The sequence below is a fragment of the Suncus etruscus genome, chromosome 16 (assembly GCF_024139225.1).
Source record: "Suncus etruscus isolate mSunEtr1 chromosome 16, mSunEtr1.pri.cur, whole genome shotgun sequence".
Lineage (NCBI taxonomy): Eukaryota > Metazoa > Chordata > Mammalia > Eulipotyphla > Soricidae > Suncus > Suncus etruscus.
The window spans coordinates 63,332,694-63,402,367 of NC_064863.1; the positions used below are offsets into that span (position 1 = coordinate 63,332,694).

Here is a 69,674-nt window from a genome sequence, read left to right on the forward strand (position 1 = left end):
AAGTTCTAATAGGTACAAAAAATTTATAGAGAAAGGAAACACTAGTGAGAAAACCTATTGAGCAGATGGAAATATGACTGAAACCTTAAAAACTGTCAGAACTTTGATAAGAGTTTATAAGAGATTATAAGATATTTCAAATGGAAAAATATTAGCTAATAAACTAAGAAAATGATAGCAAGTTTAAAGTATGTCAGGCATGATATTATATTTAGAAAACGTAAAGACTCTTCTAGATAGCATCTATAAACAATGGATTCATATAGAAAAGTGGCTGGCTACAAAATTCACATGAAAAAATTAATGGCTTTCTTCTACACAAATAATGATAGAGAAGGAATGGACATTGAAACAACAATCCCATTCACATTAGTGTCGTACAAACTCAAATATCTGGGATCCAACTTAACTAAAGAGATGAAGGACTTATAAAAAGAAAACTACAAAATCCTGCTTCAAGAAATAAAAGAGGACACAAGGAAATGGACACACATACCCTGTTCATGAATTGGGAGGGCTAACATCATTAAAATAGCAATACACTCCAAAGTTTGTATAGATTTAATGCAATTCCTCTAAGAATACCCATGACATTCTTTAAAAAAAATTGAACCAAACATTCCTTAAGTTTATTTGGAACAATAAACACCCACAAATAAATAAAACAATCTTTAGGAAAAAGAAGATAGGAGGTATCACTTTCCCCAACTTTAAATTGTACTACAAAGCAATAGTCATTAAAACAGCATGGTATTGAAATAATGACAGATCCTCAGAACAGTGAAATAGACTTGACTATTCAGAAAATGTTCCCCATACATACAATAAATTAATCTTAAACAAAGGGGCAAGAAATGCAAAATGGAGCAAGGAAAGCCACTTCAACAAGTGGTGCTGGGATAACTGGCCAGTCTCATGCAAAAAAGCAAACTGAGACCTCCATCTAACACCATGCACAAAGGTCAAATACAAATGATGTAAGACCTTAATATCAGATCCAGAACCATAAGGTATATAGAAAACATGTAGGTAAAACACTCCATGATATTGAGACTAAAGGCATCTTCAGAAAGAAACAGCACTCTCCAAACAAGTGGAAGCAGAGATAAACATATGGGACTATATCAAGTAAATGGTCTTCTCTATTCTTGGTAGAACAGAGCAGTAGGAGATGCTCCCTCTGGGATAATGACACAGAAGTTAAGCAATAGAAACCAAAGCATCATAGCATCATTTCTATTTCCTGAGTATTTTTGGCATATGTGAGGTAATGCTGCCAGTCTACCTCAGGATATGTTTTCTTTTTTTTTTTTTTTTTGGTTTTTGGGCCACACCCGGTGACGCTCAGGGGTTACTCCTGGCTATGCGCTCAGAAGTTGCTCCTGGCTTGGGGGACCATATGGGACGCCGGGGGATCGAACCGCGGTCCGTCCTAGGCTAGCGCAGGTAAGGCAGGCACCTTACCTTTAGCGCCACCGCCCGGCCCCAGGATATGTTTTCTAATGTTAGAAATGTTCCCTGTAGAAGAGATCTAGGACTCCCACGAGGTTCTGTTATAGCAAATAAAGCAAATAAATCATAGCCCTGAGTTATATCTTCTACTATCATATTCAGCATAGTCTCTCCCTGGCAAAGTTCTAATCAGACATGATAGCATGCACAGAGTTCAGTTTCTTATGACCAGTCTATTACAACTAGTAAGTACACTTTCATATGGGTTTACTCAAGAAGAATGGGCTTTCAGTTAATCCTGCTAGAATGCATTTAATTCAGTCAGCTACAGAAAAATAGATTTTCTCTCTACCTTCATATTATACCTTGCCAGATGGATGAATAAACTTTTCTTGTTCCTTTACATGAATCCAGCAAGACTGGAGAAATCTCCCTTTGGGACACCCCATGTTTACAGAGAATATTTGGGGATTAGTCAAGGACAGAGTAGGTGGGTTTCTAATAAATGCATTAATATATTACCTGTCATGTCAGGGTTTCCTGGGCTTGGCTGATGTAAAGATGTGAAGGTCAGGTTAACGTGATGAGCTGAAGGTGGCTTTGGGCCTCTCACCTCTGTAGGAGTGTTCTGGTGTGAGTCTGTCCCATCCTTCTCCAGTATTGGGAGGCATTCCTATCTCCAGTACTTTTCCCAATGCTAAGCAAATGGCCTAGGCTGTAGCAGTTGATGAAGACCTAGACATTCCTAGATAATTTCTGATTTACCTAGGTCAATCCACCTCTATGGTCACCCTGAGGTTAGCAGAGTACTTGTAACAATATGGTGGCTACTTGTCACTTACCCTCAACCATTTTAACTTTGCCTGAAAGAGGTCTCTGGGGGTACACTAGCTGACTTCTAAAATTTTCTGTCTGCATAAAAATTAATACTTACTACAGAGAAGAAAACTTCCTGCCTGTATTTATGCAAACCAACATAATTTCATGAAGCATCAAAAAATAATGAAGGTACAAAAAAAAGAGAAATAACAATATTTCTCAGTTTAAAGAATACTCAGAATGAGCCTTATGTATATAATTTTAAAATCCATTTGTAAAACCTTGATTTGCTATAATTTCTTTTTTACCCTGCCCTGATTTGCTGTAATTTCTAAAGGTCCAATTTTCTAAGAGCACTGTAAGCATCTAAGCTCCTTTACCATAGATTTCTCTAAACAAACACATCACTTCTAATTTAGAGGTATACTAATAACAATCCAGTTTGACAATAGTTTTTTCTCACACAACCCTCAAACTTTCTGCACATTACTTTGCTCTGTTTTAACTTTCCTCCGTTCCACTTTCCAATCAACTGATTACACTCTCACAAAATTTCCTTCATCTTTCAACATTCACAATTCCATCCATTAACTTTATTGCAGAAGATGCACATCTATACTCCTTTCTCTAACCTTCTTTTCTCTCAGCTTCTCAAATTAGCAGCCTAGAACACTGCACTAAGACTCTAGGTTGGAAACTTGAAATTGCCCACTACCAATTTGGAACCAAATTGCTTAACATTATTACATTTGAAGGACCAAATTGTCTTTTATGGTACTTATTAAAGATCTTGAAATGAGTTCAATTGATTTCTCATTTTTTAGATATTCACAATTAAGTATGATCACATTTAGAAAGTTTTACTGCTTACTATGAACTATTGAGATTTTCACACTTAAAGCTATCTTAAATCCAATTAAGTTTGATGTGAAAAAGTTGACATGAAATTTACTCACCTTAACAATATCATACATTCAAAAAATTTACAATATATTGTAAAAATGGCTAACCACAATAATTTGCACCATTTTCTGCCCAATTCTTTACTCTTATTGTAAGATGACACCTAGCTATTAACAAAGGCATTCCAACATCTTCCTCCCTTTGCCAAATCTCTCCTTTGATACACCAAAGCCTACCTGGATCACTCTGTGCTGCCCTGCCCTAAAGAACTTTGTTCTTGGATTACAGACAATAAATTCTTTAGGAAGCCTAGGAGTCATGGGGAGAAAATTTCAATCCTTAATCACTAACAGAATCATTCTATCCTGCATGGATTGGGTTTTAAAATGGTCATTTTTTTTGCCTTCTTTCCAGCCAATTCTCACCATTGGAAAGCAGCCAGGATGGTACCTGGTACCTAGTTCCTCTGGACTTTTATGATTAATTGATTCTGCCCTTTCCCTCTCTCTCTCTCTCTCTCTATATATATATATATATATATACATACAAATATTGGTCTTCTCAATATTCTTCTCAATATTTTCAAATATTCTTCTCAATATTCTCAAAATATTGATCATACTCAATTGATCTTCTTCTGCCCCCAATCTAAGAATGGCAGGAAAGCAAGTAATATTGATTGGAAAGACCGGATATTTCCAGGACAAATTTAAGTCCTGATGGCCATTTGAGATTTGTCTGGTTTTTACTACCCTTCCCTATTGTTCCCTGGCTTGCCTCTAATGGCGTATATAATACCAGACTGCAAATCAAGTTATACAAAGACAGACACAAGATTCAACAACAGTCACATAACACTAGCCACAAATTTTGCTGAGCGCAATCCAAATTTCACCAAACCCAATGTGTGGCATCCTCCCCAGAACTTCTCTCCATGTTCTGACCAGATATGACAGTAGAACAGAGAAAACACAGCTTGTCAGACACAAAAAAAGAGCCCCTGATTAACTGGAATCCCTTGTGGGACAGAACCAACAAGGTCCCATGTGGGACTCAAAACCATTTATTATCTCCAGCAACAATGCGAGGGCACTTCAGGGTGGGACTCAAACCCATGAAGCACCTAGAGAGACTCAAATCCACATTGGTGTCACCCCAAAACAAAGACACAGAGTGACTGGGGCCTCCAGTGAGACTAAGACTCATGAGATCCCATGGAAGGACTTAAAACCACATCACCCTGGTGGTGATGCTAGCACACCCCCAAATGGAACACAAAACCATGAGATAGGTAGGGTATTTGAACCAATGTTACTGTCATCATCAGTGGTAATGGTGGTCAAAGACTCTTTTCCTAGTGGGAGAAGTGTAGCGTCCCTGCAAGCCTCTGGTTTGGGGAAGGGATACTGCATGCAGCTTCTCCCACTTGGTACTCCCCAGAGCTGTTCCCTTTATACCTTCACTTATATTGAGTGTATATCCACAGGACCTAGGCAGCTTTGTTGGTAACTGAGTCATCATTGTTTAATCCTAAATGAGTCCCTAAATGTTAGAGTCTGGAGTCAAAGGATAAGACCACATAATTGGAATAAAGCAAAGCAAAACTTTATTCCATCAGCCATAAGCCCTATACTTAATGGTTAAAGCCATCTCCCCAGCAAAGATGATCAGACCCAAGGTCAAAAGTGAGATTATATAGGGAGGGCATATAGGGAGGTTCTATTTTCTGATGATCTTTAAAATGTTTGTCTGTTGTCTGTTACCTTCCTACTGCTCCCTCATGTCCTTTTCAGATAGGCTACCTGGTAGGCCAGGTAGTTAGGGTAGTGTTAATGGAAATAGGCTTGAGAAAACCTAACATGTGGCTTAAAACATGGCATCCCTCGTTTAGAACCCAGGACCCCACAATGATATCTCACAATTAAATATACTGTTTACAATTTACAAAACACTTACACATCCATTAACTATTGGTTTAAGTGCACTCTCTGAGATAGAAAGTGAAGATAGATAATTATTGCCTACAAGAGAATATAGTCTCCAGAAAGGTTGTACTTTGCTCTGAGTCATTGAAGAAGAGAGGCTACAGAATAAATACACTTTTCCAGATTTCCTAATATGCAAGCCAAATTTCCATTTACCTAGCACTACCTACCCCAAATAAAACTCCGTGTGTGGTGTGATCTAAGTATGTAATTTTCAGTAGGATATAGTTGAAGCCAGAGAAACATCTCAAGTATAGCACCTCACAGGACTAAAAGACACCAGAGAAATCAATGACTTAGTTCAACTTAATATCTAAGAAAATAGTACAAATAAAAGGAGGAAGTGAAGGCATAAAAATAATTAATGTTTCACTTATTCTTATTCTCCTGTTCAACAATTATTTATTGAAATTTTAGAATGTCTTTCGGTCCTATAATTGAATATGTAAAGAATAAGCCATATAAAATTTAGAATTTACATTTCTCACAATAAAAGAAATGCTAAAACCATGATAAAAATAATTATAAAGAACTGTTTGCTATTGTATTTCTAAATTATGTTAGTTTATCCATGAAATAATTGTATGAGGTAACTAATTTTATAATTAATTTTTGATATGAGAAAATTGAGGCACAGGATAAATTGCTCAAGTTCTTATTCATAGTGATAAATAGCATAGTACATACTAGAGCCAGAACTGTTCTAGCTATGGTGCTCATACAGCTATTTCTGTGGAGGTAATTTGTAGGAGACAAATATATAGAGGACAAACAATTATACAGATTTATAGATTCAGAGTATTACTACTTGAAATAGTAAGTGCACGAAGGTTAATGAGCAAAAGCAGTAAAATTTTTGTGATGGGAGCTTGTTCAAAAGATAGTAACAAGGTATAAAAATAGAACATCTAAGAGGTAGAAAACTTAGAGAAACTTACTGAGTAGTTTTCCTTTTCTTAAAGAGCAGTGAACTGCCAGAAGGTTAGAGATAGAAAGGTCATAAAATATTTCTTTTAGTTCTGGGGATGTATCTCAGCTCTGTGACTTGCCTTGCATGTTTGAGCTCCTGATTTTAATCCTGGGTGCATGCAAGCATGTATTGAATTCAAACTTTTTATTTTAAATATCTGATAGTTAAACATATCTGCAATATGAAAAATCAATTCAATGAGAAAATTAGAGGGCTATTTAAAACAATTTTTTAAATTATAACATGGCAGGGCAGAGATGTTAGTATAGGAAGCAATAAAAATGTTTGTATTTAAGGGACCGAAGTGATAACACAGCGGTAGTGCATTTGCCTTGCATGCTGCTGCCCTGGCTTCTATCCACAGCATCCCATTATGGTCACCTGAGCCTGCCATAAAGAACTTATGAGCATTGAGCCAGGAGTAACCCTTGAGTGTTGCTGGGTGTGGCCCAAAAGCCAAAAGAAAAGATTAGACTTGAGTGGTATTTAAAATATGTTGATCAATATAATGATTATAGTCAAGACTACTGCAAGGGTCTCAATGGTAAAATAGGGAGAGAAAAATAATTTCAAGACTTATAGCAGTAGACTATACAATAGATTATTTCAAGTATCTGAAGAACCTAAAGAAAAAGCAAGGCAGAGGAAGACTGGCACTGGTTTTGAATTTTGAACATCAAAAAAGTTGCAAGTATTTTTGGTGAATGATGGAGGTGGAGTCTTCAAAACACTGTATTAAAGGAATTGTGGCTGCTGGTGGAAAATACTTTAGATTCTTGTGAAAGAGAATAGAAGTCTAAATGCTCAGTTGTTAGATTTTGGTTTACCAGACAGCTTTTTCTCTTTGGTCTTTTTCTCTGTACATTAGGATCAGTAAAAAAAAAGTTAACTGAAGGACTAGGGAGACTATTAAGATTCTTGAATAAACTGGAAGTAGGAAATAATCAGTGAGTTTCACTTTTTCCCTGTCTCAGTCATCTGTGGTATGGGCAGCAGAAATGATTGGCATGGGTACCACAGGTAACTGAAAGTTGGCTCTCATCCTGAGTTTCAGGAAAGGTACCAAATGCACGTGAGTAATGTGCTTACATAAGATGAAGTCTAGATTACAGTGGGAGAATCTGGCTGTGGGAATATAAATATACCCTTATCACTGGGTAGGGCCTCTTTATAAAACATGGGTTGGGTTGAGGGAACAGAAAGTTGAACTGAAGGACATAAAGAGGACCTGTAACTGAGAATTCATTTTCACTCCAAAGCTCATGATGGCTCTAAATCTGTTGGAACTCTTATAGAAAGTTTAAGTCCTGAGTAAGTGGTTTTAGGATATTTAATCTCTCAGAAATAAAGTCTTCATTATAAAACAAGACTGGGAAATCTAATCAAGGTTTCTGGTTGAAATCAAGTGGTACATTATTCTAAAGCTTCTATTGTAATTTTCTATAAATAGGGACCAAACATTAAAGCAATTTATATGTTAATATACATTTTCTGCTTTTTATCAGTCTGTGGTAGAGTAATTCTGCATTTATTTCTAATTAATAATATAGAATTATTTTTATTTCCAGGACCAATAATAATTTTATAAAAGCCTCCAACTAAGACTATAGCAAGTAACTTGACTATTTGATGTACATATATGACCATGCACACATTTGATATAGGTGGATTTTATATAAATATGCAAATGAAATTGCGAAGAAATACATTCAAATTAAATAACAAAGAAAATATTTTGAAAGACCACAAAAAATAGTTTCCGAATATAGACACATACTACCTAAAACTTGGGCTCAAAAATTCATAAGAAAATAATTTTATAATTCAAATAAAGAGAAGTAATTATTTTGAAGTACCTAGACATTGAAAAACTCAAATTTAGCATGTAACAAAATAACTGTACCTTTATAATGCATAATATTTATTTTTTCAGAATGTGCAACGTTTTTTTTTAGGCTTGAAACTTTCACCAGGAAATAAAGCCAAACGTCCACAGTTCTTTAAATAGTCATACATCTACTTATTATTCTAGAAAACCATCTTTTCAAGAATGCATATGTTATTCTAGATAAATTTTAGGAGTCGTATTCTAAATGTCACAAAACAGCTTGAGCAACAGGATTTTAAAAGATGTCACTTAAAAGAAGTAATATTATATAATAAGTGTGTGCACGTATGTAACAAGAAAACTGGTATTTTATTAAACTTATTACTACTTATACTTCTTATATTCATCATTATGTCTTTTAGTCATAAAATAGTAGACACATTTTCAGCAAATTCTTGTGCTGTTCAAGGGATACATTGGATGTAAAAAGTTTTAAAAGTTACCATACCTTTGGTCACATCTTTATAAAGGGACATCAGGCATTTTGGAGGTGGTTATGCATAGCAACTTCATACATAAGTTTTAACATTATAATAATAACATTATATAAGATATAATAAAATGAAAGATACTGTTATACCCTATATCTTAAAATTGCCAACTTAATATTTGGCCTATAATTTTGCTTTGATATGTATGGCAATAAATTTATATTTACAGGTACTTGCATATACAGAAATGAAGTTACTTTTTGTTTATCATTTTGTATCTTTACTTATGTAATAATAACACTTTTAAATGTCCAACAAATATTCATAGAATGTTAATGATTGCATAATATTAAATCAAAGCTATGTATAGTATGTGCCTTTTAATTTTACAAACCTGCCTTTGAGGAATGTCTTTGTAATAAAACTATTGTGTTTTTCTATAATTATTTTCTGGGAATAAATGCCCAAAACAAACACTCAAATAAATTTGCCTATGCAGTAAATACAACTTTATTTTTGAAATTATATACACTAGATTTGTCACTCTAAAGTTATCATTTTTCTCTTCATTATAAATAATTCATTTAAGAGAGTGTTTTTGACTAAGTATAAAAATGTGTTTTTTTTGAAAATTTTATCCACTAGTTTGATACCCTCTGCTAATTTTTCCTAAACAATCACTCCTACACTTATTATTTGGCATTCTGCTTTAGGAAAGAGCTTTCCCTAAAGTCGTATATATATATTTTAATATTATGAATTATTGAGTCTATTACTATTTTTATAAAACTGAATCTTTTACTTTGATTAGTAAAGAGATTAATGGTACAGACCATAAACTAGCCAGATTAAGATCTAGTTGTAGGTTTATATATTTGCAACAGAGATAACACAGATCTCACCAATTTCCAAAAGTGGTACTGATGATTAATAAATAATTAATAATAATATATTATTATTATGTATAATAATAAATAAGACAGAATTTTCCAGAAATTCTTTATTTAAAAACAGTATAGGTTCTAAATGAATATTCTTTCTAAATGCTTTTACTTACATTAATTTACAGTTATTTAGAATTGAGACTTGGACTGATGCTTCAGATTTCTAAAACCTAGCACATTTTCTTTTTATTTCCATGAAATATTGTATTGAAAATAATTTTCTAAAATAAAAGTACTATATTTTATTGATAATTGATTGAGAGACAATATCCTTTATCATCTTTGACAATATACTGTGACATGCCTAGCTCCATAGTATAATATTTATTGATATGATGAGACCTGAACTTCAACAGCCCTCAAAACCAAGAGTTAATTTCTGACTTGTTAGAATAGTTTCATCAATTTAATATGAATGGTGTTAAATATTCAATTTATGGACATTTATGCTTTTATGAATTATTATTAAAATAGATAATATATAAATTAATAATCTATAATAATAATCTGAGGTTCTTCCACTTTCAGGAAAGGTGAAATTAATTACTATTCCTGTTACAAACGATAGTTCTAGAAATCTAGATTTACTATGAATTGAGTGTTGTGAGCAATATAACAATTGGCTGCATTAACGTTCTTTGATAGGTAAGAAGAGGAAGGTAGAAATAAACTTTTTGGTCTATAAAACAGCCAATCAATATACCAACCCAAACAGATGCCATGTATTATACAAGAAAAGAGGGCATTTATGAGAATTTTTACTTTTGACTCAATATGATTCTGTGTCTGCATGTAATGGGAAGTGGTTGCGTGTATGTGTCATGTATCAACATGGTCAATGAGTGACCATAATTCTTGATATTCCAAGGGTATGATTTCTCACTGACTATGGCCTACTTGTGAGTGGACAGCTACCATGTTTTTTTATTCAAATTAAGTGTATTCTTACTGTTTTTTTCAACTCCATAACAAAATGTTTACGATGCACTTGGCACTGTGTGAGGTACAAGGATTTAAGTCAGAAAAAAATAACAACCATGTGAAGTTAAAGAAGCAATATGATTCTGTATGGCCTTAGGACTTGAGTGATAGTAAGGTACAACTTTCACACAGCAGATCTGGATTCAGTCCCCTACATCACATATTCCCCCTGAGCTCTGCCAGAAATAATTTCTGATCATAGAGCCAGAAAGAAGTAAGCCCAGAGCACTATGAGGGGTGGCCCCAAAAAGCCAAAAAATAAAGTATGGCTTTGTAATCAAAGTACCCTTTTGTTGTTGTCTTAAAATTGTTATCATTTACCATTGGTTTATTATAGAATAACATTTATATTTTAATAATTCAATATTCATTTATTTTGCCTAAACACCACTAATTGCATGGCATTGCTATATAGTTGTACATCATTTTACTTGTAATGTGTTCTTAGGTTTTTTTTTTAATCTTTATTATAACCCCTTGATTACAAACATGATTGTAGTTGGGTTTCAGTCATAAAAGAACACATTTATTGAGTACATCCTTACTTTTTACTTATTTTTTTGCTTGTTTGTTTTAGGGCCTCACCCAGTGCTCCTGGCTTTGTGCTCAGGAGACTTTGTGCTCTTAGGAGACTTATGGGAGACCATATGGGTTACAGGGGATTGAATCCAGGCTGGCCATTTGCAAGACAAGTGCCCCACCTGCTGTGCTATCTCTCAGGCCCCCATTTTTACATTTTTGTTATATTAAAACTATTATATTATAATAATATTATAAAATATCATCATTATAATATAAATATATAGTGTGTTAGTATAATAGTACTATATTATAACTAAGCCTCTTACCACTAAAGTACCACCAAAGTATCTGTGATTCTTTGTCACATATCAGTTAAGTTTCCTTTTTTTCTCACTTCACTCTCCTTTCACTCAGTTAGTTTCCAAATTCTTCAGTCAGAATTATATTTTATGTTTCTTGCCAATTCATTTGCTTTGGATATTTTAATTTCACATCTGATGGACACCATCTGCCAATTTTTTTTCACTTGGCAAACTCAGTACAAATTCCATCCAAGTTGTTACAAAAAGCAAGTTTCTAACATTTTAATAGTTGGAAATATTCAATTGAGTATACATTCTTTTTGCAGATATTTGTTGATGGTAATATTAGTTGATTTCACATTTTATAGGAATGAATAAGGATATTGTGAGGTAGCGGTAAAGGTATTATTTTAAATTAGATTCTCCACCTGACCCCCACTTTCTAACTCTGAGTAGGACTTCCAAAACTATGTTGAATTTATCTGTTAGTTTGCCATACATGATCTTTATTATGCTATTATGTTTCTTCAATTTCCAAATTGTTAAGTTTTTATCATAAATGAGTGCTGAATTTTGTCAAATACTATTTCAATATCAATTGGATCATGTGGTTTTTAGTTTTATTTTGTTGATGTGATTTTACTACTTGAAATGCATATGTGTGTTAATTATTAACAGTAGGAAAAGATAAATGATACACTATAAAATAATTTAGTGCTACAGAAGAAGATGTACAGAGTTGAATATATCTAGTGATATATTCAAGGGACCTAAAAAACTCAAAGTGAATTTGGGAAATGTCTTGTTAAGAAAATGTTTAAATTAAACCCCAAGAAAATTTAGTTATAAAAGGAGTAAAGAGAGAAGTTCCTACCTAAGATAAGTCTTCTTGGAGGCTGGGAGAGATTGCCTATATGGTTAAAGTTTAGATTGGCAAGGGGTGGATGTAAGAGATCAGATAGTCACAGGGACTGTAGTGAATTATGCTTTCTGACTATATTAAAAGTGTTGAACTCTGCCACCAAGGCAATAAGTTCTTCCACCATCACCAGTGATCTTCCTCACTCAATCTCTTTTTTAGAAGCAGCTGCTCAACAAACAAACTTTTATTTCCTCATTCTCCTATCTGCCTCCTATGCTCACTTCAGAAATAGGGCTTAGGTTGTCACTTTAGACAACTACCAAACTCAAAACTAGAAAAAAATATTTAAAAAGAAGTGGATCATCCAGAGAGATAGTACAGCAGGGAGGGTGCTTGCCTTGCTTATGGGTGACCTGGTTTTGATCTCTGACTTCTCTGCAGAACCCCACGAAGAGTGTTTTTGAGCACAGAGCTAGGAGCAAGCCTGAGCATCATTGAGTAGATCCATTTAAATGGAAATGTGAAATTATTTGAGACACAAGGTGCATTTAATATTAAGTTACCTAAAATAAATTAAATGTTGAAAGAAAGTTAATTTTCTTGAGTCCAAAAGTTCTAAAATTATGACATGCTTTAGAACCATTAGTCTTCTTTAAGTTATTCTATCATTCCCTTTACTGTGCTTTCCAACTCTTCTGTTCATCTAAATTTTGACAAATTATAGACTTTCTCAAAATTATAAAACTGGCACATTAATAACTAAATTTTATAATTAAATTTGGTAATTCTGTCTATGATGGATGGTATCCGAGTTTTCAGTAAATGCTAACCATTGCAAAACTTTATTTTTATAAACATCTGAAGTATTAATACGTCAGAAGAATCCACTTATATTAACAGTCCTAATTAACTGATAGTTTAAGAAATGTCCAACCATATTATGGGTTACACAATAGAAATATTTGCAAGCAAATGGCAGTTTAAATACACAATGTTTTGTTTTTCTCATGTAAATATTCAAGGGGTAAATAGACCTTCTTTCCAGATGGTGGTTTGTATAGGTGGTGATATCCATGTTGAAATGATCACACAAGTTTACACGCTATTCATGCCTGGGCTTTTCCCATCAAAGAGGAATGACTAAGAATGACCACAACAGTTCATTGGGCCAAAAATTCCAGGAGAGTCTCCTGCCTGCCAAGGCTCAACCTTTCATTTATTAAAACGTTTGAAACCATTTCTAATCATACTCATAATCATTTTCATAAAGGAAACATTAAACCATAGTATGTTATGTTGGATATTATTACAAGGTGACATGAGACATTAAATAGCCCAAGAAAAACATCCACATTTAGATATATGTTTGTTATTATCTAACTATGCATATCAATTTAGGCTGCACATTACTACTGAATTTGAAGCAAAATAATTAATGCCTTGATCCAACACCTGAAAAAGTAATCTACATCTTTTAGGTATGAGACTCAATTTAGAAAACAAAACCCTTTACGACAAGATGGAGTTAGAATAACAGCCTCAACTAATTATGCAATACAGAAAATTTTATTAACTATGTGTTTGGTAGATCCCACCATCAGACAATCAGATTTAATTGGTGTGGGGTACAGACTGAAGTTTAGGAGTTCTGAATACTCTGAAGGTGATGTTAATGTGTAGTCAGGCTAAGATGATGGCCATAATTCTTTTACAAGTAATAATTCTCAACAGACATGCATAGAACTATTTTTGTTTTGTTGTATGTTTGTTTTGTTTTGTTTTACTTAGGTAGTATTGGGAAAAGGGAGGCAAATGGCAACTATATTCCTGCAAGGGTTTACATCAGTACTGGCTAACAGTACTAGGGTAAATGATGGTCTAGGTTTGCATGAGGTATTGAGGATTGCTCTTAGGGTCTCACACACTCTAATTATATGTCATAACTTTTGAGTAACTTTCCAACTAAAAGAGCCTTTTAGAGTAATTAAAATATCTTAACATTTACTTAGTATACGTGAAATTTCAGAGTAATTTTCTAGATTTTAGACTACAACAAATGGTATAAGTATTTAAAAAAACTGAAGTAAAAATCTTTTCGGTACCTTTTATAACCTATCTATTATTGCCAGAAATTAATTATATTATCATTCAATAACTCAGTTTCTCTAATAAACTATCTAAGGGCAATTTTAATTTCTTATTTATATTCACGTAACTCAAGGGATTAATAACTTTCTACTCGGTTAGTTTTGAATACATTTTTTGAATAAAAGCTGAGATACTTTCATTTGCTTAAATAAATACTACTTCTGTAGACTCCTCTTTTTACATACAGCCAGCCCATAACTCCTGTTTTCATGGTGCACACATTCCAGAGAATGAATGAGATGCTAAAATTTTAATTTCCATGATGACTCCACTGGCTTCCTCCTGCTATAGGCATGCCACAGCAGAACCTCAGATCAGTACAAGGCCAAACCCTCAGGAAGTGGGTGCCATTTCCTTTGCTAATATGCAATCAATAAGCCTATTTTAATGTGGTGAACTGCTGAAGTTTCATATGATCTTCTTATTACTTTGAGCTTCCTCACACAGGTGACTAAAGTAGCATAATCAAAAGAATGTATTAGCAATGCTTTGAAAAAAAAAACACCCCAAATCTTGACAGATGATGCAAATTTACCAACTAGCTATATAGCTATTATTTAATTTCCACACTGAAAGTGCTATACTGGAAACTTTTTTTTATATTTTTAATTTATACCTGCCATGTTTAAAGTGGGTCATGTGTCAACTAAATGTTTTGGCCTGAGTAAACATTTATTATCCAATAAAAACAAAAATAAATATATGCAGACTAATAATATTCCTTTGACAACTCTGAGGAGACAGAGCATTGACTTTTCCTTTAGTTACATATAACTGAATAAATGCATAAGAAGAGTTTTAAATGACCCTATATCATTAAATTTATAAATTTTCTTTATAAAGACAGAATAAGATGATGAGCCAGTAATTACTTTTAAAGATTGTAGACTGATTAACAAGATATAACTTATATATTGAAGAGGCTTTGGTTACTACCAAGAATATAAGTAAAATAAAAATTATTAATACTTACTAAAGATAAAGGGAAATAATGGGCCAGAGCAATAGCACAGCAGTAGGGCATTTGCCTTACACATGGCTAATCCAGGACGGACAGCAGTTATATTCCCCAGCATCCCATATGGTCCCCCAAGACAGGAGTGATTTCTGTGTGCATAGCCAGGAGTAACTCCTGTGTGTCACAGGGTATGTGCCAGCACCTCCCAAAATAAAGGGGAATATATTATTAAAACATACTTCTATGTTTATCACATGATTCACATTTAAAGAAAGAAATATAGTTTTATAAGTTTTATATTATCCAGTATTTTATTAACCAGAAAATCTCTATGACTTGAAATTTCTGAAAATTTCAGCACACATATAGTTTTATTCATTACATTACTGGCACATTAAGAAGTGACTATCCATTTAAGTTGTGAATACTTATGCAAAACAAGTATATTTTTACACCTAATTACTTAAAATAAGCCATTAGTATATAAATACTGTTTTACATATTACAAAAATACTATTCTTAGAAATACAAAATATCAGGCTTTCATGTAAAAAACTTCATTTTAATAAATTTCTCAATGTAAATTGTAGAAAAAATTAGAATGTGAGTTCTTGTATTTTAAGAAAGATTGAATTTGAAGTCTTGTTTTTCAAATCCTATCATTTTCCTAATATTACATGAATCTTCATGAAGATTGGTTCCTTTTGCCTTACATATCACTTATGTTATTTGAATTAAATTTTAGGTCTTTATGATTGAATTCAAACACACATTCACCATTAAAGCTGTGAATACAAATTCTAAAATTGTGATATTACAATATCAAAGAAAGTAAAATTGTTTTTTTTAGAAGGATGGTCCTTGAAATACTTGCTTTGAAATTATACGGAATGTTAATTGCACAAGTGTGCTCTTGTGAGTCATTAAAGATCTAATTTTGATAAAGAAATAGACATTTTATTGAATATTTTAATTCATTATTATTTGTACTCATGACTGTAAATAGTTGCTTTAACATTATATCACTTTCTAAATTAATAGGTATGTGTCAAGGAATACCTATATTATGTGTATAAAAGTATATACTATATTATTTATATAAATATGTTGTGTATGTAAATATTTTAGGGGATTATTATGTTACTGACCCTACCCTGATCAGTGATTGTGCCCTACCCTAGGGTGTGACCTGGCATTCTGCCCCCACCCTAGGGTAGTACCTGATTCTGCTTTCACCATTGGGTGGTATCTGATCCCACTATTGGGTGGTACCTGATTCTGGGGGATAAAAACAAGGGTCTGTGGAAGGCGAGGGGCTTTTGGCTGGAACTGATGCTGAGGCTTTGGACTTCAGTCTTGTCCTCCGAATAAAGCTACTATTTCCACAAGCCTGACTGTCTGCGAGCTGTTTACCCACCATTTCACCTCAGAACTGTTGGCTGGACAGGGTGGCAGACACGTGCTCCGAGCTGGAAGAGAAAGGCCTCATCCTCCATCCCTCCATCAGTCAACCTCTTCAGGGGCTGACTTGCAACATAAATATACTATACTATATAAACACATATACTATATTAACTTATATATTTATATATAGATATATTCATTTATACTATATTATATATAAGTATATTATATATCATATATTAGATATATTATATTTTATATATAATATACAAATATATTATAGCATACTATATTATGTGTATAAAAGTATATACTATATTTATAGGGTATGTGTCAAGAAACACATTATACTTTCAAGGAACATAGTAGACCACTGAATCATATCCTTGGACCCTTCTTTTCTAAATTTTAATACTAACATGCTTTAAAATCAAGAAGATATTAACAAGTAAGATTTTCTGAACTCTAAGTTATATAGTACTCAAGATTATATTAAATGACACTATAGCAATAACGTGTCTTATGAAGCCTTTAAGATGATTTTCCAAAGTTAGATGAGAATTGTGTGATGCTGTTGCTGCTGTTGATGATGATGATGTTGCTGAAACTATACTGGCTGTAATGGTAATATAAGTACATTAAACAGTTTTAACAAAATTCCAGGCTGTTTCTTGGCAATATCAAAAATAACACCACACAGTCACCAAGTCTGCATTTAGCCAGCTACATAGACTCACTCTAATTCTCATAATAAATCATGGGTATAATGGCCTAAAAGCTGAAACAGGAAAGCATGGGAAACAAGGTTTGTCAGCTACACCCACTACCCATAATTGCCGCTTCGCTGATGGCCCAGCTCCACCACTTAACTAGAGGCGCCTAACTAACAAAAAGTACAGGTATGCTGGTATTTGGGACTTTTTTGGAGTGAGTGCATCAGGACTTTTTTTGGAGTGAGTGCAGAAACCATCTCCTACCTTCTACTACTTTCAGAAGGCCTGGCAGCTGAAACCACATCCTAGAAGTACTGAAATATCTCGCTTTGCAACAACTCCAAATTTTTCAATACTGTCATCTCAGTAGGAACACACCAATTTATACATCAATGTGGATTCAAAGCCACCTACTATTTAGAAATGAAACAAATAAAAAAAGATCAATTTGCAACAAATAGTTAAAAAATCCTGACTGACTTAATGAACTATTTGAAAGATACAATGATTCTCACGAATTTTCTTTTTCTAGGCTTTTAAAATATAATTTTATTACCACTTATCTGTAAGCAAGTACAATAAAGTATATTGTTTTATGCTTGCCAAAAAGGCAGAATTGGAAATGGATGGAAATTAGAGGACAATGGTGGAGGGAATTTTACAGTGGTGGTGAGACTGAAACAAGAAGGGCAGTAATAAATGTATGCAACTATGTAAAACACTGTCTTTAAATAAAGTAACTTGCAATTTAAAAAAAGAATATTACACATCTTAGGATCCTTGTTGTTAATTACGTCATTATATCTAACATATTATTCAGATTTTATGGCTTACTTCTGATTTTGCTAAAAATATGTCACTTGAAAGATCTTTCTGAATATCCTAACTTATACTATCATACTAGACTCCTTTAATTTTTTATCTCTTCGATGTATCTTTCTTCAAATATATTATATATTTATTTGCTTATTTGTTTATACTTTTCTTCTATTAAAATGTAAGGTGGATGAGAGAAAGTTTTTTTGTTTCATTCATTTCACTTTTAATTTTTGGACCACATTATGGTTATTAGAGTCTTCTCTTGGTACTGTGCTTGAGCAGACAACTATATATAGGGTGCTGGATGAAAACAATATATTCTTGTGTTTTTTCATTGCTCTGTTTCCAGTTCCTGGACAACAGTAATGTATCTTAACAAATTATTGTTATAAATAGCCAGAACACATATTTCTTTTTTTGGGGGGGGGCATACCCATTTGATGCTCAGGGATTACTCCTGGCTAAGCACTCAGAAATCGCCCCTGGCTTGGGGGAGACCATATGGGACATGGGGGATCGAACCACGATCCTTCCTTGGCTAGCGCTTGCAAGGCAGACACCTTACATCTAGCGCCACCTCTCCGGCTTCAGAACACATATTTCTTAGTTGCCTAACCAGCAAGTTTTGAAATGGCATAAAAGAAAATTAGAATAACAACTGGTAAAATATAAACCTCAATTTGTCTAACACTCTCGAGCTCCAGCATAACTGCTTAGACCAAAAGAATATGTTAAGGTAAATTTATATTTATATGTTTTAAGAAAATCCTTCTGCTTCTGATATTATCATATCCCAATTTATTTCCTCTAATGAAGACAGGAGTTATCAGATCATTTTATTCCTCTACTTATATCCCTTTAATAGCTGGTCATCCTTTTCCTGAGATGAAAGACCCCCAGGGTTTGCATGGTCCAGCGTCCTCTGACTTCCCATCATGCTCTTCTTCATCAGCTCTTCTATTAACTTAAAAAATTTAAAGCTAAATTTATGATAAATTCTCTAGCAGAACTTTTCCACTACCTTCTCACCCTGGCATTCTCTTATTCTTTATATATTAGTAGAATTGCCATTTTCTCTCAAAACCTTTTGTAACTTTATACATTTCTTGCCTTTTGCTATAATATTTTTTGAAATTCATCATAATTTATATCCTTAACATTTATTATAATTCAAATATTTTAATGGAATTATTTTTATCTAAATGGAAATGGCTAAAGGTACCAGAGAATAGACTTAAAGCCAAGGGTGCAGGAATATTGTTACTTTGATAGTGGATGTGGCCCAGTAGCATTGTAAACAGAAAGCAATAATATTAATTCTACTGGCAACCATGATATCTCAAAAAGAGTAAAAATAATTTACTCTCCAAAAAATTAAAAAACTAAAATTTATCCTTACTAAATTTTTGATTCAATTCACAAGATCATTGTGCTTTTTTATTTTTGTCTCTCTTAATGGATACAGTACATTGTGGACTCAAGTGATGTGCTGAATAAATGAATCATCCAAAACTAACATGTAGTAACAGTGTTGCTGAGATACAGCCATTTTACCCCATGAATACTTCTGAAGTTTCTAGAAAGCTTAATGTTTTAAAGAATATATTTTAGTGTTCAAGTTTTACTAATAGTAACTCATTAGTTACCCTATTTTATTCCTAAAAATATTTATGAGTCAATTATTTATTCATAAAATAGGTTTCAATTTATATGGATAACAAGATTTCAGACTTAAAGATTTAAAACACTCATATTGTCTACAAAGCTTTTTCTACTTGAGAGCTCTCATAGATCTTATTTCTCCTTAAATCTTAGGCACTTATATATTGAGAATTTTCCCGAATTCATTAAATTTAATGTCATTCTCTTTTAATTTGAGCATTTGTAAAATTTAATAAAACAAGGTAAACTTTACATCAATAGGCACAGCAATCAGCAAATTTAACTGTACATGCATTATTTTATTTTATTTTTTAAATATGGTTTTAAGACCTCATAAGTCAAATTAGTACATCACTTTATTATTCCAATTCTATGACATATTTTAAATTGCACAGTAATAATTAAATATGAAGGTCTGTCTAACATGCAAGATTCATAGTTGACAGCTACCTGGCACATTCAATGTTAAGTTTAAACAGGTCCTGACATGATTGGATGAGTTTGTTTTCTCTGACCTCCTGGTATTCATTATGATGAAGAAACTTCAATAAGAACACCAGATTTAACTACTGAATCTGTACTATTATTGTACACGTTATTATTGCACTAATATTGTTCTATTTAATTTGTACTATTATATAGGATATAAATTCCTTTTATCTTCTTAGGCATTCCAGATGTTGATCTGGGCTCTTCTAAATATCCTTTTCTTGTCTAAAGTAAATGTCAGCTGACGTTTTGAAATCTTGATTAACAGGAAATCATTCAACTTTGTTGAACTGAGTAAAAGGCCAAAATTCTGTTTGTGTGAAAGTCCATTGGGCCTCTAAAGACATACATAAATGACAAGTGAGTCACAAACATAAATAAGTATATTATGTACCATAGGATTTTACTTATAATTACTATTTATTTAAATTTTTTATTTAAATCATTGTTATTTAAAGTTATTCATAATTGGGTTTTAGATATAAAATGTTTCAGCACCAGTCCCACTTCCAATGTCAACCTCCCTCTTCCAATATTTCCGGAGTCTATACCATGCCAGCACCCACAGCCTAAGCCTACCATTGTAGCAGGCTTGTTTATAATTTTGGTAATAGTAGTTAAAGTTTGGATCCCATGGTTTCATTGTTGTTGACTCTGACTTGGATATTTAATTCTGTCCTTTTTTTTTTTTTGGTTTTTGGGCCACACCTGGTAACGCTCAGGGGTTACTTTTGGCTATGCGCTCAGAAGTTGCTCCTGGCTTGGGGGACCAAGGGATGCCGGGGGATCGAAGCATACACCTTACCTCTAGCGCCACCACTCTGGCCCCAAATTCTGTCCTTTCTTAATACCACCAAATGCACCTGAAACCCTTTGGCACTTGCCCTAATCCTTTCATATTTATTTTTCTTCTACTCCAATTTCCTTTACTATACTTTGGGACCTAGAGTGTTCTTGATATCCATCATTTAATATCCATCATTGAATATCTTCATGCAGTTATTCTAAATACCACACATAAATGATATTACCCTGTATTTATTCTTTTTTCTCTGGTTTATTTCATTTAACATAATCCCTTTCAGTTCCATCCTTGTTGCAGCAAATTGAATGATCGCATCATGTATTATAGCTATGTAGTATTTTATTTTACATATATTACAATTGTATGACCTATTCATCTTTTGTTGGACACCCAAGTTGACTCCAACTCTTAGCTATTGTTCTGAGTTCTGCAATAAATAGTGGTGTGCTTATATCCTCTTTGATGAATATCTGTTTTTTTTTTTTTTTTTTGTCTTGGGGAGATAACCCAAAGCAGGACTGCTGGAGCAACTATAAGTTCAATTATAAAACTACAAACTGTTTTCCATGGAGGCTGACCAGACAGCATTCCCACAAGCAGTAATTCTCTTTTCACAACATCAATACCAAATTAAATTGTTCCCAATAATTTTTATATGTGGCATTCTCACTGGTGTAAGATGATATTTCATTGTCATCTTGATTTGGCTTAGTCTGATGATAAACAATGATGAGCATTTTTATGTGCCTTTTAGCCATCTGTTGGTCTTCCTCAGAAAGGTGTTTGTTCATTTACTTGCCCCATTTTTAATTAAAATTTACTTTATTTAAAGACCATGCATCAAGTAGTTGATAGTTGACCATAATACACCTTTTCCATAAAAGTGATAGTAAAAGTATTAAAAAATAAGAAAAAAGAAAACTAAAAAGAAAGAGAAGAAAGAAATAGTACAGAGACAAGCAATTTTGTGAAAATTATTTTGTCTCCAATTAGGTCATTAAGGCATCTGCAAAAGTGGCCTCAGCTACAAGTGGCATCTAAATTGATTTGTTCCTATGGGGATGATATTATTAAACAAATGAAGTCTCACAGTCTCATTTGCAGCCTTGCTCTCAGGAAATTCAAAGCATTATTACTGACACTGTGGATTTTGTGGGATGTGTTCTCAGCTGCCAGGTCTTCTAGATCTATGAGAAAATGGGGAGTAAAGAGTGTGCCCATACTACTCCAAAAAAAAAAAAATTCTAGGATATCAACCCAAATACCAGCATACCTGGGGTTTAGTCAGATTAGTGTCTGCAGAAAATCTTAGATAAGTGATGAAGCAGAGCTAAAGGTAAAGTGGTAATTATAAGCGATGGATGCAACAGCTGTGGCTTTGGCAGGGCAGGTGCTTGGTCCACCCTCTTCTCCTGAGATTTCCAGTTCTCAGCTGCTAGTTCACATATGTTTTGAGAAAAGTATATTCCAATTTTTTTTGTCCCCCCATTCACAATACAGACCAGGCAAAGGGACTGGGTTGAGGTTGTATATGGGGTGCATTTACTGTACCTCCTCTTTCTATAAAGTCAGTGTAAAGAACACAACCTGTGGTAAGAATTGGGAGGCCTTATATTTTCTTTTCTTTTTTTGATTTATATATATACACATATATATATGTACATATATATATACACACAAAAAAAATCCTTCACGAGTGCAACATTCCCATGACCAATATCCCAAGTGTCCTTCCTCCCCATCCCACACAGGCCTGTACTCTAGACAGGCTTTCTACTTCCCTCATTCAGTCAGATTTTGTTATGATAGTTCTCAGTGTAATTATTTCTGTGACTGCACTAAACTATCCCTGTGGTGAGCTTCATGTTGGGAGCTGGACCCACCAGTCCTCCTCTATTTTGTCTCTGAGAATCATTACACAAATGTTTTTCATTTTTCTCAAAACCCATAGATGAGTGAGACCATTCTGTGTTTATCTCTCTTCCTCTGACTTATTTCACTCAGCATAATAGATTCCATATACATCCATGTATAGGAAATTTCATGACTTCATCTCTTCTGATGGCTGCATAATATTCCATTGTGTATATGTACCATAGTTTCTTTAGCCATTCATTAAGGGGCATCTAGGCTGTTTCCAGAGTCTGGCTATTGTAAACAAGGCTGCAATAAATATAGGTGTGAGAAACAGATTTTGTATTGTATTTTTGTGTTACTAGGATATATCCCTAGGAGTGGTATAGCTGGATCATATGGAAGCTTAACTTCCAGCTTTTGAAGAAATCTCCATATTGCTTTCCACAAAGGTTGGACCATACGGCATTCCCACCAGCAGTGAATAAGAGTTCCCTTTTCTCCACATCCCCGCCAACACTGTGTGTTCTCATACTTTTTAATGTGTGCCAATCTTTGTGGCATGAGATGGTACCTCATAGTTGTTTTGATTTGCATCTCCCTGATGATTAGTGATGTGGAGCATTTTTTCATGTGCCTATTAGCCATTTGTAATTCTTTTTTTGTCAGTCTGTTCATTTCTTTTCCTCATTTTTTGATGGGATTAGATTTTTTTTCTTGTAAAGTTCTGTCAGTGCCTTATATATTTTTGGATATTAGCCCCTTATCTGATGGGTATTGGGTGAATAGTTTCTCCCAAGTATATCACCAATTTTGATGGGGTTTCTAGGTTTTGTGGGGTTATCCTTTGTGAGTACTTTGTGTATCTTAGATATCAATTATTTATCTTATGTACTAAATGAAAATATTTTCTTCCATTCAGCTTTTAATTTTATTTATTTATTTATTTATTTTTGGTTTTTGGATCACACCTGGCAGTGCTCAGGGGTTACTCCTGGCTCTATGCTCAGAAATTGCCCCTGGCAGACCTGGGGGACCAATATGGGATGACAGGATTCGAACCACTGTCATTCTGCATGAAGGGCAAATGCCTTACCTTCATGCTATCTCTCCGGCCCCAGCTTTTAGTTTTAGCCTGTTTCTTTCGACATACAGAAGGTTTTTAGTTTGATATACCTTTTATTCGAATTTTATTCTACAGCCCTTGCCATTGGCATTATATTGTTGAGGTCTAAATTTTTGGGATGTTCTTCCTGAGTTTTCCTCAAAGTGCTTTATGGATTTAGGTCTGATCTCAAGGTATATGATCCACTTTGAATTGACTTATATTTAAGATGTAAGACATTGGTCCAGCTTTAATTTTTATACTTATGGTTATTCAATGGTCCCAACATTATTTGTTGAAGAGGAGCCTTTATTCCACTTCATGTTCTTGGCTCCTTTGTTAAAGATTAATTGTCCATATACTTTGACATTTATTTCTGGATATTTTATTCTGACTCATTGTTCTGAAAGCTGGTCTTTGTTTTAATATCATGCTGTTTTGATCATTATGGTTAATTTCTATGAGATACTTTTAAAACTATAGTGGGATTTCAATACTTTATGTTTTATGCTTATTTTAGATTAGACCCAATTATGACTTGTTTTACTTAAACTAGAAAACATGCCAAAAAGTAATCAGAAACTTTCAGAATTGCCTTATGGTTTATAAGAAACATCAGGAATAATATTTAGTAGTTTAGAATAATTGGCAGCATTTTCATCAACACTTAAAAATAAAATTGACCAATATGGTAGAGCATGAATTTGTTTGAAAGTGGAAAAAGTGAATAGAAACTTAGACTTCTTTTTTCCAAAGTTTTTGCTTCTATATAGACTTTGATATGTAATGGTAATCACCTGATAATGTTTAATAACAGATTGAGGAAAATCAGAAAGAACACCCCAAAATCTAGATCTCAACAATATGGCATTTTTTCAAACTTCAATAATAAACCACTATGATAATGCTTTATACATGAGCAAGAGTTTAAAAAGAGTCTGCATAACATTTATTGATAATTGATTTGATAGGTGACTTTGTTATTCTTTGTAACCCTTCCCTCAATTTCCAGTTTCCCTAACCTCTCTTTTGATATGTAAAAGTCCACCTGGATTACAGGGCCTTCTCCCACCTTGGTGGGTGGTTGTCTGTAGAATAAAGAAAAAGTGCTGGCATTAGGCTGGAGGAGAAAAAGCACATGGCAGATAGGTAGCACAGGGCAGGAGAGAATGAGCATGGCAGATAGGCTGCACATGGCAAAGGAAGGCCATGAGAAATAAAGTGAGATGATTCTAATAAACATCTTTTTTGATTGCTGGGTATTATTATTAACCACTACCCTGCTTCATCAGACCCATCAGTTTATGGTGTTAGGAGCATGGTGCCTGGGGCAGCCTCACCCAACTCGTGGACTTTATATAAAATTTTATTTTACAACTGGCTCCCAAATCTGGCACCTTTATATTGAATTAAGTCTTCAGGCTCCAACACCAGACCACTGGAAAGATGCAGGTCTGGAATCAGATGGCAGTGTGGAAAATAACACACACACACACACACACACACACACACACACACACACACACACACACGAAGAGAGAAAAGAATATTTTGAGGAGTTTCCCCATGTACCCTTAACTCTTAGAAAAGCAGCCAACTCCAAGGAATTCTGGAAACATAAGGAGCTACTTCCTCTCCAATAAGGAATTTAATCTGAGGGCAAACTTTACACCTGGAAGGTGGGACCAGCTGGTCTCAACACCAATCCAAGATGCTACAGTCAAAGCTAATGCCAACCAATGAGTAAACAAGGCGTATACTGAGTGAGATGAAAATGATCAATCTCATAACCCCACAATTCTCTTAGTTATTAAGCAAAGGCATTGAGTGTTTATTATGTTCTGAGCAGTGGATTTGCTGCTGGGTATCTATAGTAAAAGAGAAAACAACCAAACAGATCTGGCTGGAGAGATAGTAGAGCAGGTAAGGTATTTTCCTTGCACAAGACTGACACAAGTTTAATCTCTGGCTTTCCATGTGATACCCTGAGCACATCCAGTTATTTCTCAATAAAGAAAACATAAAAATAGGGGCCAGAAAGATAGCATGGAGGTAGGGCATTTGCCTTGCATGCAGAAGGACGATGGTTCGAATCCCGGCACCTCATATGGTCCCCTTGGCCCTGCCAGGAGTGATTTCTGAGGATAGAGCCAGGAGTAACCACTGAGTGCTGCTGGGTGGGTGTGATCCAAAAATCAAAAATCAAAAACAAAACAAAACAAAAAAAACTCATAAAAATAGAAGTATTTTAGATGAGAGTAATATGAATAAGCTGAATACCAGTCATGGTCTACTCCAAATTCGTGCAGGAAACAAGTACTAAATAAATAAGTAAATAAGTAAACATTTAAAAAATAAACCTATTTATTGGTAGAAATGATTCTATGTCCAATGGAGTGAGTAATAAAAGTAACTAACAGCTTATTGTGATGTGCAGAAGTGAATTTCAGTAAAAATAAAAAATACCTAGACCTGCAACTATAGATCCATTGTGAGTGCAAGATATGCAGTGGACGAGCAAGAGACACCCTAACAAAACAGGGGACTGCAGCCTACCCATCTAAACAGGTCAGAGGCCAAGCAGACTGAAGCCTAGGCAGCCACAAGATAATATCTCACCCATATAAATTCCCCTAGACCTCCCTAGCAGTGGAGGAGATTGATAGTGACATAGTTCAGAAGCACCTTGAGACCAAAAGGAGCCATAAGAAAATACAGCAAAACCCCACCATGACTTGTGGGTAAAGACTTTAATTTAGTAGACTCAATCAGTACTAATCCCCTATAAAAACTCTCTGAAATGGATTTCAGAGTGGAAATGCTTAGAATGTTCAACAACCTCAAATAGGACACAAGAGGATATGGAAATTAGAGAAATACAAACAGAAGAGTTACACTGAAAAACTAGGTAAGCAAAATGGAAAATTAATTGGAAGGTCTTACTAGCTGAGGTAGAATCAGTGAGCTTAAAGATGAAGTTCAGAAAACATTCAGATAACAATAGAAGATAGGACAAAATACTCAAAATAAACAAAAGATGTTTGTTTATTTATAAATCATAAAAGTAAATGAACAAACAATAATAGAATTTGGAATAAATTCAATAGAAAAGACATAAGAATCATTGGGGATCCAGAGAGACCGGAGAAAAACCCCTTGGAAGAGCAACAGTCAAAGACAACTTTGCTGAGTTCCCAGAGCTGCAGAGTGCATGAACCCACATCTTGGATGCCCATAGAGTAACAAATAAAAGAAGCTAAAACAAAACACCCCAAGGTACATCCTAATTACAATTATGATAACCAGAGATAGATATAGAGTGCTAAAAGCAGCAAGTTCAAAAATGAAAATTACATACAAAGAAGCAACAGATTTACAGCAGATTTAACACAAGAAACACATCTGAAGAGTCAGAAATTCAAATTCAAAGACAACCTTCAAGCAAACAAGTCCCTATAAAAGCTGGAGTGGTCACACTTATATTAGCCAATATAGAAGTTAGGTTTAAAAGGATTATAATAGGCAAAGAGAATCACTTCTTACTAATCAATGAAATTATATCTATATCAGGGGAAAATCACATTTCTAAACATAAATACACCCAAATCATGGTTCAACAAAATACTTAAAACAGCCACTAATAGATTTGAAGACACCAATAGCAACACAATAGTAGGCATAGACTTTAATGATGTTCTGTCACTCTCTTGAAAAATTACATGAAAATACTAGTTTTGAAGGAAAAAATGTAAAAAAAGGGTGTGAGTAGATATATAGAGGATAATTTGCCCTCCAAAATCTAAATACACCTTCTTCACCAGTGTATATGGAATATTCTCCAAGATAAATCACATGCTGGGTTACAAAATGAAGAGGAGATAAATTGAATCAATTATTTTCTCAGATTATGATGCACTGAAAGTAGAAGTGAGTTTCAATCAGAAACAGAGAAATAAGTTTAACACCTGGAAATAAATAGTTCACTACCAAACAACTGTGGATCAGAGAGGAAATTAAGGATTCCTGGAAATAATGAGTATGAGGACTCAGAAAAAGTGGTATTAAGAATAAAATTGATATCTCATCAGGAAGAAAAAAGGTCATATATTAATTATTTAATGGCACAGCTTAAAAAATTAAAAAATTACAAAGAAAACGAGTCAAAAGCAGGTAGGAGGAAAGAAATAAAAGTAGACTACTCTAAATTAATAAACTGAAAGTCCTCCAAACAATCCAAAAGATCAAAGAAAGAGTTGTTTCTTTAAAAATAAAATAGATATATAACCATTATCAAAACACACAAAGAGAAAGAAAAAAGAGCTTCAATAAATCAAATCAGAAATGAAAGGGGACTGTCACAACAGATAATAATAATGCATAGAAAAATTAGAGATTACTTTGAAAATCTTTATGCCACACACACACAAAGAAGAAATAGATAAATTATTGGACTGAGTGTGACCCGAAAACCGAAAAAAATTTTTGAGAGGCTTAAAATAATATTGTAATAATATAATTTTTTAATTTATTTTGGGCCACAGAGTTGTGCTCAAGAGTTATTTCTAGTTCTGCACTCAGGGAATGAACCGAGGCCAGCCTGGCTGTATGCAAAGCAAGTGTCCTACCTGCTGTACTATGGCTCTGGTCCCATAATATCTTTATTTCTTTGTGTTGGCACATAGCATTTAACCACAGTATGACATACTATTGCTTAATAGTTTGATATGTTACATAAAATGCAAAGGGTTAAGTATAAAATTCTTATGAAGAACTTTTACACTTGTGATAATAAGTGCTAATATAAACTTAAAAATTTAGTATTAGTTGTTTAAATATAATATAACAAAATATGACATAAGGGGGCTTGAGCGGTGGCACGTGTTGTGTATGTAAATATTTTGGGGGATTACTATGTTACTCACCCTAAACTGATTGGTGATTGTGCCCTACCCTAGGGTGTGACCTGGCATTCTGCCCCCACCCTAGGGTAGGACCTAATTCTGCTTTCACCATTGGTTGGTATCTGATCCCACCATGGGGTGGGACCTGACTCTGGAGTATAAGAGCAAGGGTCTGTGGAAAGCGGGGGCTTTTTGCTGGCTGGAACTGAATCTGAGTCTTTGGACTTCAGTTTTGTCCATCCGAATAAAGCAAATATTTCCACGAGCCTGATTGTCTGCGAGCTGTTTACCCGCCGTTTCACCTCAGAACCGTGGGCTAGACAGGGTGGCAGACGCGTGCTCCGAGCTGGAAGAAAAGGGCCTCATTCTCCATCCCTCCATCAGTCAACCTCTTCAGGGGCTGACCTGCTACAGCACGGAGTGGTAAGAAGTCTGCCTTACCGCTGCTAGCCTAGGAGGGACTTCAGTTCGATTCCCCAGTTTCCCATATGGTCCCCCAAACCAGGAGCGATTTCTGAGTGCACAGTCAGGAGTAACCTCTGAGCACCACCAGGTATGCCCCCCCAAAAAACAAACAAACAAATAAACAAACAAAAAACAAAAAAGATATATGGGGGCCGGCGAGGTGGCGCTAGAGGTAAGGTGTCTGCCTTGCAAGCGCTAGCCAAGGAAGGACCTCGGTTCTATCCCCTAGAGGAGTCCCATATGGTCTCTCCAAGCCAGGGGCAATTTCTGAGCGCTTAGCCAGGAGTAACCCCTGAGCATCAAACGGGTGTGGACCAATAAAACAAAAAACAAAAAAAACAAACAAACAAAAAAAAATAAGATATATGACATAAGATTTGGACAGAGTCCTGAGCTATAGTATAGTGGGTAAGATGTTTTATCTTGCAAGTGGCTGACCTAGGTTTGACCCCTGGCACTGCTCAGTGTGTTAAAACTAACAAACAAACAAAAACAAAGCAGACTGACAAATGAAGCTAGATACACAGGTTTAAGATGCTAACCTAGCACATGCTTACTCTAATTTAATTCTCAGCATTCCACTTAGTTCCTGGAGCCTCATCAAGAATGATTCCTGAGCAGGGAGCTAGTAATAAACCCTGAGAGATGCAGAATGTGGACCAAATCACTGTGTGCCCCCATTTGACACATAGACACACAAGACACATGCTAATTATAAATGCTACAGACTTAAGGTTCAGAAGTTTATATTCACAGAAATTATGATAACTCTCACTTCTGTCAATCCCTTGGGAAATTAATATATCTTATATAGATTATGTTAAAAATTACTGTGATTTCTTAAATAAGAAAGTTAGAATCATCTCAGCTTCTTTTAGTATAGCTAAATGTCACCAAGTTTTAGAGTATTCTGCTTTTCAAGAAATGATTTCTTATGATTTCTCTAACCTTTTAAAATAAACTAAAATACTGCTAATTTACAATGTTCTATTGTAGTGATGTTACTTTTTAAAAGTTCTATTATTTTTATTACTTTCCCGACTTTAATGTCAGATTCTTTAGAAAAGCCAAGCTGCTGTCTGACTGTGCTTTGTCGGGAAAAATCAGTCACTCCCTTAGCACACTAAGGAGAATGTTCAAAGGCTCCACTACCTCCTTTCTTCTTTCCTCCTCCAGTCCTTCACTACAGGCCCTCTTAATGCCAGTTGACTCATTCATTCTCCATGACCTATACTCTCCTCTGGAACTGATCCATGTTCCCCGCCTTTCCATATCCTTTGCCTGAAGCTCTAACTCTAAGAGAGAGCAATGTTTTCCTAAAGAGATGAATGACATCATATCCTTTTTCAAATTTCTTATCATATTTCTAATCCATGCTACACCCAACTACAATTACTTCTTTTTGTGTTTGAGGGGTTCTTACTTTTTTGTCAATCAAGTTTTTTTTTAAATAAATTATGTGTGGGGTGGGGAGGAAGGACACTTGGTTTATTGGTCATGGGAATGTTGCACTGGTGAAGGATTTTATGTATCTATATCTATATATATAATCAAAATAAAATAAAAGATAAGGCCTCCCAATTCTTACCAATAGCTGTTTTCTTTACACTGACTGTATAGAAAGAGGAGGTACAGTAAATGCACCCCATCTACAACTCAATCCATGCCCTTTGCCTGGTCTGTATTGAGAATTGGGGGACAAAAAAATAAAATAAAATAAATTATGACATCTTGACTACTGAAAATGAGTCTCTGAAGAATGACTTATGATAAAAATGAACAGTCATTCTTATTCAACTACCACTAATGATAATTATTATAAAAATCATCAGTTATGTGTGTTAAAATGAGATACTTCTAGAAACAACTTAGCCAACTCAACTCCTAGCATGTATCAAACTAGAGACTGATGTCAATGCTGGAAAAATAATGGTGACTTTCTGAATTTATTTAGTTCTATGAATCAACCTATCTTTATAAGACTACAAACTGTATTTTGCAATATTTATGAAAAAGCCAACTGAACTCAATTCAGTACAATGAAAAATATCACAATATACCCACCAAGGATAATCAAGGTGAATTCTTGGGACCACTTATAGTATGCTTCAAATTGAGTTTCTATGTTCTCATACTAGGTGGGCAGGACTAGAGATGGGGGTGAGGGTGAGAGAAAAACAAGCATGACCAATCAAAGCATTGCTAAGTGGGTGGTAGAAGACACATCATTTCCTTATCTAAGCAGAATGTCACAGTTGTCTCTGTAGAATGTAAGAAAGGAAGTTAGGAGTGGAAGCAGAGGAGGATAGGTGAACAAAACTCTTTTATCTTTATATTCTTCTGAATACTTCATCAAATGATACAAAAAGATAAACAACAAAATGTAACACAAGTCACTATATTAAATAATTTACCAAATATCTTTGAGAACACATAGATATTATATTCCTTTTAGATGTGATATATTATAGATTAGAAACTTGGATTCTGAAAAAGTTTTAGTCTATTTTGTGTAGTTTAGTTCAGGTGATTAGATATTTTTGTAATGGTCCCATCTTCATAGATCATTTAGGTTCACATTCACGTTAGTTGTACAATATTCTTAATTTTTAATGACTTTTAAAGAAGCATAAAAAGCTCCCAAATAATTCAAACCTCAATTTTTTTTCATTTTCTATTTATTCTACCTTGAAATTTTCTTCCTCATTATTTACCCAAGCTCAAACTTATTCTCAGAGAGAACTTTTATGACTTTTTTTGTTTATTTTTGTTTTGAGACTATACCTGGTGGTAATCAGTGGTTAATCCTGGCTCTGTGCTTAGACATTTTTTCCTAGTGGATTCAGATGACCATATGAAGAAGGTAGGATTGAAGCTGTAAATGCCCTCTATCCACTGTACTTTCTCTCCAGCCCTTTCTGGTCTTAAGCACAGCAGCCTCAATACCTTTCATTCCTTTAATTCATTTTTATTACAGTCTTAGCAACTTTAAGTTACTATTTATAATTATTTCTTTGATTATTCATTGTCTGTGCTTTGACATTATAATGAGTACCTAAACTTCAATATTTAATTTATTTCTCATACCCATTTATCTAAAAATATTCTATAATAGTGCTATATAATATAGTTGAGTTAAATCAATAATGAATAAAAATTCATGTGATACAAATTATACAAATACTAAAATATTTTAATTGTTTTTGCTTTATCTATGATAATAGTTTTTGTTAATTTTTATAGTGACAAAGTGAATTAAGTCTTTTACAGTAATATTTAAAATTGAATAAAATAGATATTACTACTATTTAGATACTTGAAAACTGATTTAAATAAAGTAGAAAATTCTAACTATAATAATAATATGCAGTTATTTTCCTTATGATTCAAAGCTCAGAGAAGAAACAGGTTTTGAGCGCTTTCTTTCACTTTTTTTGCTCATTTCTTCTCCCCACTAATTCATTTAATTTACTTGTATAAAAATGCATGTATACTTCCTAAATATGATATTTCAATTTCCATTGCCAATATTTTTATTTATTTATTTATTTTATTGTTTCTTTCTTTTCTTTTTTTTTTATTTAAACACCTTGATTACATACATGATTGTGTTTGGGTTTCAGTCATGTAAAGAACATCACCCATCACCAGTGCAACATTCCCATCACCAATGTCCCAAGTCTCCCTCCTCCCCACCCGACCCCCGCCTGTACTCTAAACAGGCTCTCCATTTCCCTCATATTTTTATATTTTATTTCTTGGTTGAAAATGAGAAAAAAAATATGGGTTGGAGGCTGAGGAGAAAAGTTGGCATACATAGTCCAAAGATAAAGCATATGAAAAGGAACTATACCACCACCCTTTACCCATTGACTGCCAATAAAACAGACCCATTAAGTTTAGATTGTTAAAGTTTAGGTCTCTTGATTCTATTGTTGTTGACTTTGGCTTGGATATTTAGTTACGTCCATTTTTCTCCCCCAATGCATCTGAGCAAAGGGTGGTAGTATAGGATACACTCCGGTGGAGGGAGGTCAACACTGATGGTGGGAATGGACCTGTTCACTGAATATCTGAAATTCAATTATGAAAGACTTGGTAGATTACAATGGCTTTAATACAATAAAATTATAAAAAGAAAAGGAACTAATCTTTACTGATGTCAACATGAATTAGGTACATTCACTGCAATCAAACAAATGTATAAAATACTCCTTATCATTGCTTTTTATAAGATAAAGGTAGTACTATTAAAAGAATTTTAAACAGGCTGTTAAAGACATTTAATTTATAATTAAAGCTTGGTTTGATCCTATAATTAAAACCTCTGCTATGCTTTGATCTGACCAAAGGGCAACAATGTATAAAATTAATGTCAAACTTATTATAACCTTACATAGTATTTATTCCATATTTTGTACAATATATATATAAATTGATTTTTAGGATATGATAGAATTTATTAAAGTATATGAAGATAAATGTGGGTCATTTTCTCTGTCTTTTCCTGGACATACTAAAGAGAAATGAAAAGGAAAGATGATGGAAGAAAAATATAGTAAGGATCTAGTCACTAGGATTTTAACTGATATTTAACATTTTACCTATTTTATAAGTAACCTATATCTCCTATTACAAAATAAAATTGAAGCTAAACAGAGATACCATTTGCAACTTTTACAAAAAATCTGGTTCAATATCCATCTGAATCTCATGCTGCCTTTATACCACAGATATAATCTCTTCTTTGGCTTCCAATTTACTCTTTTTATTTTTATTTTTTTTGGTTTTTGGGTCACACCCTGCAGTGCTCAGGGCTTACTCCTGGCTCTAGGCTCAGAAATTGCTCCTGGCAGGAGCGGGGGGATCAAATGGGATGCAATGATTCGAACTACCATCCTTCTCCATGTAAGGCAAATGTCCTACCTCTATGCTATCTCTTCAGCCCCACCAATTTACTCTTGATGATCTTTTATGGAGAGCATTTATAAGTGAGATTTTTTTTATTACTGTTATAATTGAAGGAACTAATAATATCTTTAAGGTTAAGGAGAAGTTGGAGTAAAGTATATTAAAAAGATAAGAGGAGGTGGTAAAATTAGTTTTAAAAAAATTTATAGATAGGAGTAGTATGACCTTGGGGACTGGAGGAATAGTACAGTGGGTAGGATAATAGCCTTGCATGTGTCAACCCAGGTTTGATTCCTAGCTTCCCTGATGGTTCTCTGTACTCTGACCTGAGTGATTCCATCAAAGAGCCTGCCCTGGCTACAGCTGGGTGTGACTCAAAAACTAACATAAAAATCATCTTATTGGGCCAAATCACAGTATTTAAGGAGAAAAAGGAGTAGTGACCTTACCTCTACATCAATTTTTAAGAAAAGAAAGGATGTAACAGGAATATGTCTAGTGCAGCTATGGGATCCAAAATTAAAGTTCTAGTGTGACTTGTCTGCTCTTTGCTCTCTCAGTCACTTTTTGTAGCGGCTTATTCTAGAACTATGGGCTAGAAAAAATATGCATTTATTTATTCAACCTACTAATAAGAAATCATGGTATCTTATATTCCTATCTGGAAGCTTTCTTTGAATCTCTGATATCAGTTAAGAAATTAATAACATATCCATGCAATCAACACCAAAATTAGATATAAAATGTTTTTATCATTCCAGAAAAATGTATTGTTCATTTTTCAATGAATTCATCTTTGTCCCTGATTATAGTTTTTATCCACCATCTAACTGATGATATATAGTTTATTTTGCCTATTTCTGAACTTTAGCTAATTAAAACAATCCAGTAGTTCAACATCTGTTTCTGGCTGTTTTCATTTAGTGTGTTTTTAAGGCTTAGTTATCTTATTGTATATTATGACAATCTAATTGTTTGAGTAATTGACTATTGAGTAGAAATTCACTATGTAATTGTGCCACAATTTGTTCATTTAACTGTTTATTGTTAAATATTTTTCTTGTTTGTGACAATTATTATAACTGTTATTAATATCTTTTATAACTCTCTTCAAAAATTACTAAAGAGCATAGTTGCTGGATAGCAAGTTAGATATATTTTTACTTGATATGTATATATATATATATTTTACTTGATATAAATTGCCACGCAGTTTTCTAAATGTATTGTAACATTTCACACTCTAAAAACATGGAAGAGAATAGCTACTGTAAACCATCACCAACATTTTGTTTTAAGTATTTTGAGTTTTACCCATTATATAGATTTGAAATATTATAAATGTGAAACATTCTGATTTTACTTAAGGATTACTAATATTAGTTTTGTTTTATATGTACTAATTATTTAAGTTTGAACATCATCTTTTAAGTTTTTACACTTATCTATTCCTAATATGCTGGATATAGAAATTCAAAATAAGATTTCTGGATTTATATTTTAGAATTAATTTAAAATAATTTTCATTTACAGAATACAAGGTTGCATTATTTTTTTTTCATATAAGGGTTACCAGTTGTTGCAGAAAGATGTATTTAAAATATATTTCCTTTTTGGCCGAAGAGATAGCATGGAGGTAAGGTATTTGCCTTGCATGCAGAAGGACGGTGGTTAAATCCCGGCATCCCATAAGGTCCCCCAAGCCTGCCAGGAGCAATTTCTGAGCATAGAACCAGGAGTAACCCCTGAGTGCTGCTGAGGTGTGACCCAAATACCAATAATATATAATATATATAATAAATGATATTATAATATATAATATATATCCTTTTTGGAATAATTTGAATCCATGGCAAATAAGACAAAATACTTTAATAAACTATAAAATACTGAAAAAATATTTTAGCATGTTTAAAGCTAGGTGGTGGGGCCGGTGAGGTGGCGCTAGAGGTAAGGTGTTTGCCTTGCAAACGCTAGCCAAGGAAGGACCGCGGTTCGATCCCCCCGCATCCCATATGGTCCCCGCAAGCCAGGGGCAATTTCCAAGTGCTTAGCCAGGAGTAACCCCTGAGCATCAAACGGGTGTGGGCCAAAAAATCAAAAAAAAATTTTTTTTAAAGCTAGGTGGTGTATTAAACAGGGCAGTTAAGAATACAGACAGAGCAGTTCACAGGGAATTATGATGAAATACAATATGGTTGGAAAAATACAGGTATGAATTAAAGTTATGTAGAAAGGACATATATTATGAATTTGTGCACAAAATTTATGTACCGTAACTCTTTAAGGACTAATATTATGAAATGAAGACATAAATACAAAGTAGCCAAAGACTGGGTATTTTATATAAAAGAAAAGAAAGCAAAGCTTCTAAAAAATGAAGGTTTACAATAAGTCTAACATTACTTTATACTGGTTATTGGGTTATCAGATCACAATGAGATATGATACTATACAATAACATTGTCATTTTTGGGGGGTGAGTGGGTTTCACTCGGCAGTGTTTAGGGGTTATTCTTACCTCTGCTCTCAGAAAACGCTCCTGGCAGGCTTGGGAATCATACGGAAAGCCTGGATTAAACCCAGGTCCGTCCGGGGTCAACCTAGTGCAAGGCAAATGCCCTACCGCTGTGCTATCACTCTGGCCCCAACATTGTTATTTTGCAAACAAGTTAATTAAGGCAGTCAGCCAAGGATTAAATAATTTACAATATAATTGACAGTGTAAGTTGAAATGCCAATATTTGAAATTACATATATGTATGTATATATGTATATTTGCTTTATGAAGCCCCAAATTCAATCAATATCATTTCCTGTCCTTCTAAAGCTAATAGAAATGTCAGGTATAACTCTGAGCATCCCCAGGTATGACTCTAAAACAAGAAAAGCAAAATTTTTATTTCTATTTTTCTGATTATTCATAATATCCTCCATTACTTAAATGTTCATGTTGAAGATAGCATATGTTATTTAGATATGATTAAGAGAAGCCATTGTTTCTGTCTCTCTCTCTCTCTTTCTCTCATATTATTTATCATCTCCTGAAACTTCAGCTAAAAATTTTAGCTAAAAAATTCAATATACCTCAGAATTTTAAGAACTATAAGGTACCACCTTGTTCACATAAATCATTTCCCAATGGAGACAGTTAAAAGTAAATATTATCATGCTTAAAGTATAAATTTTGTCTTTTTTCTTTCTTCTGTTCAAACTTTGATATGGTGATAAAAGTTTTATATTAAAAGGTCTAGTGCTTCAGCTCAAAACCACAATCAGGCCACAGTAAGATAAAGCAGTTACAGAGAATGGACTGTGTCCCCAAATTATCAAGAGCTGGTCATAATAAACTAAGAATAGCCTGTAACTCACTTCCAAGTCATTGGTGTTAGCTCTATAGTGTTGACAACAGGGAAAGTAAACAGTCAACAAAATGATCATGACTCAGACGTAGTACACACTGTGTTTATAGAAAGCTAAGTCTGGATCTTTCTTTGGATCCCACATAGTTCCTCCGTATGGTGAGTTCCTGTTGAAGTCAATTAAAACTTTGTGATGTAAATTAATTAGGAAATCTGTAGGAGAAAACAATCAACGTCATTGTCAGTGGTTTAAATAACAAACATTTAGGGAGAAAAGTATTACATCTGCTTATAACTCTAATACAAATAATTTCCTAACACCACACAGATGATAATTTTACTGAAGCTAGAGTAGTCCACTGTTCTTTCTTTCTTAAAACTTTCTTTGTATATCTATAGACATATTGTGAATATGTTCTTGTTAAGTATCTAATAAAAAATAAAAGAAAGTACATTGATTAAAATTTTAATTCTAGCTCAGACCCACATGACTTGGCATGATAACTGGGTAAAGACAGGAAGGAAATGGAAAAAAAATTTCTCAGGGCTTCAGGGGGCTCTAACTACAAAGATTCACCTTCAGTACAACTGGAACATAATTAACCCAGTGGAGATGACAAATAAATGTTCAATGAGTGAAGTCTGAACTAGTTCCAACCAGCTCAGGGACTTTAGTGACACCATGGTAAGGATGTTTAAATTGCTCAAAGAAACCATGACTTAGGTAGAAAACAAAACACAAATATAAAAGTCAAATAAGAAAGTTGGAAGCATAATGAAGAGTATGGTAGGTAATATAAAAACTCAGTAGAAACTCTGTGTTGTAGAATAACAACAGCTAAGGAAAAGGTCGAGATGTCATAAGATGAAACTGCTGGAAAATAACAGAGGGTGGGGAAAAAAGCTAAGAAAAAATGAATAATACACCATAGGATGAATTCAAGAGAAACAATATAAGAGTCAATGAGGTCCAGAAGAACAAAAAAGTAAATTTTTGAAGAAACTATAATTAAATAAATCATAGATAAGAATTTCCCAATGTTAAGGACTATAGACACCAAGTTCCAAGAGGTCAGAGGAGTCCAGCAAAAATGGAATCAAATAGGAATACTCCAAGTCACATCATACTCAGAATGACAAAATTAAAAGATTAGAGACAGGATATTAAAAGCATCAAAACCCAAAATAAATTTACATACAAAGGAAAGCCCATAACATTCACAGCAGATCAAATGAAACTATGAGCCAGAAGAGAATGGAAGGATATAGAACAAAAACACAATGAAATGAATACGTTACTCAAAATTCTCTATGCAATAAGATTGTCATTCGAATTTAAAGGAATAATGCAGAGCTTCATGGTCAGACAAAAATTTTTGATAATCCATAGCCTTGAAATCAGTCTGCAAGATGCAGTAAAGGAGATTCTCTAAAAGGCAAGACAAGACCAAAGCCATTGTACAATGGGTAGGGTAGTTCTTTAAAGTAACTGACAGTTCAACCCGAAGCACTACATATGGTCCCCTGAGCCCTGGCAAGAGTGACCCTTGAATGGAGAGCCAGGAGGAAACACAGAGCACTGAAGGGTGTGGCACCCCAAATCCTAAAACAAAGCAAAAAATAAGCGAGACAAACAGTATTGGTATTGAGTATAGCATTAACTCTCAGCTCTTATAATTACCCGGTACTAGATTATGAAATATTTGTTTACTAAGGAATTACATACATCTGTAATAGAAACTTAACATATTATTTATATTGAGTGTTATATATCTGAATAGATGGACTTTAATACTATACTTTACTTATTAATGTTGACACTAAAGCAGTATATATAATATAAGATTATCTAACATAAAACCAATATTTTCTTAGGGAAAACACACTTTATAACTTCTGTAGGTTTATTCAAGTTTTCCCTTTACGTTATATTTAACTCATTTTTGTTTATTAAATTTTACATATGTGGATTTAGCTATTTCAAAAACTCATACAATGTATTAGCATAGAATTATTCATAATACTGATTTTTAATTTGCTTTATCAATTTACCATTGATTTACAACTTTGTAGAATACCATAATATTAACTCATTCACTAATATGTGAATAATGCACAGATAGTTAATGTCATAAAATAATCACTGAAGGAAGTGATTTTCACTGAAGTGAAAAGTAGAAAAGCAAAAGTGGAAAGTGATGTCATTTTATATTTTATTCAGTCATTGTGCTTTGTGTAATGTCAATAAACAAACACCATTTAAGTATGTTGCTCAAAGTCCATAGAAACAAATAAATAAGGAAAAATATAATTATAATACAAAAGTTAAGAATTAAACAGAATGAAGAGATTGTATTAAATTTAATATTTTGAAAAGCTAAATGATGTATGTCAAGTGGTTATATAAAATATGTTTAATCCTCTTTTACATTTCAAAAACAGAAAAACCAAAGCAATAAACAATGTGATTAAAATGAGCCAATAATCTTAAGACATTTGTGCAGAGAAGGCACAAAGATCACAAATAGGTTATGAAAAGATGCCCTTCATTAATTTTTTTGGAAATATGAAAACCAAACCACCATAATATATTAGCCAAATATGAAAACCAAACCACCGTAATATATTGGCTAATATATTACACAATGACTATTGTGTCACACTTATCACAATAGTCATTGTAATAATTTGTTGGAAATATGTAATATGAAATCTGAAAACCCATTTTAGATATGAGTTGAGGAGAAAGTTTAAGTAAAACTAATAAAATAGTTAAAATTATCCACCAATGACATTATTCACCAATGACATTCCTTGTGTAGAATAGAAAGGTGATATATACCTAAGCCTAAAACCTAGGAATATGACACTTTTATTATTTTTATTATGATATTATAATATTCCCAATATTAATAGATCATTCTAGCTTTGGAATTTTTACTACTGAGATTTTAAAGAATAGTCTTTATTCTGAACATTGTTCATTGACCACAACATTTTACAGAATGATACTAGAATTCTCCAACCGCAGACTTCAGACTGCATCACTTGTGAACAGTACTGGTATTAAGAACCCTTAAATACTTGAAGGGTGCTCCATCTGTTAAGGTATCTGGAATGACTCATGTTTTGTCAATTGCCACAGCAACAGTTTGGGGGTAACAATAGGTAACAGTCTTCTCAAAGCACAAGTAAACAAAGCAAGATGATGTCATAAAGGACCAAGTCCACAGTACCACTGACTGATTTCTTAGACTTTGACTTAGTCTAGTTATGTTACTAGCAACAAAGAGGTCACAGAATATTTGCTATTTTAAGGATGTGACAACTTATTTTTGTTAAGAATTAGATTTATTTTATTTTAACTTTTTTTGACTAATAGCAGCCTAGTTAGTTAGTAGAGCTCTGTCAGTAGCTGGTGATTGCCTCATTATAGGATATAGGATTTAAAAATGCTTTTCCTTTTGCTTGGAACACTAGCATTTTTTCACTGCACACTCTTCCACAATAAACTTATATGCATCACCATAACTAGTTTACTTTCATTAATTAGTTTACCTCATTCTTTCAATATGTCATTTTTTTAGAAAGCTTTGGGTGAATCTTACAAATCTATTTTTCTATCCTATGTAATATCAGATGTCATGTAATGTCAGTTATCACAACATTGTTCATCTCTACTTTTATCATTATTTTTTCACTGTGAACTGCTTAAAAGCATCATCTTATTGCTTTATTAATCCCTGGGGTCTATCTGATATGCCAGGCATATAATAGTATAATATATAATAATTAATAATAGAATAGAATAAATATAATAATGTATAATAGATCAGACATAATAGATTATTTCAGGCTCAGAATGTATCATGGCCATTCTTGAAAAGTTAAACTTACCTTCAAAGGTACATTATTTATATGAACAAAGACTGAGATAAAAATTCAAATGCAGCTAAAATATTACTGTGAAAGATTTGTATTTCACTTTGGTCACAATAAAAATTTAGATGCATAAGAATTATGACAACAGATATTCTGAAATTCTGCTTTTATTCATCCTGGCAAACTATAGAAAAATATATATCTAATTAGAAAGTGTCTATGGCACTAAAACAACTAAGATGAATATAGCATTTTCCAACAATGATAAGAAAACGATCAGAAAAAAAGATGAATTCTTGAAATAATGGAAGACATTTCTGTAAACATATTCAGGTATATAAAAAAAACAATTTAGCCTTCCTAACTTCCCTTCTGTTTGGCACACTTTTCAATTTTATTAAAAACAATGCTATCCATAAATCTTTGGTATTATGGTATCTTCAATGTTTTGGTTTATCAAACAGTTAATTCTCATTAACTCGTTTATTTTAAACACTGATATGTGGAAAATAGACAACGCCAACAGAACCACTATGCTAATCATTATGTGTAATAGTGCTTAAATGCTGAACCTTATATCAAAGAGACTTAGGCTTTGATTTCAACTCCATGAATTACTTACCTCCATGTTGGTTTTAAATCCTGGATGTACTCATCTGTTCTATTGGTCTGATAACATTACTTATAAGCTTTCACAAAGTTCAAATGAAGTAAGATCTATATATAGTATTTACTATATATAGTGCTTCTATATATAGTTTTATATAGCATAAAGCATCAATAAATGTTATCTAAATTATATGATAACAGTTGCAACCTAAAGGTGCTTATTCTTATTGAAAAGCTTCTTACTGTAAGGGAAATGAAAACCTAAACTAATAGTTTTAGGTTTAATAAATTCTGAGTATTTTGAGTACAAGAAATAAAGTTAATTAATTTCTTAACTAAGAACCTGTATGTATGATAAATATTATTTACTGTGAACATACAATATAAAATAAAGTTGTTAGGAATTAAAGATAATGAAGTAATGCAGAGCCCATTCTTGCTTCTATTTTCACAAAATTTCTGTTGTTTTATTTTTTTCTTATTCTGCTTAGCATTTAAATTTTTCTTTCACTAATATTTAGGTAGGTAATAGTTATTTACCTGAATAACTACAAAATTAATCACAAAATATTTGTAGAAATGTTTTGTTTAAAAAAATTTTGTCCTAGTGTTATTTTGGCAACTGTGGAGATAATGATAGTAACAGGTTATTCTATTATTTCATTAACTTCACTGTTTTTCATGCACTGTTATTTCACTCACTTGAATCAACACTGAATCCTTATTCAGAATTAAGCATTGTTAGTAGTGAGAAAGAAAAAAACAACTCTAACCCAGAAGCTGGTTTAATACTATTATTTCTTGTCTTGTTTTTTTTCTCCTAATAAACATAAGCAATCTCAAAAATATCAAATAAATCACTAGTGTAGAGAAAATAATACTGTCCGAAGACATAATGTGTTGAAATATTATCATATCTTGATTATTAGGGTGATTTCTGATTCTTTTAACTTTCATCTTTAACCTGTTTTCTCCTACAAAAATTTTTGATTAAGGTACCCATTATAAGAATATTGTGTTGAGTGAGTACAGTCAGCAGAGAAAGACAGATGCAGAGTGATCTTTCTCATATGTTTGATATAAAGAAACATAGTAAGGGGATGAACACTGTCAACAGAACCAAGAGTTGGCCTATAGAAAGTTTACTTTCATACTTTACCAAAGGAGTGAGGCTAGGGGTTGTGGTGGTTGAGAAAGGATCTTGGGACAACAATAAAAAATTCTGACAATCTGGTGGTGTGTATGTTGTTGGGACATTTTATGCACAAAACTTTATTATTAACAGTATTATAACTCACGATGACACAATAAATATTGGGGTGGGGTGTGCGCAGAGAGATATCTATCAAAGAACTATTTAGAGTAAAACTTTCTTATTTCAATTCCTCAAATCTCCTAATATAAGTCCAAATTCTCTCTTTACATACATTCTTACACTTTATACTATTTCTTACCAAGATTTCCATGCTTCTATACTCCTTTTCTACAACTTTTCCCACTTAGATTGACAAAGGAATAGTATAATGAATACAATAAAGTCAAATAGTGTCATCCCTCCCTAGCCTAAATGCTAATATTACTTGGAGAGGCAGACCAGCCCACTTCTGGGAGGGGTCTATGGAAGGTAACAAAGGAGTTGTCTGAGGGGTGAAGGATTGAGAAAAGAAGTTTGGGGAGAAAGGACTGTTGAGTTAGAGATGATAGAAACAGGGCGGCTGACGAGCCTGCTTAAAAGGTTAGATTAAGGCCACACATGATGGCTATGGCTTGTAATAAAACCTTGTCTTTTGAAACTTCATGATTGCCTATGGATCATTTCCCTGCCGCTACACTGAACCTTCAGACCTGCTGGCTGGAAGGGGCTGCTGGCGCCTGGCCTAGGCTAGCTGAGAAAGGCCTCACCCTTCATCTATTTTCATCCATCACCATCCAGGACTCTATAATTAATATTTAATTCTACAGAATAGTAGCAAATCATTTAGTTTAGGGTTCAACTGAATATTGGAATCTGATGATAATTAGTATAGGGATGCTGTGGCAGCTCCAGAGAGGGACTTGTGTTGTTTCTTTTTCATCATTCTGACACAGCGTTTCAGATTCCCGGTTGGTTCATCCAATGTGATTCCTGGAGATATAGCAAATGACATATTTTATGTAACTAGAGACTCCCTTAAAAAGTCTTCCAAAAAGTTATATATATCTTTACCATTTATATTCACCAGGTTTCATTAACAGAACTTAATCCTGTTGCCTCTATAATTAAGAAGCCTTCAAGGAAAGTGAGGAAAATGCCTTAATATAAGTGATGCACTTTCAGTCTAAACCTATCAGAATTCTGTAAAGATATGAGACTGGTTATTGAGTAGAGTGCCAGCACTCTACTCTGGTAAAAAAAAAAAAGCACTGATATTATTATTAGTATTGAAAATACCAGCTTTTTTATTTTGATGTCTACTGAGTTCCAGTATAAAAGAAAATTTATTAACTGTAAATTCATAGAAGAACATCCTGATTCTACAGGAAGCTATATGAGGTTAGTAGGAAAATATTTCACAGCTTAATTAAATGAAGCAATATTCTTACAAAGTTCAAATATTTAAAAAATAATACAATCGTCAGACAATGTCATATCTCTGGAGTAAATAGTGAGAGCTATTTGAAATAAAAGTCTCACTATAGTTGCCTTTGTCATTCCAAACAAGTTTTGAATACTTACAATCTTATCATTCATTGGAAGGAGTTTCTCAAGTTATGAAACCATTTGTAACACTTTTTAATTATTTATTGTCATCCAAAAATATTCATTGAAAAATTTTTATTGAACTCTCTAAGACTTAATCCATAAGTTCTAAGTTAATACTAACGTAAATGCCTACATATTTGAAATAGTTTGGGTATGTTCCAAATGTTTTACATGCATTAAAATATTTAACTCTCATAAGAATTTAAGATAGAGGTACTTTATTATCATAGTTTTTATTTTTTAGAAATTAAAAAACGAATCATGAAAACTTTAATCAACTTATTCTGGGTGGTCAGGGTAGAGTTTTACTTAGATCCAAGTTACAACAGTTAATGTTGCAGCCATAACTACTTCACTTTGCTCTCCATGCATTTGTATTTTTTCATATTTATAAAACAATCCTTGGTACTATTCTCCTCACATAATTTCAGTAAACATACTCAGAAAGGATTTTAAATCTTCAGCACTTTCTTGGTGGTTTAATATGTCCCTGTTAAATACAGACAGCACAAAATTGGTCAATACAACAAATTAATAGCTCTTTACTTATGCTATGAAAATGTTTCTATTATAAATAAGAAACAAAAACCTCTTCTTGGGAAAGTAGAATAAACTTGATAATCTGACCAAGTTTTATTAAAACTTGAATACTTAAGAAGACACACAAATTTAAAACAGAAACACACCAACTATGTATGACTCATTAACAAAATCATGTGATTCTCAGATATATATGTCTTATTTAATTTTTTCAAGAAAGCAAATAGAAGAGCTTAGCAACTCTGAAAAACTAATTATCATCCAAACATTTGAGTAGAAGGACTTGAGTAATAAAGCCAAATTAAATACAATAAAATAAGAAAAGTAGTATCCCACTAAAAGCTAAGTACATAGAAATTAATTTTAAAAACTTTAAAAAATCAGGCATGTAATTATTAAATAACTAGAATTGTTAGTCCACAGAAAACTGTTATTTGAATGTGACAACTTCTACCACCTAAAGCTTATGAGTATAGTTTGTAATGTCAATTTCTTGGGAACAAAATAATAGTTCACATTTCATTTATTCACCTAATTATTATTGGAATTTGTTTATTATTTTTCAAATTTTCAACAAAACCTCCATATCATGTAGACCTACTAATGTCTTTGAATGTGAAAATTTACTTCCCTATAAATGCTTTCCCAAGTATATTATTAGTTATTATTTAATACTTATTAATTAATTAATGGTAATATTAAACTTTTCTGAAGTTGTTTTAAAACTTCATGGACCAGAATCCTGAAAAAACATACTAAAATGTATATAAAAATGAACTATACATTTTTTAGATTATTCTATTCAAGTAATCTTGATTAAGAGCAAACTAAATTCTTGTTTAATTGTGCTGAGGAATATTTGAGAAATGATTAGAGAAATAAATTTTTTCTTCCATAGTGCCCCAAAACCTACATTTTTAAGATCCAATTTAGGGTTTACAGAAGTTCAGTACCCTTAATTCTTTCTGTCCATGCCTATCTTTATTTCTTTTTCAGTGAAATTTCTGCTTAGTGGAATCTGCCCTGTTTCATTAAACTGTCTACTGTTTCCAGAGAAACTAAACTGCTCAAATGTAGGGTCATCATATATTATTTGCATCAGAACCTTTCATGATTTAATTTTATTTTATTTTATCTCCATTTAAAGCTTTTATTTTATCTCCATTTAAAGCCCCTTTTTATATTTTATTTATTTTCCAGCACTTCTCATCACTTAACATTATTGTATTTAATATTTTCTTGGTTATTAATTGTTTTTTGTTCTATTATAAACACAAGTTCTTTGTTGTTGTTGTTTGTTTTTTGGAGGACCATATGCGATGCCAGGGCATCGAACCATGGTCTGTCCTAGGCTAGCTCGGACAAGACACCTTACTGCTTGCGCCACTGCTCTGGCCCCAGAACTACAAGTTCTTTTTTTGGGGGGGGGAAGGGAGGCTTTTGGGTCACACCTGGCAGCACTCAGAGGTTACTTCTGGCTCTATGTTCAGAAATCACTCCTGGCTGGCTCAGTGAACCATATGGGATGCTGATATTCGAACCACCATCCTTCTGCATGCAAGGCAAATGCCCTACCTCCATGCTATTTCTCTGGCCCTTCCTAATACATTTTAAAATTCTAAATATTGGTGCCATAGAGAGTTTGGAGATGGGAAAATCCATTTATTATCAGCTCATTTTTTAAAATGCAGAGACATGTGCTTTTATGCCTTTTGTTTTGTTTTGTTTTTGGGTCCTACCCTTCAGCGCTCAGGGGTTCCTCCTGGCTCTACACTCAGAAATTATCCCTAGCAGGCACAGGGGACCATATAGGATGCCGGGATTCGAACCACCATCTTTCTGCATGCAAGGCAAACTCCTTACCTCTATGCTGTCTCTCCGACCCCAGAACACAAGTTCTTAAAAGCAAAGACGTTATAGCTTATTCAGGGTAAAAAGTTGCAGAAACTTCAAATTCTTAATTTTTTTCCTTTTTTCTTTTTCCTTTTCCTCTCATTTTAACAGAAAGAAAGTAAAGAATATAGTACTTATCTGACGTTTATTATCTTCTCATGCACATATTCTGGAATGCCATGAATCATGGAGAGCTGCATTGTGATGCAATTGTGAGGCCAACCCATGTTACCTTATGGTGCACTATAAAAGGTTCAAAATAGATAGCCAGTCTAATGTAATATAGATACAAAGTCCATGCTTTGGAAATACTAAAGGCATTTCTTTCACTTATTCTGTAACTAGCTCTTTTGTAAGTCACTTAATTACTCAATGTAATTAATCATAATGATTATAATGTTAAAATTAATAGTTTATTGTATGTGAAGCATATGCTAGTATCTGTGTTACTTCTTTATATATACGATGTCATTTGAGCTTCTTAATGGCAAGCAAATTATTAATTACTATTTTACAGCAGAAAAGCTGAGTCTTTCAAACCAATAAAGAATATGGTAAAATTTGTATATATTCAGCCCTAGCTATTTTATGATACTGTTATTCCTTGCCAATAAAAATTATCCTCTAAATTTCTAATTAAAATTAATTTTCTATGTAAAAGGTCCATTTTTCCATCAAAATGTAAGTGAAATATGTCTGATAATCGTGTATAGGATATGAATTCATCTTAATAAGAAGAAATAAGTAATTTAGAAGAATGGGACTAAGACAAAGTAATAAAAGGAGTATGTTAATTTTAAAATTGCTTTTTTCAAAAATAGAAAAGACCCAGGCAGATTTACTAGTGAATTGTTTTAAATCTTTTAAGATATATGTGTTTATATAGATAAATATATATGTATGTATATATTTATTTCTGCTCTCAACAAATATTGAATTGGAGAGAAGGCCCAATTCATAATTGTTTATCTCATCTGTCCAAATCTCTGGCATTATTTAGTCTACTCACTAAGACATGCCACTAAAAAGTCTACCAGAATTATGACAGACAAATGTAATCCACCTTCCTAAAAAGTAGTTTACTGGAGCAATCAGTGAAGAAATAGGCATCTTCAGGACAAGGAAACAGAACCATGCTTTGCTTTGTTTCTCATGTTCAACTCAAGTAAACTCTGATCATTAAGTTGCCTTTACATCAAATCAAGCAGTTCCTTCCTCCATTTCATCTACTCTCCAAGATGAAATGTCCTAGTTAGTTGTAAATATGGTCTCCAAGTTCATTTTTTGTTTATCCTGGCACAGGTTTGGGCATTACAATCATCCTCTCTTTGTAAAACCAGTAGAAATTATTCCCTTAGGTAAAATCTTATTCTCTCCAAAGATTTCTACAATGATCAATTTGAATTTCTTGATTAGAAAGGAGAGGGACAGATTCCTTTCTTTCTGTGTCTTGCTTGGGACCATCCCCAGCCATGCCAGGTTACTCCTGGCTCTGAGCTCAGAAATTTCTCTTGTCGTGGGGAGTTTAATGGGGTGGAGGGACCTTTTAAGATCTGGGAGCTAACTCAAGTAGGCCTGCAAAGCAAGTGCCCTACCTGCAGTACTCTTAGTCCAGAAAGGGACGAATCCTTATCATTGGAAGTAATGGCTTCTATCTTGATTCGCTGCTTCAAAATAAGGAGCAGCATCCTTTTCCAATAAGATCTTTGTATCATTGTAGGTCAAGTTAGACCCCCACCCACCATCAAAAAGTGTAAAATTTAAGTGTCAAGTTCCAACCCCACACTCCGAAAAAAAAAGGCTAATTTGGGTGACAAAGAAATGGGGGAGGAAGGTGACAGGAAATGCTGCTGGAAAGAGAGGGAAAAGGTCCTTGTTTGAGTTATTGGCCAGGGCTGGGGATGTCTAGTCATTTCAAGAATTTCTGTTCAAGAATTTCCGGGATGTCAGCCCATCACTGTTAAGTCATTCTAAGAACTGCGTTGACATCTTCATAAAGGACCTTTTCACTCATCAATGTCTTCCTGACAGTAAAATCAATGAGACACCTCGCAAAAATAATTTCCCCAGCCAATCCCAAACCCTCCACTCCAGTCGTTCTGCTTGGAGCAAAGGGGTTTAGTTATTCCCTTCCTCCCAGGAACTCCCCGGGCTCTTGGAGGTGTGGCTCGGTCCGTCAGTCCTTGTGTGGTTTGGGGGTAGTCACCCCGGGGCGCCCAACCCACGGCCGTGGCCTGACGTCACACACCCGGCCTATAAAGGTGGCAGGTGCGCACCGCGCCTCCGGAATGTTCCCACACCTTGCGCCCGCGCCCGAGTCGGAACTCCTAGGGATCCGCTGACGAGCTCCGGGCGCCGCCAGGTCCAGCGCCCTAGGCGGGCCGGGCAGGTCCCTCGGGGTCCTCCCTGCTCCTCCAGCAGCTCCCCGAAGAGTTGCCCCACCGCCCGCGTCGCCGCCGCTCCGAGGGACCAATGCGAGCCCTGCAATCGCCGCTGGCGCCCGTGGTGCTGTCGCTTCTGCTCTTCTGCCCAGGTGAGGACTTGCCGGCTGCTTTTCTCCCCGGCGGTGGTTAGCGACGCGCTCACTCTCTCCTCTTTCTCTTGCCTCCAGATGTTTTTGGCTGCGGCGCTTAGAATTAACCCCCCCCCCCTAGAGCGCCCCCATCTCGTTCCTATTCGAGGTGATCTCCTGGACCCGCTCTCTGAGGTTCCTCCCTAGAAGGAAAAAAAGAAAAAAGAAAAAACAGCTGCCAGATGTGCTCAGAAAGTTCCCAGGCAGCAAGAAAGCGCAGCAAAGAATACCTTTTCTTTGGCTTATTTCCAGATGAAGTAGCTCCTAGTGATTCTGAGCCCAATCCATTATTTTCCAAGACCCAGAAACCCAAGAGGGAGGTGGCCGGCTTTCGGTCCCTCTCAAAGAAGATAGGGCTCAGGAACTCAGCCTCCTGCATAAATTCTCCTTCACCTGGGCGTGGTGATTTTATCTTGAACTTCCTTCGAGGACTTGAGGATGTCTCAGGGAAAAAGCCTTAAAAGCACCCCTCAACGCTACTTTACTGAGCCCTAAAAATGATAGAACCTATTCTCCATCTCCTGGGTGTGGTGATTTTATCTTAAACTTCCTTCGAGGACTTAAGGGTGTCTCAGGAAAAACGCCTTAAAAGCACCCCCCTCAATGCTACTTTACTGAGCCCTAAAAATGATAGAACCTAGACTTGAAATCATACCTACCAGACAATTCTTCTTTTGCTGAGAACAATAACATTTGAAAACATAGCATTTTAATTTAAATGGTAGCACAGCTTTAGAAGAGCTAGTGTTTGCAAATCCAGAAGCTGTCTATTAAAAGGGTACAAATAAGTTCTAGCAAATACGTTTACATTTGGCAGGTGAAATGAGGGTGATCTTTAAGTCTCTCCCATCTATGTGACGTTAGATTAAGTTGTCCTTGTGGCGGTATTTTCAGCTTTGAAAACTATCAAGGATTCTGTGGAAAAGAAAACCTTGATGAAAGAAGCTCTGTAATTGGAACAGCTGAGTTTGCTTGTCGGCAAAATGTGAAGCTGCTTTCATGAGTGACTCAATCACAAACAATAGCACATGTGCAATAACTACTTTGATATCAGAAGACAAACATTTCTCCCGAATGCTGCTGAGTGGTGAGAAAGACACCTTGCTTTACTTCCTCTTTTCACCCCTTGTTTTCTCTTCCATAGCTCAAGCTGCTGGATTGGAGGTCAATGACACCTCTGAGAAAGGAGAATCATTTTCTGGGGTCCACAGTGCTGATGGATTTGAGGTGACCTCCAGAGGTCAGATGGCCTCAGGAAGCAAGATTTCCACTGTCAGTGAAATGTCGTCTGGTAGTGAACTGTCCTCAGGGAATGACTATGACTACTCAGAAGAGGATGATAACGAACCTCGAATATCTAGCTATATTCTAGATGAGTCAGTCAGAGGTGAGTAGTGGATAAGGTAAACAGTAGCCTGTGTGTGTGTGTGTGTGTGTGTGTGTGTGTGTGTGTGTGAAACTGCTTCAAGAGAATAGACTCTCAGATTTCTCATGGCTTCCTTTGTGTGTGGCTGCTGCATACCTGCTGGATGAGCTGCCTTCCAGGATGTGGGCACCAAATTTCTACCGTACTAACAAATCATCTTCCCTATTAAATTTAATCTATTCAGAAACTCTATGAAATAGAAATTATTCGCAGTTTTTCAAATGTGAAAATGAAAAACTCAGGAATGATTAAGTATTCTACCCCTGTTTACATAGATAGCAAGCACATGGACCACAAGGCAACTCCATTCAGCTTGATTCTAGACACTGCTCTTTTCTATGATGCCAATGACCCATTCTGGGAAACTAAATCAACTTGGTGTCTGGGCATATTTATTGACTCTTCATATAGTACATAAAATAATACATAAAACAACTCCCCTGTTATATTTAATTAAATAACTGCATTTTAGCACAAGTAAGGGACCCTATGAATTAATGGGAAAGTAGTTATTTTCAAAACTTAGTTTTTGAAACTAAGCATTGGGTGATAATAATGTATTTCAGTAATAGAGCATTTGCCTTGAAAGTATGAGGCACTAGATATTATCCTCAGGTCAGCAATAAATAAGTAACAAAATACCACTGTTGAAAAACAAGATATATTAGAAAACCAGTAATGATGATGAAAATAATCATGATAATGATTATAAAAAAGAATATTCTGGGAATAATAAAGACAAATATACAGTGATATATACATCTTATGGACAGAACAAACCCAAATCCCATAAGCCAGTTAACTAATAGTGACTAATAGCTTTCTTTTGCTAATTTATAATTTTTTTCAAAGGAACAAAAAGTATTTTATCATTTACAATTGCTGTTTGAGAGTGAAAACAGATCATGAGTAACTATTTTTTTTTGTAGAAATCCCTAGTGTTAAACAATTCTGCTTAAGTGAAATTGTTTGCCCTATGAGGTCAGATGTTTTGCAGTGTCAAGCATTAAAGACATGTATTTAAAGAAAGTTGAGTAAAAAATATTTGATTTGCAAATGGGTTAAGAGACCCATTATCTAGTATTTTACTGATAACTCATAGTGTTTAACTATTGCTTTTTGATTTATTAAATGAGGTCTTATTTACTTTAGGCAGAATTTTCCAAACTTTATTGATTGATTCTTTTTTAAAAAATTATTTATTCTTTTATTAAATTACTGTTTAAAAAATTTTATACTGGAGTATAAGTCATAAAATGGATACCACCCTTAACTAGTGCAATCTTCCCACCATCAATGTCTCCCATTTCCCTCCCCCACCCCAATACCATGCTCATCTCTCAGATAGGCATTCTACCTCTCTCCCTGACTTTCATTGTCATGATAGTTGTCATTGATGAGTTTAGAAGCATCAGTGGTAGATGGCTGTGTTACTTTTGTCTCCTAATTTTTGCTTTAACCTCTCTGGATTCCAGAACTGCCCACTGGAGAGCAGAAGGTTCTATAGTGATTGTAACTTGGTTAAGAGGTAGATAGGTAAAGTTCCAATGAACCTTCCACTTTCCTCCCTTGATTCTGAATGTGTTCTTTAATACAAGATGTGGAAGTGATTCATTTCTGATTAAATAAATCTACTTAATTTTAGAAAGATGAAACTACACTATAAAGGTGTCTAGAAACTACAAATTAAGACGTCAAAGGATCCAATGATATAGTGGTACTTTTAGTGGTGAAAATGGTTAGCGTTCAAAATGGCTAAAATGAAATAAAATAAAACATTTATAGAATTTTGAAAAGTTATCCAGTCTTTGAAGTTCCTGTCTACAGCAGCACTATCACATGATGACTTTTATGTTGTCTAAAATTTTTATCTAATAAGGAGCCATGATATTTATTTAAATGTTTTTATGAGGGGACTTATTTTTTCTGTGGTGCTTTCTTATAGTATTCATTTGTATTTACTATAGTATTATATTTGATATTCTTAGTATGCTTTCTAATACTTACTATTTAATAGGTATCATAGGATCATTATGACTAATGTTTTTATAATAGTATGATATTTTCACTTTCACTTAATTCTGCTAAATTATTGCTCAGATAAACCTGAAAACTTTTCCATCTATGTTAGTATAACTATACTGTGTACATATATATTAACATATTAACAAATGGGTCCAGAGAGATACTACAGGTGAAGTGTCTGTCTTGCAGGTGTCTGACACTGGTGCTGCATATGGTTCTCTAAGCATTGCTAGAAGTGACCCCTTTGCACTGCTGGGTGGGTCTGGAGCATCCCAAAATCTATTGAACAAATATTTCTGTGGACCTTAAGTAAATGAGTCCCTGAAACTTCAAATACAAATATGTTTAAATTCCTATAGTTTTAATATATATTCACCACATATAAGCTCCCTTGAAGACATCAATAAATTATTGATAAGCAGCTGGAAAAATTAGTTAATACTAATGCACAGTTTTATGTATGCTCAAGTACTACCTGCTAATCTATAACTATGATAAGTAAACAGATCAAAATGAGTAAGTACAAAGTTAATTACAAAAAAAAATCAAAAATATATATCTAAGTCTACTGTAATCAATGGAATTGAAAACAAAAATCATAACATGGTATATATGGAGAGAATTATATCTAACTTTGCCTTTTATGTCCAATTGCTCAAAATAAGAAAATGGTATTAGAAATCCAAGAAATGTATAAAATATTTAATATAGCTTGGTTGTCAAAAGTTTGCAACTATTATAAGTATGCATTTTAAGCTAATAAAATAACAAAGAAGTTCATACTTTTTTAAAATACCACATAATACAAATATTAACTTTTCTCAAATATTGCATTTGTCCCCACGAGATTTTTTAGATTGATAGGGGTAGCCGGGCAATGAGGCTACCAGATTGTACGCAGGGAGTCCTGGAGCCACTCTCTATTGAGCCTGTGGTTCAATTTCAAGACCTCTAGTATAACAATTGTCAGTGCTAAGATCCTCTAGAGATGTGATGCTCTGGGAATCATGTGGTGTAGATATTGGACGTGATTGGGTATAAGTAAAGGTGTACCCACATTCCTATCTGTATCCCTGCTCTTTAAATAATTGTTTCACATCACAAAAATATTTAAGATGAAGTGATTGTTGTCCTAAAATGCTTTTTAACAGTGGAACAGGTAATTAAGCCAAAGAAAAACAAAACAGAAGAAGAAAAAACGTCAGATAAACCCAAAAGAAAGAAAAAAGGAAGAAAAAATGGAAAACAGAGGCAAAATAGAAAGAAAAAAAATCCATGTAATGCTGAATTCCAAAATTTCTGTATTCATGGAGAATGCAAATATATCAAACACCTTGATGCAGTATCATGCAAGTAAGTTTTAAATTATATTGAATTCTGTTTTTCTGACATCATGTCTGAAACTCCTAGATCAAAAAACCCTTAGTATAAATAAAAAATTGGCAAATAATTTTTTCTTAAAGAACCATGTAGCAAGTGTCTTAGGGTTAAAATATTAGGGTTATTTTTATGCTTTTATATAAGCAATTCAAATATAAGTATTTATAAATGTAAAACTCTGTTATTTACTTTCATATTGAAAAATACAAATCAACATGGTAAATACCCAGTTTTGACACACAGGTCATTGCAGATCTCTGATATATAAAGCATAATTTTAAAATATGTGCTTTATAAAAACCTCTTTTAAGCAAAGTACTTAACTATTATAATATTTCTTTCCTCAAAGCCACATATCAAATGATAGCAAAATGTAGTTACTGCATGGCATAATTAAAATAATCAATTTCTCATAAAAGGTGAATGCAGAATAAAAAGATGTGGTGTTAGGGTTTTTTTTTAACATAATACTGAAAATAGCTTCTTGATATCCTTCATCTGAGAGATCTTTGACCTAAATACAATATAGGTATTATGGATTTGAAGGAAACAGTTATATGGACAAATGATTTATTAAGCAATGATCTGTAATCAAAATCAGGATTTCAAACACTGAAGGTATATACTCTATCACTAAGCCATCCTGCTTCCAACAGGAAGAAACAAGGGGCTGGAACAGTGGCACAGTGGTAGAGCATTTGCCTTGCACACTGCTGACCTAAGATGGACCTTGGTTTGATCGCCTGGTGTCCCATGTGGTCCTCCAAGCCAGGAGTGATTTCTGAGCGCATAGCCAGGAGTAAACCCTGAGTGTCACAGGGTGTGAACCCAAAAACAAAACAAAACAAAACAAAAATTTTAGAACAAGTGGCTATTTATGACTTAGAAAATGAGTCTAAAATCAATGAGATCCTTTCAGTATTTATAATTTGAAAATTTGGATTTTTTACAGTTGTCATCAGGATTACTTTGGTGAACGATGTGGGGAAAAATCCATGAAAACTCAGAGCATGGTTGACAATGATTTTTCAAAAATTGCATTAGCAGCAATTGCTGCCTTTATTGTTGCCTTGAGCGTCACAGCTATTGCTGTTATTGTTACAATACTGTAAGTATGTATAATTTTAACATTCTCTATGAAACAGTTCAATATTTTTCATTAGTTCTATCATAATATATTATAAATCAAATACATACAAATACATAGTATTTTGATAAATTATTCATTTGGGATATAGAATCTTTGGTTCATATCTTTATACTTTATTGACAAAGATCACAGAATATAGTAGAACTTTTTTTCTTTTGAAAGCAATATTTAAAGTTGGGGTTTTTGGTTTTTTTCCAGAAAAATCTAGAATTTTTTTAACTTAAAATTAGTGCTTTTGCTTCATGTTGTATTTCTGCATTTGGTTAAGAGCAAATTTTAATATAGGTATTAGATAAGCTTCACAGAAAGGCTTAGTTTATTGTAGACTACTTTGAATTATAAATTTCTCAAAGTTTCAATTTAGGGTCATGTAAAATTCTATCTTCTGTTTCTATTTGAGGAACAAAAAATTCAGTTATAAAGTTCACAGCATGAATATATTTAAGGTTCTTATAGTTTGTTATATTTGTTAAAAGTAATGTGAGGACTCAAGTATTAAAAAAAATTCTCTATTCGAATGATATAAGCAATAAGATAATTTTGTTGCTATGTGACTCCAGTAGAATCTTGTCTGTAGTCTCTGTATTCACAATAACACATCTGAAGGTTAGCATATACTTCATAACCAATGAATGTAGCTGTTCCAGGTAGTGGGTATGTCAAAATGACATTGTCTGTCAAACAGAAGTCAGTGAATTAAGGAAGTTGGGGGAGGACCTGAATGGTTCTATAATGACTCATTTGCTGCTAGAGCTTGGGAAAAGCAATGGACTCATTATTCTAATTTTAGGTCTTGGTAAATGACTTTAACAACTGGATTGTGTATATGATCTACTACTCTTGCCATTCAGGAAACAAGAGGTTATCTTCTGCCATTGTTAACTATTACTTTAAACAGAGATCATATAATGATAAAATGACACATAAAAACTTTATGATGCACATAAAATTTGATGTGTGACTTAAATTTGTTTTACATACTCTAGAAATTACTTTTATCTGCTAGTACTTCAGGTTAGTTAGGGGGATATGCTTAGCAAAAAATCATTCAAACAAACCCCTAGTATGTGCTTTAGAGGGACCGCAGAAAATGTGAGTTTAAGATTCTTTGAACTGCTTACTAAATTGCAATTGTTCTGGTGGAAATATTAAATGATACTTTGGAAATATATGAACAATTTTAGTGAGTCTTTAGTAACTCTTAAAACTAAGCAGATCTCATTGTCTTTTCCTCCCATAATCATTTTGTATTTGAATGACTAAAAAAACACTAGTTTGGGCTACAAATGCTATATTTTTATAATCATATCACAAGTTCTTAAAACTATATATTGTTTCCTTGATAAGTTAACATATCACTAGAAAATGGCAGCATTGTTCTACAACATCAAGAAAAATTTAAGCAATTGAACTTTTAAGAACTAGCAAAAGAACAAACATAATTAACACATTTTAGAAATAATAAAATTCAGCTTGTTTTATAAGCTTATTTAATCTTTCTGGGAAGGTGACAGTTGGATCACACTTGAAAATATTTCTAGCTTTTTGTTCATGAAGAAACCCTGGTTGTGCCCTGGGGTCATTTATAGTGCATAGAACCAAACAGGGGTCAATTGCATGCAAGGCAAACACCTTACACCCTCTACTAACTCCCTAGTCTTGAGAGTTTTGATTGGTTTTTCACTTAAATTGTGTAAGCATAAATTCCTTTGAGTTAAAAAATACTGCTCACAATTTTAAATGGAAACTAGGATTTTTGGGTGGAAAATGTATGTGGGTATGTTTATGCCTCTGAAAACTTGCATCTCATGGAATATCTTTAAATGTCAGTCTTCTGAAAATACGTTTATGTAAAATAAACACAAACATCTTCTTAATTAGAATTTTCAGAGTATTTTATAGCTGATTTTATGGTTTGTTACATGGTATAGTGCCTTGGTCTCTTAAGAATTGGAATTCTCTGTAATCTTAAAAATCCTCATCAACATTTAGATGAATAGAATAATAGTAGAACTATCTTTTTTTCTGAAGGCTTCGTAAAAGATACTTCAGGGAATATGAAGGAGAAGCTGAGGAGAGGAAGAAACTTCGGCAAGAAAATGGAAATACAAACATCATAGCATAAGTGAGGATAATATTACAGGTTTGAGTTTTTAAAATATTCTTCTTTCAAAGCAATTCCAGTATTAAGGTGTTATTCTTTAAGTATAAAATAAAGTTTACAATATTGGAAGTGGATAATGGGCTTGCATTTTAGGAAATATTAAGAAAAGGAATAGAAAAATAGATTTCATTTTTAAAAATCTTAATGTTTTCTAGATAGGAAAATGTATAAAATATATATTTAAATACTAAGTGAAATAAACAGTCATAATCTGGGAATCAATTATGAAAAATAGATATTTTCAATGAAAGCTAGAAGGAGTTCGGTGGAATGTATTTAGGGACTATCATCAGGGTGTGTACTTAGAGTGCCTAGAATAGTGGGTCCTTAAAGTACTGAAGAGGTCAGGTCTACAAATTATGAAGAAAAAGAAGATTACTACTGTAAAATAAAAGATCATCTTATAAACTTGAAAAATGGTCTAATTCAAATGGATGGGGTACTAAGGATGAAATGTAAGTTAAATTCACGTGGTACTGAGGCAGAGGTTTTGAATACAGATTTGAGAAAGTAGAGACAGCAAGCAGCTACTGTTTGAAGGAAAGTATAAAGGGAGAAGGGAGATGAGATCTGAGTTTGAGAGCAAACTTGATTAGAGCATATTACATAGTTTCTATTTCTATTTCATGCTTTGGCATAAAGCAGAGAAAAGTATGTAGAAAGTATGGAGAGGGATGTTTCACTGAGAAATAGAATCAACAAAACAAAAAGCCAAGTCTACAAAATCAGTGTTTCTATTTTACTTTGCTTTTGTTTTATAAATGATATTTAACTTCTCAAGGTTACTTCTGGCTCTGTGCTAAGGGATCTCTCCTAGAAAAAGTACTGGGGAGTGTGAATCTGGGTTAGTTGAATACAAGATTCTATCTGTTGTATTATTTCTCTGAACTCAGTTTTCATATATTTAGGCTTACAGGCAATTAGCAACTATATTGGGTTCTGATTAAGCGTAGTTTTTATAATCTGAGCCTGTTATAGAATTGGTTTAATAATTAATGTAATAAATAATTGTCCATTGCAGTGCTATATTCAGTACTGAATGCAGAAAAAGTCATTACTATATTGCCTAAAAGCACTAAATTTCAGGTCATAATCATGAATAAGGATGGATTTTTTTGGTATTGAATACAACTAGGACTTCTCAAAGTAGGTTCCATAATGATTTTGGAAAAGAAATATGCTGTGCTGGCATGAAGTGGTTGCCTATTAACTGGTAGCTACTATTATTATGTCCTCAGTACTAATTATACTAAATTAACTACATATCATAAATACACTGAGCAATTTAATCTTTCTTTTTAATTATGTCCACTGCATAGATTTAGTTATAAAACTAGTTCTCATGATTGTTGCTTTTTTAATAAAGCAAGCTAGACAAAGCAGGTTTGCATAAGCAAGTAGTTATGTAGCTATGTAGTTGCTACATAGCTAAGTATGTCCATCAAATGCAAGTGTAAGAGGAGTTCAGGTCTCTGAAAGTTCTTGGTATTTTCTAAGACATCTTAGGAAATAAAAGAAAAAGTTTTTATTTTTGTTTATAGTTAAGAACACATTGATGCTGATCATGATTGAATATGGTTTAATTAACATATTTTAGTGACTGTAGGCCAACATCATTATGTTGAAGTTAGGCTGAAACTGAGCTGATTTCTAACACTTGATTTTATTTTCTTTCAGGGTATCAGATCAGAGTCACTACTAATTCACAATACTGAATGATGAATTGGTTCTTCTCAGTGGATCACAAGAAAAAATAGCATTTTATTCTGATGGTTTTAAACATTTATTTGTCACTTTTTATGCTTACGTCTTACTACTGTACATAAAGATGCATGGAGATGAAAAATATTTTTTCAAGTTGTAAATAATTTATTTAATATTTAATGGAAGTGTATTTATTTTACAGCTCATTAAACTTTTGTAATCAAAATATTGAGTTTGGGTATTAGTTTGGGGACTGCAAAATTCTATGGGTAATTTTTCTCAACGCTATTACAAAACGGAGTGTTTTTTCCTCTTTGTTTTACTGCTATTAATACTATTTTTAAAGAAAGTATTCTTAATTGACAAATTATAAACTGAAACTTCTTAGCCTTTTCACAAATACAAATACAGATCTTCCTAGAGGTAGAATCTCAATACAGATATAGGGTAAAATTATCATAAGCAAAAATAGCACTTAATAGCCAATTTACTGAATATCTTGGGGATGACCTTAAATATACTCTTGACATATCATTATCCTACAAAAAGTCTAATTTATAATTATGCACTGAATATCATGCCATTTACTGAATAGTGAGTACTAAAAATGATTAAAAAAAGAATAGTTCTAAAGTTCTTATGATCGGCATTTGTAGTTGAAAGCACATCATACTTTAAACCACTGCATAACATGTGTGTACCATTTCCCATCAGAGTAAAATCAGTGTATCAAGCCATCTAAGTTAAGGACTCAAATTCACATTTGTTTTTCATATGGATTTGTTACAGTTTTTAATTTCAAAATCCTCTAAAATCAACAGTTTATGTGACTCTCTTTGTCAGTATACACAAAAAAATATAATCAAACATAACTATCACCATTATCACATAAATGAGGAGACAATAAGTTGACAATTACAAAAATGGCTTTTCAAGAAAAAACTGGATAAATTTATATTTGATATTTCTCTCTAACATTATAATATGACTTATAAAGCATATTAGTTATATGATTTCCCTTTCCTTTTCTGTTATTCTTCTCTTTATTTAAAACAAATACTTGCAATTTGGATAATTTCTTTTTTGAGAATATTAATATAGCTCACAAACTGGCTCTTGGCTGGTCAACTCCATTAACTGCATCAAAAACAAAAGAAAGCAAGCCTTACAATATGGGGGCCCTTTTTATTTATTTTTTTAGGAAATTAGACAATGCACATTTTAGCAGTTATCTCAAGCCCTTCAGTTGTCTCTAACTAACTCAACATTCAAATTCTTGCCTCGTAGTCATCTAACCAATGTTTTCCAGATAATGTGATAATTAGCTCATTATAACTTGGGCTTTCAATGTTCAAGTGCTTAGGACCCTTGACCAAAGTTTGATGACTTAAATGGACCAAGGTGGGTAATTGGTATCTCTTTAAAAAGGTCTCTAGATGGGCCAGAGCAATAGCGCAGTGGTAGAGCATTTGCCTTGCACACAGCTAATCCAGGACTGACTTTGGTTTTATCCCTGGTGTCCCATATGGTCCTCCAAGCCAGAAGTGATTTCTGAGTGCATAACCAGGAATAACCCCTGAGCATCATTGGGTGTGACCCAAAAAACAAAAAGCAAATCCCCACAAAAAAGATTCCTAGATATTACTTTTGTATATAACCATTGAAGAACCTTTATTTCAGCTCTAATAACTACAAAATAGATTTTTCTCAAATTTAGTATTACATAAAATTACATCACTACTTTAAAAAACATTTAAACCACTTATTTTAAATATAAATTTTCATTATAGGTTAAGTAACACATTTTTTCATACTCACATTTAAGATTTTGATATACAAACATATTGCACCTTTACTGCCACCAAAATGTTCCAAACCTTTGATCATGGCTCTTGTCACTGCAAATCACTATTTCTTTATTTTTATTGTCATTTAAGTAGCATTATTACAGTCACTTTAATTTTTAAGATTTTGATAAATAACACTACTTCCTCCCCCCTTTTTTAATATGCAAATACCTTACATCTTCCACTTTCGTTCTTAGATCATGCTAATCCTCTTATTCTCCACTTTTTTTCCCCACTACTGATTCTGACACATTTACTACTTAGTTTGAGAAGAAGTTATGTTTTGTCAGTAAAGTTCACTAAATTACTTGGTGAAATGTGTACCAGGAATAATGAGAATACAAAGAAGACCTCAATTAGGCCAGTAGGAGTAAATAAGGGAGTACTTCCTGAAAGACAATACCTAAAATTATTAAGAATGACTAAATATTTCTGAGTGCATAGTCAGGATTAACTTCTGAGCATCAAAGGGTGTGGTTATAAAATAATTAAGACATAAAGAAGATAATTATAAACTTAAGCAAAATGGTGAAGATATTGTACCATATGTTAAATGGGAAATTGTTTCATATTAATGAAACAAAGTATAAGCCAACAGAGCTTTCAAGAAATCTGAAATGGTGTTACATATGACTTCTTTTAAATGTTATTTAGGGGTCTTATAGGATATATAAATAACATTAGGTAACTTTAGTATCTATTCAAACTAGTTTACCAGTTGCAGAAACTTGATCAAATTTGATTTACACATTAGTTATCAGATAACCTGGAGGAACTTGAACACACAACAGAAGTCAGAATATTGATTTGGAAGCAGATCAAATAATGTAAGCAAGACAAAAAGAGCATCTGAGTCAGTTAATGTAAGAGGAGTGTAATTGTATAACTTTAAAAACTTCTATAAATTGAAAAAATAGCATGGTTAATCATCATTAAAATCAAGGACAAGGAAATAAGATAGAACAAAGAAGAAAACTGAGATAATTTCTCAGGTTCTTGGATCCAGTGACACCAAAGATGGTTAAATATTTTTAAGGAGGTGATTTCTTAAAAAAAACTCATGGAAGTTCCCGACTGTGCGAAATTTTAAGTGTTGCCTGTGCTTATTTTTCCACTGTCCTGTCTCCTGTACCTCTTGGGAGTGGGCCGCAAAGGGCCCAGAAAAATAGCTCTCCCAGAGGCTCATCCAAGGGCTGGAAGACCAAGGAACTGTGTCCGAACATGAAAACCTGCTATCTGCAGTATTCTGCAGAAAGGCAAGTGACATCAGGCTGGGAATAACTATGCCCGTCCAGTGGTTCCCGACTTTGAGAAAATGTAAGTGTTGCCTGTGCATGTTTTTCCACTGTCCTGTTTCCTGAATCTCTTGGGAGTGGGCTGAAAAGGGCCCAGAAAAATAGCTCTTCCAGAGGCTCCAGAAGAGCACGGCACTCCGCTTCACTTTGCAGTTGCGTACTCCGTCTAACCAAAGAACCCCATCACAACACGCAGAAAAAAATCACACTACAAGTGTAACAATGGGGAAACCTCACAGGCAAACACCATGCACAGAGAATGAAGACGATAGCTCGGATGACCTTAAAACTTCCAACCATCTGATTAACCTCTCAGATAAGGAGTTTAGAATAGAAATAGAACTGAAATAACAGATCTGAAAAACACAGTAGCTCAACTGAAAACCTCAGCGGATGGCCTCGCCAGTAGAGTAACAGCAGCTGAGGACAGAACTGGCAGCAGAAGAAATTGGAAAAGAACCTTAGGACAAAAGATCAGGCAATAGAAAACGTACTCAAGGAATTTGAAAAGATGAAAACATAAGTCTTTGATAAACTCAATAGAAACAACATAAGAATCACTGGAGTCCCAGAGGCCCAGGTAGGAGATCTCCAGCAAGAATCAACTGTCAAAGACATCATCAAATAAATACTCCCAGAGTTAAAGACAACATGCAATCAAATCCTGCATGCTCAAGGAGTACCAGCTAAAAGAGACCCAAAGAAAAACACCCCAAGACACATCCTCATTATGGTTACAAGTCCCACTGATATAGAATTCTGAAAGCAGCAAGATCAAAAAAGGAAATTACATTCAAAGGAGCATCTCTAAAATTTACATCAGACATGTCACAAGAAACTCTCAAGGTCGAAGACAGTGGTGGGATATTGTGACTAGACTGAATGAAATGAATGCCTCACAGAGAATATGGCACCCAGCCCGACTCAAGTTCAGGTTTGAAAGAAAGATACATAGTTTCATGGATAAATAACACCTCAGAAACTTCACAGATAAAAAACCATATTTAAAGGAAAAATTGATAGGTCTACTTTAAGATAAGAGAGACCAACAAGCACAGCAAACTTATGTACAAAGATGACATTAAATCCTATGACAATCATCTCCCTCAATGTCAATGGACTAAATTCACCAACTAAAAGATACAGAGTGGCAAAATGGGTAAAAAAGATGAATCCAACCTTCTGATGCCTACAAGAAACACATGTGAATAGTCAGAACAAACATAGACTCAAAATCAAAGGTTGGAGGAAAGTCATCCAAGCAAACAACACCCTTAAAAAAGCTGGGGTGGCCAAATTAATATCTGATATTAATATTTGTAAGGGACAAAGATGTACTTTTCAAGGGATATGTGCAACAGGAAGAAATCAGACTATTAAACAAATATGAACCCAATGAGAGACCAGCAAATTATCTAATACAAATACTGACAAATATGAAAGAAGACATCAATAATAACACAATAATTGTGGGAGACCTCAACATGGCCCTGTCAACACTTGATAGGTCAACCAGACTGAAACCCAACAAAAACATACTAGCCCTGAAAAGAGTACTACCTTCATAAAATCAAGAAGATAGAAATCTTGCAGGCTACCTTTGCTGACCACAAGGCTCTGAAATTAGATGTGAACTACAAAGGCACACAGAAGAAAAACTTTAACAATTGAAAATTAAACAGCCTCCTATTGAACAATCAGTGGGTCCGAGATAAAATCAAAGAGGAAATCAAAACTTTCCTAGAAACAAATGACAATGAAGACACAAAATGTCAGAATCTATGGAACACAGCAAAAGCGGTCCTGAGAGGAAAATTTATAGCTTTGCAAGCACACAGCAGGAAGGAAGAAGGGGCCTACCTGAATAGCTTAATGATGCAGCTCATAGAATTAGAAAGTGCCCCCCAAAAAAGGACCCAAAAATAGGGAGACAGCAGGAAATAAAGCTGAGAGCAGAAATCAACGAAGTGAAAACCCAAAAAACAATCCCTAAGATCGATGAAAGCAGAAGTTGGTTCTTGGAAAAAATAAACAAGATTGATAGACCATTGGCAAAACTCACAAAAGAGAGAGAGAAACCTGATAATCCATATTAGAAATGAAAAGGGAAAGATCATGACAGATATTGCAGAGATCCAAAGGGTAATCAGAGAGCACTTTGAGAAACTTATGCTACTAAACATGGGAACCTAGAAGAAATGGGTAAATTCTTGGACGCTTATAACCTTCCATAGTTAAGTAAGGAGGACATAGCATATCTAAACACCCCTGTCACTACTGAGGAAATTGAAACTATAATCAAATATCTGCCCAAAAAGAAAAGCTCAGGCCCAGATGGATTTCCTAATGAATTTTTTCAAATCTTTCAAGAGGAGCTACTATTAATCCTATCCAGGCTCTTCCATGAAACTGAAAAAACGAGAACACTCCAAAACAGCTTTTATGAAGCCAACATCATCTTGATATGAAAACCAGACAGAGATGCTGCCAAAAAAGAAAATTACAGACCAATATCGTGATGAATGCTGATGGCAAGATCTTCAACAAAATCCAGGCAAATAGGATCCAATGCATCATCAAGAAAATCATACACTACGACCAACTAGGTTTCATCCCAGGAATTCAAGGATGGTTTAACATCCATAAATTTATCAACATCATACACAACATCAACAACAAGAAATATAAAAATCCATGATCATATCAATAGACGCAAAGAAAGCATTTGATAAGGTCCAACACCCATTCTTGATCAAAACTCTCAGCAAGATGGGAATTAAAGGAACCTTTCTCAATCTAGTTGAAGCCATCTACCACAAAGCAGTGACAAATATTATCCTCAATGGAAAATAACTAAAAACCTTTCCTCTAAATTCTGGTACAAGACAAGGCTATCCACTTGCACCACTCCTCTTCAACATAGTACTGGAAGTGCTTGCTATAGGGATCAGGCAAGAAAAAGTTATCAAGGGAATCCAGATAGGAAAGGAAAAAAATCAAGCTCTCACTGTTTGCAGATGACATGATACTCTACTTAGAAAACCCTAAAGACTCTACCAAAAAGCTTCTAGAAACAATAGACTCATATAGCAAGGTGGCAGGCTACAAAATTAACACTCAAAAATCAATGGCCTTTTTATACACCAATAATGATAGGGAAGAGATGGATGTCAAGAAGGCAATCCTATTCACATTAGTGCCACACAAACTCAAATATCTTGGATTCAACTTGACCAAAGATGTGAAGGAACTATACAAAGAAAACTATAAAGCCCTACTCTAAGAAATAATAGAGGACACACAGAAATGGAAACACATACCCTGCTCGTGTATTGGCAGGATGAACCTCATTAAAATGGCAATACTCCCCAAAGCATTGTACAGATTTAATGTGTTCCTTCTAAAGATACCTATGACATTCTTCAAAGAAGTGGATCAAATACTTATGAAGTTCATCTGTAACAATAAACACCCTAGAATAGCTAAAGCACTCCTAGGGAAAAGGAAAATGGGAGGCATTACTTTCCCCAACTTTAAACTGTATTACAAAGTAATATTTATCAAAACAACATGGTATTGGAATAAAGATAGACCCTCATATCAGCGAAATAGACTTGAGTTCTCAGAAAATGTTCCCCACACATACAATCACCTAATTTTTGACAAAGGAGAAAGAAATCCTAAGTGGAGCAGGTAAAACATCTTCAACAAGTGGTGCTGGCAGAACTGGTTAGCCACTTGCAAAAAAGCAAACATAGACCCCCCAGTTAACATCATGTACAAAGGTTAAATCCAAATGGATTAAAGACCTAGATATAAGACCTGATACCATAAGGTATATAGAACAACGCGTAGGTATAACACTTCATGACATTGAGACTAAAGGCATCTTCAAGAGGAAACTGCACTTTCCAAACAAGTGGAAGTTGAGATAAACAGATGAGAATACATTAAGCTGTGAAGCTTCTTCACCTCAAAAGAAATAGTGCCCAGAATACAAGAGCCACCCACCGAGTGGGAGAAACTATTCACCCAATACCCATCAGTAAGGGGCTAATATCTAAAATATACAGGGCACTGACAGAATTTTACAAGATAAAACATCTAATCCCATCAAAAAATGGGGAGAAGAAATGAACAGACACTTTGAGAAAAAAGAAATACAAATGGCCAAAAGGCACATGAAAAAATGCTCCTCATCACTAATCATCAGGGAGATGCAAATCAAAACAACGATGAGATACCACCTCACACCACAGAGATTGGCACACATCACAAAAAATGAGAACAATCAGTACTGGCGGGGATGTGGAAAGAAAGGAACTCTTATCCACTGCTGGTGGGAATGCCTTCTAGTCCAACAGCTATGGAAAGCGATATGGAGATTCATCCAAAATCTGGAAATTGAGCTCCCATTCGACCCAGCTATTCCACTCCTAGTGATATACCATAGGAATACAAATATACAATACAAAAACCCCTTCCTCACATCTATATTTATTGCAGCACTATTCATAATAACCAGGCTCTGGAAACAACCAAGATGCCCTTCAACAGATGGATGGCTAAAGAAACTGTGATACATATACACAATGGAATATTATGCAGCTGTCAGGAAAGATGAAGTCATGAAATTTTCCCATATATGGATGTACATGGAATCTATCATGCTGAGTGAAATAAGTCATAGGCAGAGAGAGAGAGACGCAGAATAGTCTCACTTATCTATGGGTTTTAAGAAAAATAAAAGTCACTTTTGCAACAATCCTTAGAGACAATGAGAGGAAGGCTGGAAATTCCAGCTCACTTCATGAGGCTCACCACAAATAGTGGTGAGTGTAGTTATAGAAAGAACTACACAGAGAACTACCATAATCATGTGAATAAATGAGGGAACTGGAAAGCCTGTCTGGAGTGCAGGTGGGGATGGGGTGGGATGGAGGGAGATTTGGGACATTGGTGGTGGGAATGTTGCACTGGTGAAGGGGGGTGTTCTTTACATGACTGAAACCTAATCACATTTGTAATCTAGATGTTTAAATAAATTAAAAAAAATAAAAAAACTCATGGACAAAAATTTTTTTTTATTTATTCTTCATTTAAGAATATCTCTTTCCGGGGCCGGGCGGTGGCGCTGGAGGTAAGATGCCTGCCTTACCTGCGCTAGCCTAGGAGACGGACCGCGGTTCGATCCCCCGGCGTCCCATACGGTCCCCCAAGCCAGGAGCGACTTCTGAGCGCATAGCCAGGAGTAACCCCTGAGCGTAACTGGGTGTGGCCCAAAAAAAAAACCAAAAAAAAAAAAAAAAAAAGAATATCTCTTTCCTATTTTGTCGTCTGAATTGTAATAGAGTTAGTAGGTTACAAGTCCATTAATCAACTGGATCAATCTTGGATGTTCATTTATTTTAGAGGGAAAAGATTAAGTATGCAAATGCTATATGGAGTTCAACTTTTTTTCCACATTTGAGATGCCAGGAGGTGATTTTCAGTAAGCAGGTAGATATACACTTATGGAGTTCAGGAAGGTGAAAGGATTACAGACTGGAACTTTTGAAAACACAAAGCAAATGAAACCACAGAAATAAAATTACCAAAGGAGGCTATTATGAGTCTAAGAAGATAAATTTGCATGGACTGATCTTTGTAGTAGTCAACCAAATAATTGTAGGGAAGTTTTAGATAATAAAGCTACTTTAAAATTTGCAGGCAATTGCTTGTCCTGTGTACAATTAAGTTCTTAAGACAGAAATAAATATTTCAGTGGTTAGAGTAGAGGGGAAAAAACACCTTTTCATAATAACTTCAAAGGTTTGGAAAATAGGTATTTAGGGACAATTCTCAAATTTTTTTCATATAGAATTTCATCAAATCATTATTTCGTTAGAAGATAGGTACAGATTAGAGATAAATAGAGGTCTTTTATAACAATAAGAGATTGTTATCTGTCCAAGCTCTCAGAATTGGTGAATGAATATCAGACTCACTTTAGTTATATAATCAAGATGCTTATTTTCAATTACAAATACTACTTCAATGACAGTTCAGTGTGATTTTTAAAATTATCAATAGATATTTACATAGTTGACTTAACATTTTAAGACAGATAAAATGATAATTATTACCTACCATGTCACTTTCACAAAGCTTCCCAATCTGTACCCTCTTTCACCACATCTTAAAATATGAGTTTGGAGAGGAGAGATTTGGTGGGCATTGGTGGGAATGTTGTACTAGTAAATGGGGGAGTGTTCTTTTTTGGTGGGGCACATCTGGTGATGCTCAGGGGTTACTCCTGGCTCTGGACTCAGAAATCGCTCCTGGCTCAGGGGACCATATGGGACACCAGGGATCAAACTGAGGGTTGTCCTGGATCAGCTGGGCAAGGCAAGTGCTATCGCTCTGGCCTCAACAGTGTTCTTTTTGGTGCTTAAATAAAGATATTTTTAAAAAAGCATAGGTGATTATATTAGAATTCCTTTTGTTTTCTTTTTGTTGTTGTTTTTTTTTCTGAACCACAGCTATTGGTGCACCATATATTGTGCCCAGAATTGACCTAGATTGGCCTTATGTTGGGTATAAACCCTACCTTCTCTAGCCCAATATATTTACAATTAAGGGTAGAGAAAGTTTAAGTAAATTGTCCTAATGAAGATACACAAAGAATGACTGTCCTTTTAATGCTAGAACTAGAAAGTTATGTAAGAGAATGTCATGGGCAAATCTGATAGTTGACATGAAGGGAGGAAAACATAATGCCTGAACCGAAAAAACAGATTATATTATCCA

General features: G+C 34.0%; 1 protein-coding gene and 2 non-coding genes across 3 annotated transcripts; 2 read left to right on the forward strand and 1 right to left on the reverse strand.

The window, feature by feature from the left end:
• Positions 1-22,532: 22,532 nt before the first annotated feature.
• On the reverse strand, positions 22,533-22,666 carry LOC126032681 (small nucleolar RNA SNORA51). The gene has a single exon (XR_007503905.1). It is a non-coding gene; the product is annotated as a small nucleolar RNA SNORA51 (small nucleolar RNA).
• Positions 22,667-30,953: 8,287 nt separating this feature from the next.
• On the forward strand, positions 30,954-31,086 carry LOC126032738 (small nucleolar RNA SNORA51). The gene has a single exon (XR_007503955.1). It is a non-coding gene; the product is annotated as a small nucleolar RNA SNORA51 (small nucleolar RNA).
• Positions 31,087-49,794: 18,708 nt separating this feature from the next.
• Positions 49,795-58,000, forward strand: AREG (amphiregulin). Its single transcript, XM_049790293.1, has 5 exons — positions 49,795-49,855; positions 51,039-51,281; positions 54,497-54,698; positions 55,678-55,833; positions 57,907-58,000. Exons 1-5 carry the CDS (start codon positions 49,795-49,797, stop codon positions 57,998-58,000), a joined length of 756 nt encoding a protein of 251 aa, XP_049646250.1.
• Positions 58,001-69,674: the final 11,674 nt, after the last annotated feature.

Bases quoted from the DNA above. Each gene is read 5' to 3' on its own strand.
- AREG (XM_049790293.1), top strand. From the start codon at position 49,795: ATGCGAGCCCTGCAATCGCCGCTGGCGCCCGTGGTGCTGTCGCTTCTG. The intron at 51,282-54,496 runs GTGAGTAGTGGA...GCTTTTTAACAG, and splicing joins TCTAGATGAGTCAGTCAGAG to TGGAACAGGTAATTAAGCCA. The intron at 54,699-55,677 runs GTAAGTTTTAAA...GATTTTTTACAG, and splicing joins CTTGATGCAGTATCATGCAA to TTGTCATCAGGATTACTTTG.